At 45.7% G+C, this 72,089-nt stretch overlaps 1 protein-coding gene across 1 annotated transcript; it reads left to right on the top strand.

The window, feature by feature from the left end:
• Positions 1–39,415: 39,415 nt before the first annotated feature.
• On the top strand, positions 39,416–70,281 carry FOXN2 (forkhead box N2). Its single transcript, XM_063125532.1, has 5 exons — positions 39,416–39,952; positions 54,785–54,909; positions 60,979–61,043; positions 64,304–64,372; positions 68,984–70,281. Exons 1-5 carry the CDS (start codon positions 39,416–39,418, stop codon positions 69,520–69,522), a joined length of 1,335 nt encoding a protein of 444 aa, XP_062981602.1. The 3' UTR covers positions 69,523–70,281.
• The last annotated feature ends 1,808 nt before the right edge of the window (positions 70,282–72,089 follow it).

Raw genomic sequence — 72,089 nt, 5'->3', positions numbered from 1 at the left:
TGCGAATGTATATTTTGGACTGGCAGCAACGTCTATCCAGATTTTCAGTCAGGATTCATTTCCTCACTCCAGCTTATTCCTATTTTTCTCAATTAGCCAGGTCTGACACTGACACTGGTAACACCCACATGAAGGTATCCCTGCTAAGCTAAACAGCATGCTGCTTCCGATACTTGGCCAGCCTATTCGTAGCAGCCTTCCTTCATTTCCAAGAATACATTCCATTATTCACAGTTATCTCATAACACACACTATGGCCCCGTTCAGATAATACCATTAACCATACTGGTTAAGGGTTTTTGGTTAAGCAGCAGGGTTAACGGTGTTGTCTCACATGCGTTTTCCTTAACCAGGTGCCTCAGCTAACCACATTGTGGTTGGCTTCACTAACCCGGTTCTGCAGCAGGGTTAGCGGCACTAACTTTGACTTAAGGTGTCATCTGACACGCACCTGTGGTTAAGGGGCCAAAATCATAGAGTTAGCAGTATAGAGTGGCCTAAATCGTGCAACTGCCAGCTCTCTTAACACAAGGGCTGATGGGATATGGGGCAGAGCATTCGGAGGACTCAGGCACTCATCTAATTGCTTTGTGATTAGTGTGTGGTTAAGGAAACTGGGAACCGAACAGGGTTAACAGTGCTGTGTGTGAGCGTACAGCTTGTGGTTAATGCTTACCACAGGGAAGCACGGTTAAGCTAACCACAGAGCCTTCAGTGTCGTCTGAACGGGCCCACAGAGAGAGATAATGAGTCACACCTACAAGATATATTCTGCTACACATGTAGGCGCTGTTCTCACAGCTCCAAGTGAGTATACAAAATAGGATACAAATCCACGAGGAACAATTCCACTCCAACTGGCCAGAGGCTCATCCTAATAGGTCTTTTGCCGTAACAATGAGCAGCACCTAAATGCAGATATTGTAGAGCTGGAAAAAAGTGCAGAAAGGGGTAACTGAAAGAATCAAGGGGCTGGAACATCACCCCTATGAGGAAAGGTTACATCAACTGGGATTGTTTAGCTTGGAAAAAAGGAGGCTAAGGGGAGACATGATAGAGGTGTACAAAATTGTGCATGGTGTGGAAAACGTGGATAGGGAGACATTTTTCTCCCTCTCTCAAAATACAGGAACCCAATGGGGTCATGCCATGAAGCTGATTGGTGGGAGATCCAGGACAAATAAAAGGAAGTACTTCACACAGCACATAGTTAAAACTATGGAATTCATTATTCCTGGAGGAGAAGGCTATCAGTGGCTACTAGTCTTGATTCTCTATACCTCACCTCCTCCAGTATCAGAGAGAGTATGTCTATGTACTCCAGTTGCTGGGGAACATGGGTGGGAGGGTGCTGTTGCACATGTTCTGCTCACGGGTTTCCCATTGACAACTGGTTGGCTACTGTTTGAACAGAATGCTGGGCTAGATTAACCTTTGGTTCAACCCAGCATGGCCTTTCTTCTGTTCTTATGACATTATTATATAGCAAGATTGGGCAACCTCTTTCCTGTCAAGGGCCACATTCTCTTACAGGTAATCTCTCGTGGGGCGCATATCAGCAACAGGTGGAGCTGAAGCCAGTGTGAGCAGGTTCAGAGCCAAAATGTTGGTGAATTGTCTCCTTTCTCTTTCTGCCACCTCCTTTTCTCTCCTCTTCTTTCCCTTACAGAAGGGAAGGGACCGATGGCTCTTGACAGAGATCTGAATTGATCACATGCAGATAGCTTTTGAAATCAGGTCGAGGGCTGAAGGAAATGAGGCCAAGGTTGCCCACCCATAGGATCTGAGTTTTAGGGCACCATTCCTACAGTGCCCCTGCTGGACAGGAAGCAATCCCACATAGCAGGAATTACAGTATATCATGGTGGGTATACTTGTCCCACACTGGATACACAAATATTCCTTGGACCACTGCTGTTATGCTCATTGTGGAATGGAGGAGTAATTCTTCTTCTTTGGAAACGTTTGGCTCAGTAGAGGCTGGTGGCTCTATGACAGTGGGGTGGTGAAACTGCTCCGGGTTTCATTCAAAGCCAGTCAGAACTCTAAAGGAGCTATCCAAGGTGCGAAGGATCTGACTGAAACCTGGAATGGATTCACCGCCCCACTGATGTTAGAGCCACCAGCCTCCACTGGCTTTGGCCCTTGCAAAACTGGTTCTTGTACAAATGCATCAAACTGCAAAAAAACCCGAAGTTGTATCATACAAGGTAAACTCATGGGCTCAAAAACTTTGTTACGACAGACACAACTGATTGGATGCAATATATTTTCAAAGCTATCAGCTTCCAGCTCATTACAATTAATTCCTTAGTGGTTTCATGATTTGGAATCAAAATCTCTTTCTCTCCTTCCCCACAGCGTTGCTGTGCTTTTCTTTTCTTTCATTTTAAATGCAAACAATGGAAGGGACGAGGCCAAATGGCGTCCAGGACACAAAAAGCGAATTGTCCCTCAAACAACGGATCTTTCAGTCCCCCGGGAGGCATAGGACCGTGACAGTGGCATGAATATACAAAAGAGCTTCCTGTTTAGGCCATGCCGTTGAAGTGTTCAAATTCGAACGACATTCGCCGGTTGGAGGCGCATGTTTGCAGAAAGAACAGATCCACAAAAGGGTTTCAGTGTCCTCATGTAAATTTCCCCAGACTCTTGACTCCTTGAAACGTCTTTTGGGGTTGCGATGTCGAAATCAGTGGACTGAGCCAAAAAAAACCAAAAAACTTTCCCCTCCAGTGAATGCGTGCACATGTGTACATGCTGGGTTTTGGACTCAGAAAAGTATTCTCCGATTTCTTGTTTCTGGCTGTCAGACTGTGGGCTTAGCCCTCAACTGGGAACTTCTATTGTTTTTGGATTTTTGCCTTGGGCTGGAGGCCTCAAATGCGGGGGAAGGCGCAGACTTGGTGAGCTAAAAATAAAGTGGAACACAATACTGCTGATCTGCAATAGCAGCTGTAAATTCCTCAGAGCAATCATGCCCTTGTACAATGCAAGCAAAAGGGGACTTCCTTTCCCCCCCCCATCTATTCCCCTGTCCCAAAATGTTGTAGCATCTCTGTTTTTAAAGTAGTTTTAAGGGCACCTCTTAAAGTAATGAGCTGGCAGGGCTCTTCACACGAGTGAAATAAAGCATGCCCATGACTGGCTACTCACGGAAGTTTGCAGGTCCTTTTGATGACATTGTCAACGTGCACATCATCCTCAATCATCCTTATTCCATTCTATAAAAACAACAACTGGATATCCTTCTGAAATATCTTGGGATTTCCTACCGTGTGCAGCCAAAGTTTCACTACAAAGCACCCACTAGAGGGCACTGTCCCATACAAGGCTATGAGCATTGAGAGGAGAGGAAGTTTTCAATTATAGACCATGTGGTCACCCCTCTCTGCTCCTGTAATGCAGCCCATTACAATTGTGCAAGAGAAGCAGGAAGCAAAGCTTCTGAAAGAGAGCCAGTGTGGTGTAGCGGCTAAAGTGTTGGACTGGGAGTCGGGAGATCCGGGTTCTATTCCTCACTAAGCCATGGAAACCCACTGGGTGACTTTGAGCCAGTCACAGACTCTCAGCCCAACCCACCTCACAGGGTTGTTGTTGTTGTTGTGATGATAAAATGGAGAGGAGGAGGATTATGTACGCCGCCTTGGGTTCCTTGGAGGAAAAAAGGCGGGATATAAATGTAATAATAATAATAATAATAATAATAATAATACAATTTCCTTTTAATCTAAAGAAGCCTGGGATGAAGTGTGAGGAACTTTTCTGCCAGGAAGAACCTCCAACTGGCAGTTCTGATAGCTCACCACACAGGGCAGCTGCACACAGCACCCACGGTTCTTTCTTCTAGCCCTAGCAACTCTGGACAGGATCATAGAATAGGGATGCATTCAGGAATTGTGCCTCTCCATTGTCCCAGAGGTCTACTTCTGTGGGCCAAGCTAAACATGACATGGCACACATGGCTGCCATCAAGAACAGCAGTTCCATGTTTCCTCCCCACATCTTCCCAGTAATCTCAAGTTAAAAAATAAAAAAAATAAAATTTATTTATTTATTTGTAACATTCATATACCACTGAATATGATAGAAACTCTCAGCAGTTCACAAAACAGATAAATAGATTTATGTGATAACACTGAGTTCAGCAAACCTTTGCAACTCTGCTCCACTACATGGGCTGATGCTTACAGGGGGAAGGAAACTCTGAGCTCAATTATGCTATAGGACTATTTTACAGGAGATGATGATGATGATGATGATGATGATGATGATGATGCCTTTCCCCCTCTTGTAAGGAACCCAAGGCGGCTTACATGGTCCTCCTCTCCATTCTATCCTCACAACAACAACCCAGCGAGGAAGGCTGGGCTAGCCCAAAGTCACCCCGTGAGCTTCATGGCTGAGTGGGGACTAGAATCCGGATCTCCTGAGTTCCAGTCCAACACTCCAACCGCTACACCACACTGGTTCTATTTTTCAGGTTCTAGCTCAGTATTGCGTTTTCCGACTAGCACAGGATCTCTCCAAGATCTCAGGCACAGGCTTTCCCACCCCTTGCTACTTGATCCCTTATAACAGGGGTGGGGAACTCCCAGGCATTGGGGGCTGCATTGTCGTCCATCCCAGATCTCAGCAGGGGCCACACCCCGGCTCCCACCACTGCATTTACCACTGAAATTGGGCAGTGCAGGATGAGGGAAAAGGAGCTATTATAAAGAAAAGTAGCTGCTTTTTGCCACTGTACCACCAAATTTCAGAAGCAACCCATCCCTTTCTTCCCTAAAAAGGGGGCTATTTCCCCCCCGACAGTCAAGGCTGCAAAAAAGGCCAAGGGGGCCAGATGTTGCCCACATTGTGCCCTCCCTTCCCTTATTACTAGGGATGTGCTCCGCTTCTAATCGGACCGGAGAAGCAGGAGCAGAGCGGAGGGCTTCGCCTGCCCTTAAGGTGGAGGCGAAGAGGATTGGGGGGCCAGCGGAGCGTGGCAAAGAGGATCGAGGTGAAGGCGGATCCTTCGCCTCGATCCGGAGCTCCGCCGGAAAGGTAAGTGGGGTTTACCGGGCCCTGCCACTGTCGCTGTCGCCCATGCGGCGACGGCGGCAGGGCCCGGTAACCCCCCTCCCCGCCCTCCTCTCCTTTACCTGCCTCTGTCCGCGGTCCGTCGCCGTCTTCAATTGAGCCCGTGGTTCCACCAGGAAGTCTGGGCCGCTTGCGGCCCAGACTTCCTGGTGGAACCGCAGGCTCAATTGAAGACGGCGACGGACTGCGGACGGAGGCAGGTAAGGTCCCCCTCTCCCTTGGTCCTTTACCGGGCTCTGCCGCTGGGACTGCCTTGAGTCTTGGCGTGCATATGTATCCCTGGATAAGCTATCATGGTGGTGAGTTTGAGGTTTCTAACATGCAAATTGACGGAGCTATGGAAAGGGGTGTGAATGGGGTGCCCGGTTTTCATAAATTCCCCAAAAATCAGGGGATGATGGGATTGCCTTGAGTCTTGGCGTGCGTGTGTATACCTCCATGAGGTGTCATGGTGCCAAACTTGAGGTTTCTAACTTTCACAGAAAAAAAGTTGTATACATTTTTAGCTTAATGCAAGCTTATGGGGGGGGGAACGGAGCTCCGATCCGGATCCGGAGCTCCGAGCAGAGCGGAGTGGACATAGGCGGAGCGGGGGCGGGGCGGAGCGGCCTGATCTGCAAATTGCGGATCTGGAAGTGAAGCCGAGCGGGGGGTCCGTGCACACCCCTACTTATTACCAGAGATGCTGGGGACTGAACTCCCTCTGCATGCAAAGCATCTGCTCTACCATCAAGCAATGCACCCTCTCCATTAATCCAATTGCGCCAGAAAACATGAAGTCGAGTGCTAAATAGAGACAGATCATCGAAGGAGGTATGGAGTGTGCCAGCTCCTCACCTGAATCTCAATAACGGGTTGTGCAAGAAACTAATGGACTGGATGCCTGCTAACAGAGAAAGCCAAGCATTTAAAGTCCCAGCTCCCAGGAATAACGCAGCTCCATTCTCCAGAAGCGGTGATAATGAGAAGTTAGAGATCTTTGCTTCATGACTCACAGCACCAACGTGTAACCCCCTGGAGTTTCATCTTCCACTGTCTTCCAACGGTTTGATGCGCTAATGGATTGTTACAAGCTACCTTAATTATCTGAAATGACTAGATGATCCCCATTGCCAATCAAACAATGCTTGCTTGAACGTAAGCTCCAAGTAAGTCCTGCCATTTCATTTTTTCCCCGCCTAAAGAACGGATTTCTAACATGCAACCACTGGTGTAAGTTGCACATTCGTGTACGTCCGTCACACTAACAGCAAGTTGTTCCAATGTTAAGAGCAGGCGTGGTGGCTGTTACCATCATGTTTACACAACCTTGAGTTTTCAAGCACTTTGAGTAATTTACTCGTACCTGTGACCTGGTTTCTAAAAGTGCCCTGTGCTCTAAAGGAACTTAACCGGCTTGGAGCTTCTTAGGGCGAAGACAGGTGTAACATTTTAAGAGTACTAAGGTTGTTTGACAGCACTTTACCCCAGTCCTTAAGTATACATACTTTCCTAAGTCGAACTCTGATAAGCCAGTTGTTCAGGTTTTCAATGTGAACTAGGTTGATTGCGAGTGCTTATTGGCTAGCATCCATAACATCCTCAGCACACTTCCCACCAATAGAGCTGTTCTTTGTACCTGTGAAATATAGCATCAATTATGTCCCTCTATAATATAAATTTTAAAAGGCCATATGGTTCACCTTACACACAAGGAGAAGAGCAAGACTCAGGCCATAGCTAGAAGGGGCGAAATCCCGGGGCGATCCCCGGGATCGTCCCTGTGCATCCACATGACACGCAGGGGATCCCAGGATCAGGGAGGGATGATCCCTCCCTTGCCCCGGGATCTCGCCGTACCCTTTAGGCCTGGTCTTTCCACAGTCTCAGGCTGAGCCCAAGACTGCAGAACGTGTGGCCAGGCGCCACAGTTTGTACTGGCTCCTCGCGGTTCCTCGTGAGGAGCTGGAACCCGTGCACGGGGCGCAGAGCTACTCAGGAGCTCTTTGCCCATCAAGGGTGGGGTGGGGTGAGCGGGGGAAATAATTATTTTTTTAAAAAATACACCTACCTTCTGCACATGAGTGCTCATGCGCTGCTGCCTCTTTAAAAATAAAAATATGGCGGCCGCGACGCCTCTCCCTCTGAGGTCGTCACGTGCCACGTGTAAACAGAGGGGGGATCTCGCGATAAAAACATCATAAGATCTTCACCGCTCCGTCGCGCAATAACAGGTAGGTCTAGCTAAGGCCTCACTCACTGATCCAGGGGGTTCAACTTGCTGGTGAGTATATTTGTTCCACCGATTGCTATAGACAGAACCACTGTGACTGCTAAAAAATAATAAAATACTACATATCTGTCTTCAGCCATTACTGAAGGGAGAAAACCCAAACAAGCCAATGGATGGAGTTGTAACTCCCCACTTTTTGTTCCACGGATCCCTCGTCTCAATTCCCCTTGCTGGGCAAAACGCAGAGAATTAGACCAGCTCGGATTAGCGCAGACATGTTCATTAAAGAAAGTATTAATTCTATTCACACCAATTACTGTGTTACAGAGAGAGCAGCTGCAAGCACTGAATAGTTCGTGTTTATACAACATATACAAAAGGAGATTATCTAAATGGGAGCTCTGCCCACAGTTTGCTACCCCTTTACATGGGTAAAAAGGTTTACAGGAGTGCATGCCCCCTTCTGCCTGTCTTTAGCCAAGGGCCAGTTGACCTCCTGTTGCACTGGAAGGATCTAACCGTAAGCCTGGCATTCTAAAATCTCACAATTAAATGTGAATGCTTTATTTAAAAGGCTGATTCAACCAGTGCAAACTGTGCAATCATAGCCTAGGTGGATCCCCTACTCCTTCACAGCATTCTGTCCTGGTCTTCCAGGGAAGGCAAGGGAGCAGTCCAGCCAAGCCGGTGAGGTCTTGAGAAAGTCAACAACCCACTGATAGAATACCGACCACCAATAATACCAGCAACATTAAACACCAGTGACAGAGCCAAGGACTAACCAAAACCAGGAGCTAATCCATATAGCTGTTGAACCAATAACTTCCAGGCTGCAACTGAAATTTTTTGTAGACAGCCTAGCTGGCTCACCCTTCTTGGTGCATTAGAAGGGCCCTGATCCTGACTGTACATAAGGTAAAGATTCCTCTACTCTGAATTGGGATACCTCATGTTGCTATCAGAATTGTTGTTTTTCCCAGGCTTGAGGTGTTAGATATGATTGTGGGGCCCAGAGTTGAGAGGAGGTAGGCAAACCATGTACATTGATGGTGCTATATAAATAAATAAATAAATAAATAAATAATAATAATAATAATAACAAATTGGGGCGCCTTAGGTCTCACATTTTGGGGTGTGTGTTTTCCTGGACAGGGGTTATGATTAATCCTTATGTCCTGAATAGAGACCAACAGTGCCATCTAGAGTGTCTGGGACTCTGGATCCCTGCTGAGACTTCCCTATGTAGATGAATATCCTTGGGTTTGAATCCAATCCACTTTCTCAGTTTAATCCCTTTTTCACAATAGCCAACTGGTCTGAACTTGCTACCTCTTTTGTCATGGAATTCCAAGACCATTGGGAAGGTCGGTCCATCCTCTAAGCACATTTTTGATTGGCTACCTTGACCACTTACATCAGAGATGGAGCTTATTTCACCATTGGTTCAGACTACATGCCATCGCAGGTAGGAAGCCAGCTTCCCCTGGTCACAGATTCACATAATATGTGGAGTATCACCCCAGTACCTTGTCTCAAAGATGCTCTGCAAGAGACTAGTGTTCTCTCAAGGACACCTTTTCTGCAAAGAACTCTGCACATGTTCTGAAACACATGAGCAGAATCCAATGGTAAGCTTATGCCCTGCTGATTAATTTCTGCCCTAATTCCCTTTGACAAATGGTGGGTCCGGCCAATTCCATTGCACAAGTGGGACCCACTGCTTATGCAAGGGAGATTAAGCACTTCTTAGGGGAAACCCCCCAAATAAGCAGAAGCACCCATTTCTGGAAGGAGGTACGTTGGCTGAGTTCTCTGATGCAATCGGCAGAGTTCTCTGATGCAAACTCCACTGACCTGCTTCCTTCCAGAAGTGAGCATTTCTGCTTGTTTCAGCTTGCCTTGGAAGTGCTAAATTGCTATTGTACAAACGGTGGGGGATGCTTATACAGTGGAATTTGGGCGGGGGTAAAAGAATGGGCAGGGGCATAAGCGCCCTATTGGATTCTGCCCTATGACTACTCAAGCAGGTAAAATGTAGGTAGCTCAGTTAGACTGATATTTTTGCTTAGATTGACTTCAAATAGAAGACTGTCCTCTGTGACAGAGAACATGTGGCCACCCAGGACCTCATACCAACTGGAACTGAAGGAAGCAAGTTAACCTTTTCTTCTTCAGGGGGAAAATCCTAGGATGCCACACACACACACACACACACACACACACTAATCACTTAACAAGATTTCAGTGGCAGATTTTTGGATCTACTTAGATGGAAGCCCAGTCAAATCAGTGCAGGAGTTACAAGAAGCCATTGTTTTGTCCAGAATATCTCTTTGATCTGTGCAAGGACGCATTGGTTAATTTCCATAGCCCATGTGTCTTGGCTCAATTGCTGCTTACCTTTTGGCAAGCAGCAAAGACATGGGGCATGTTTATATTATGCTCATCTTAGATACAGATACATTTTCTTGTGGCAGTTTTTTAATTTTCCTTTTGAGGTTGCTGTTTCATTTGCACATTTTTGTAACGGATTTAAGTCATATATAATTTCTTTGTTAAGCCACCATGGGGGTCCTTGGGACCAAAAGACGGGTGTGTGAAGTATCATAAAGAAATCACATTCCAGCCATGTATCCTTTGGACTAGTCAATGAAACCTTGAATAATTAGTGTTCCAGGGAGGAGAAGGTGCAACTTATTGTCCATTACACACCTATTCTCAGACACAGGAGGAACTGATGGGAATTTTGAGTCTTAAAATTGTGATGTCACCAAAATAAAAAGAGGAACCCCTCTCTCTGCTTGTTACCTGGTAATATTCTGCTAGGAAAACTCTGCATATAATCTCATGGCATCACATTTCTGTATAAAAACAGTCATTGTGTGCATTTCTTCTCTGGTGTAAAATTATTTACATACCTATCAGCCTTGAAAAAGGACACCTTTCTCCTGCAGAAGACAGGTAATCAAATAATTTCTCAAAGTCTGAGAATAATAAGTCATCAAGTTAAATGAAGATTGTTTAAAAACAAATTCTCTCTCTCTCTCTCTCTCTCTCTCTCTCTCTCTCTCTCTCTCTCACACACACACACACACACACACACACACACACAAACACGCACACGCACACGCACACACTAATACAAGAAGAACATAACCAGAAAACAAATAGGACATGCTTTTAATGGAGTCCTTCATTATCTAGCATACCCTTTAATGGAGCAAACAGCGTGTGTCATCACTGTTATCTTACTGTAGACAGTTTGCACACACTGTAAAAATTGCTCTCTATTCTCTGGTTGAAAAGATCATTGTTTTTAAAAGGTGCCAGGGAGCGGAGGTCATGCTGATTTATTGGCAATTAAACATGAAGGATCTCTCTGCCCCCTTCAAAACAAAGCCTATCTGGGTAATTCAGCCAGGGAGATTACAGAGCAGGCTGCCTTTCCTGTCATGCACCTGACTTTCTGTTTTGGGCTCAGCAAAGACAACTGTCTTGGCTTTATTGAAAAAAGTCACGGCCTGTGCAGGTTCTTGCTGCAGTTGCTATAGAAACTAGCTTCAAGGGAACCCTTTCCGCATCAACTAGAGGACCCCCTGCAAGCTCACTGAGGAACCCCTGAGCATTGCACTCTTGGAAGCGTTTGAGGGCAAACTCCATTAGACCATGTTGTATCTTAGGGCAGTTTGTCTGCTATCAGTCCATGTCCGGGCTGCATTCAAAGTGCTGGTATTAACATTCAAAGCCCTAAATGGCTTGGGGCCAGGTTATCTGAAGGATCGCCTCCTCCCATGTGTATCTGCCTGGATCCTAAGATCATCTTCAGGGATCCTTCGTTACAGGCCCCTGCTAAAGGAAGTGAGACAGGCGGCTACCAGGAAGAGGACCTTTTCTGCTGTGGTAGTGCAGCTGTGGAATGAGCTCCCTAGAAAGGTTTACCTGGCACCTACATTGTACTCTTTCCAGTGCCAGGTGAAACCCTTTTTATTTCCCCAGTATTTTAGCATTTTACCATCCTAGTCGTTTAACTCTGCTGTTTTAAATCTATATTTTAAATCTCTGCATTGCTGCTCAGTTTTATTCTGGTTGTATCTTTATATTGTGGTTTAAGGCCGTAGCTAGACCTAAGGTTTATCCCAGGATCATCCCGGGTTCGTCCCTGCCTGAGCGCTGGATGCCCTGTGTGGCACTTAGATGAACAGGTTTGAGCCCAGGACAATCCTGGGATAAACCTTAGGTCTAGCTACGGCCTAAGTTTCCATATTTTATACTTTAAGTTGAACTTTATGGTTTTAATTTTTGTGAACCGCCCAGAGGGCTTCAGCTATTGGGCAATATAGAAATGAAACACAATGCATAAATATCAGGGGAAACAAGTTTGAGGGGGACCTCAGCAGAGGGGTCTTTGTTGGGGCCCCTTCTACATTGGTGGGCTCTGGCTATGGAAATGGAAGATGGCCATTTTAAAGTTTCCCTCAAAGCAGCACCCCAGGGCATTGTGGGAAATTTGAACAGCTGCCTGCCACTGTTGTCACCAGGTAAGCCTGTGGTTGGGGGCCACAGGGGTGTGTGTGTGAGGCACTGCTAGAGCCCCTGCAACCATCCACGGTTCCTGTGTATTGTCACAGGTCCTGCCAATCTTCTCACGGAGGTGCTCATGGAGGAACACAGTTTGAAACTCAGTTTTGTCTTTTGAAGCTCAGACTTTGCCTTGTACTTAGTCTCAGTATTTTGCCTTCTGGGTATTTTGTGACTGACCATGCCTACCATAGAAGCCATTTTATGAACAGCAACCCTGCCCCCATGGCAGCCATTTTATGGGAGTACCCATGAGAGAGACTCAAAATTCCAAATATGCCCACTGACCTCAAAAGTTTCTGAAACTTTGCTATAGAGGGAAGTGAAAGTTAGCTTTCCACAGCCCAGTCCACTACCACCATAGAATTACCACCCATACATACTTTTTATATATTGTTCATACTTCATAAGAAATAACACACCTGTCATAGACACAGGTTCTCCATATTTTATGGAAAAGCAGAATAATGTGTCCAAATAGCCATCTACCATCAACGCCTCCAATTTCAAAATTGTGTGTTTGTGGGAAAAGAAGTCCTTTGGCAAGCAGCAAACCAACAACAGCTTCAAAGGAAATGGGACGTTGTTTTGTAGAAACAGCGTTTATAGTCATTTGCTTTGTCATCCACGCTCAGAAAACTGAAACTGTTGTGTAGGATAATAAGGGAATAAAATGATTATGTGGCATTAGTGACATCTATTCTAGCTTATATAATAATTAAAATAAATCAGTATTAGTAGGACAGGCAGGGTCCAGTGGATGGGGACTTGGTGGAGGTATTTTCTGAGGCCACAATAGCAGCAAAAGCTTCACAACCTCAACAGTGCTGCCATTGTCATATTGACTACAACATCCAGGGAGAGTTCTCCAAGCATTTCATCCACTTACACAGGGATGGACAAGCCATGGCCCTTCAGATATTGGACTACAAGTTCCACCATCCCTGACTATGCTGGGAATTGATAGGCGTTGGAGTCCAATGAGAACTGAAGGATCTCAGGTTGCCCACTTTTGCTATGGTGTGAATAAAATGCGCCAGATGATATTATCAAGGGACCGTTGTTAATAAGGAAGCCAAAGGAGAGTGGCTTATTAAAAACCCATGCCTAACCTACAGTGTTACAGATTATTGAGACTAATGAAGTTAATTTATTTAAAATAGTTCACAATGATAAAACCATCAATGTGCTGGGGAAGTCTGTTGACCTAGTAAAATAAGGGAGGGGAACCCCAGAGGTGTTAATAACTCCCGAACAGTGGTGTGGCAGTAAATTCTGAAGGGCAGGGCTCATCATTTCAGTCCCCATAGCCCAAGGAAAGGCCAAAAATTCAGGCATCAATGTTGATCCATACCAACAAATCTGTTCTAGCAGTTTTCATCTCTACCAGGAGCTTATAAACCTAACGGTCATCATTGCCCATTCAAGACCAAACTGCCCCTAGATACTTTGCATTACAATAGGGAACAATGTATTGTGGTTGGGAAAATAAATTTCCCTCCAGCTACTGTGAAGATTGCAGCTAAGTGCAGAGGGAACAGGGAAGTCTGAGTTGAGTGGCAGCTGATGTCAGTATCCCTGCTAATAAAGTGCCCATGCAGCTGGGCTTCACCACTGATCCTGAAATATCAGATGGGCAAACACAAAATCTTGGTAGCCTTAGCACCAATACTTTATAACCTAGGGGCAAAGGTCAGCACCCCACGGGCCTTTCCCCACTGAGAGCAATTTACTAATCATACTGGAAGGTTGGTTTCATAAAAGGCCTTCTAATTTAGGTAGGCTCTGGTTAGGATGCAATATAACACGTTTTATGTTACAACGCCTCTGCACGTTATAGTTTTGGAACCAAGTTAGAGGAGTCACTCTTTTCAGGTCACAGAGATGCTGCCACCAATTTCAGGGTAGAGATTTTTTATTGGAACTGTGATGTGGGGGGAAAGAGTTACATCGTGGTCCTCAAACCACAAGAGGCTTCCAGTTCAACCTTCTTCTCTTCCTTTGCGTGTTGGTCTGGCTATCACACTAGGTCTGTGTGATATTCCAAAATGCTAAATGCAATTTAGGCAGAATCTGATTGATTGGGAAAGGCCCCATATCTCTTATTGTCCCTTTATAATAGGTTGGACAGTATTACTTAACAGAGCTATTTTTTTCCTGAAGCCAAACTGGTATGGATATACTGACTGCGCCATTATAAAAATAAAAATCCTGCAATGTTTCGATGTGCAAATCATTTCCCAAATCCTGTAACACGCAGTGGAACTCTTCAGTGTAAACACACCACACAACATACTGAGCTGAACAAATACCAAAGTTCTTGGCTAGATGAGCTTCTAAAGCTAAAAGCATAAGAATACAAGATGTGTGACAACATGTGGGGGGAAGCATCTGAGCATTCGGGCTTTACAAACAGGAAATCGAGGGCCAAAAAAATGGATTTTCATCTCTTACCCACTTGTAAAAGAAAAAAATCAGAAAATAAAATGTAAGCATTATTTACACAGTGGATATTTATTTAATTAATTTCATTTCTTTCCTGCCGAATAGCTGAAGCTCTCTGGGAGGTTTACAACAATTCATAAAATAATAAAATACAGCACAAAAATTTACATATATAAAATTAAAAACAATGGATAGCCACCTGTGTTGCAACAGAGGGAGAATACAACCCTATTATTCTTATTTAAAATACATGGTTCACCTTCTAAACAAAACCCATCAGGCAATGTATGAAAAAGACCATAAAGCATATGCATTATTTCAAAACATCTCCAGGCCTGGGATACACATTATACAGTTTACAGAGTAAAAAACAAAACAGTAGATCTTATTTTATTTTAATATCAAGTCACACCTTTTGCTCTGAATAATTAACCCATAATAAGGACTTCCCCCCAGCATCATAGACTGGAATCTCTAAACCCCACCAATAATCACACATTGGAAAAGTTGGGAGATTCCAGCCCTGGCTATAAGTAGCGTTATCACTTTGGCCAGGATCCAAAAGGAACATGCACACCTGGAAAAGAAGTGGGTATGCACCTAGAGATGGTTTTGCAACTGCCAATGTGAAAAGGTACATTATAAAAACTAAAAAGTTGCTTGCAAACACGAAACAACTGGAACTCCAGTTGCATCCATGTTTTTCCTTTTTGTGAACCGCCCACAGTGCTTCGGCTATTGGGCGGTATAAAAACATAATAAATAAATAAATAAAAAATCCATGCATCACTTGACTCCTGGCCCTTGACTTGACTATAGGTATAAAAAGTTTACTTATACCTAATCCTCTCTAAGTGATCTTGAGTATGAATGCTTCGCTAAAGTTATTTTGTCATGGAGACCTCATATTCAAAATCTTATTTTGCCCTCAATTATAACAACACCAATTACATACTATTGTTGTGCACTAATCCTTTTTGTGAATGTTTGGATAAGCAAGGTACTACTGCTGGTGCTGAATTAGCCATGGATATGGGAATAGTAGCAATGGAATGGTACCCTAAACACTACCAATCTTTAATAAAATGTCACCTTCTCCCATATTAACTCTGATACTTCCAGGTCTCTTGTGTTTTTTTTGTCTCTCTGCCCCCACCCCAGTTCCTATGTGTATTTCAACTCACCAGTTTAGGAGAGCATTTTATACATCTGATGAAGCCTTGAAAGTCCATGAAAATTTGTGCCAATAATCCATTTATTCGTCTTCAAGGTGTTATGGGATTCTTTGGCTACAGTCCTAAACACACTTACATGGGAGTAAGTCCCAGTGAAATCATAGGATCGTACTTCTGAGTAAACATATTTAGGATTGCACCTGAACTACTAGCATAGGAAAGGCAACTTGATATAGTTTATCTGACACCCCCCTCAACTACTCTGCTATACACGTGATCCTGTGTGTAGTACATCTGATTATTACCAGTGATATATCATTGCTGGTCGTAGTTACCGTAGAATTTATCTGATTTAACTCCCCCGGAAATGTATATAGAGAGGAATGAAAAGAATACACTTGGGAATGAAAATTTTTAAAAATCCACAGTGGCTATCGAGCCTTGCAGGGGAGTTTCTCGCTTAAACTACCCCAATTAACGCAACGTGAGCATCCGCATAATAACCGCCAGACACGCACAGGAGCTCAAAGTTTATTCGGGTAGAACTTTACAAAAAATCAAACTCGCTTCTACGAGGCTGCAACTCTATACGCATTCCTACCTCAGAGTAAGCCCCGCCGGGGTTTGCTTTCAAGTAAGCGCACACAAACACTGGCTGCAAGGAACTGCAAACCACGCAGGGATCGTCCGTGAAGCACGCCCCCCCCCCCCGTTTTGATCCCGTCTTTCCCTTCCTTGTCGCCACGGCCCCATTTTAACCCGACGCTCAATCACCCCCCGCCCGCCCCTGGGTTCCACCTCCTTCGATGCATGACCTATTTGCGAATGCCGCCGACCCTTAGCCTATCTCTCCAGGCACGACCTCTTGAACTGAAGAAGAAAAAGAAAGCAGTCAAGGTCAATCAGCCGCCGTGCGTGGGAACTTGAGCAAACCCCTGCCTTTTTTAAAAAATTTTTTTTAAAAAATCTTTTTTTTTTTTTTTGCAGCGAGCCCCAGCATGCATGCTAACATGCGTCAAGCCAACCACCAAAAACTCCCCTCCCGGTTCTTGCAACACCGACCCAAAAAAGCAAGCAAGCAAGCACGCCCACCCCTTTCCGCTGAAATGGACTCGGCCGCTCTTGCGGAGGAGCAGCGAGGGGAAAGGGGTCGGCCCGATGGCGAAGAGGGGAGGAGAAAGCCGGCCGTGCGCAAGGAGGATTTTGCATGCGGGGAGAGCAGGAGGAGGAGTTAGGGGCTCGGGCGCCTTGTTGCTATGGGGAGATTGCGAGGGAGGCGGCGGCGGCGGCGGCGCTGGCGCTGCTGCTGCTGCTGCTGCGCAGGGAGGGAGAGCCAGAGGCGGCGGCAGCTGCTGAGCTGTGACACATTTCCCCCTATTGCTGCTACTGCTGCCATATTGTGTCCCCCCCAGTCCCCCCCTTTGCACAAGCTTCATGAGTACTGTGAGTTTGAACCTTTCCTTTATTAACTCCGTCTGGGCCGGGGGCGTGGGATTGGGAGTTATCAATTCCTCTTCTAATTTCCCCCTTCCCTAACCCCTGGGTTTTCTTTTTTCGTCCCTTTTCCCCATTTCTTTCTCTTTCTCTCTTCTTTCACTTTTAATTTTTTATATATATATATAAATCTAAATAGTAGCTGATCTGTCCCCCTTCTATTTTGTAATCTGTACTTCCAGTTGTGGGGTAGAGAGGGAAGGGGGGGGGGCGGGAGGAAGGAAAGGGAGTTGATGTATTGTGTTTTTAGGGCGGTGGGGGGAAGGCTGTTTCTCTCCCCCCCCCATCCCTTTTGATCGCACAGTGTGTGTCGTGTGTTCACACGGAGGCTGACAGTGTGTCGTGTGTATATGTTACGATGCGCACGGTGGAACCGCCTGGGAGATTTATGGCAAGGTTGGGATCTGGGGAGGCGGAGAAGCAGGGGAAAGGCGATGGGATCGAGTGCGTGTCAGAGACAAGAGAGGGGTGTGTATTTTGGGGGGGCTGCATATGAGTTGTGGGGAGACTGTGTGAACACATTGGCACGATGAAGTCGTACTTGGTGGCCAGGGGAAGAGGGCTGCTTAGAAGGGGAACAGACTTTTGCGAAAAATGGGGTATCTTTCAGCCTGCGCGGGGGGGGGGGGGAGAGAAAAAAGGTTCCTGCCCCAGCCGGTTGTGCAAAGGACCGTGTGAAGACAGGCGTGCACTTGATTGCCACACGCCATTGAGATGGGGAGCCCTGGCTCTGTCGGACTTGTTTTATATGGGGCGTGGGGAGGAATGAATTGAACGGGGACAAGGGGGGAGGCTTGAACGGCTCGCTTCTGGGGTGGAGCGCAGCCGGGTCGGAGGTGTAAATGGGGGGCCTTTCCTGGGAGGCAGGGGCGTCTCGGGACCCACACGTGGAGAAACCCACCCCTCCCCACCCCACCTATCCCAAATTGACCCGTAAGGTGCGTGCGCTGATGTGTTCGCTTTACGTGCTGTGGAGTGGTTCCGGATCCCATGGGAGGGAAGAGTTTATGGGATAGGCCGGCGAGGGTTGAGTTTCTATGGCTCTTCTGGAGAGGCTCGGATCTCCTCCCACTCTGTCCCTATGACCTTTCTTCCTCGGTGTCTGCCTAAACTCTTGCGGGGTGTGTGTGTGGGGGGGTGTTCTGTTTTTTGCCCGCTGGCTTTGCGATTGCAAACGAGTCCATTCTTCCTCCTTCTGGACTTTGCTTTTCCCCAGAGCGCGCGGCCATGTGGCTGTCTCTCCACCCCTTAAAGGACGATCGCGGTAAAAGGGTTAAGGTGGGGGGGGGGGAGAGAGAGAAGCGATTGCTAAACTGTGTGCACGCTGCTGCTTCTTTTAATCTCCCCCCTTCCCCGCCGCTGTCAATCTTCCTTCTGTCGCGAAGTTAGAAGGCGCAGGAAATCGCTCGCGCTGCGCGTTGCAAAAAGTTCTCCTGCCTTGAGAAGGAAATGCAGATCCCATGTTCTTCTTCCCAGACTATTTTAAAAAGAAGCCCGCTCTTTTCTCTCACTCTTTCTCTCCAGCTTGAGCCTCCCCCATTTTGGTTGGGGTTGCGTGACAGCCACGTGGCCGGCAAAGGCTTCCGGCAGGAGAAAGGCAGCCAGAGGGTCACAGGGGCGGCTCTGGGAAGCGTGTGGTGTGTAAGCAGCCCAACACAAAGCCGGGAGCAAAGTGTGGGACTCCCCCCCCCTTCTCCTCCTCCTCCTCCGTGGGAGCTTAAGAAGAGATGCCTCTTCCCCACTCTCTATGCAATTCCTGCAATATTATATCAGTTCTGCCTCCATCTCTCCACTCTCTCCCTTCTCCTGCTGATTAAAAGAACAATGCAAATCCTTATGTATAATACTGAGTGCAAGTGCAGGGGACACAAATTTGCACCCGTTCGGATTGATCAAGCCGGGCTAAATAATTGCAAATCCATTTTAAGATGCTAACACATACGCACAGTTTTAAAGACACTTTAAATTTTCCATGTACACGTCTGTATGCACTGAGAGAGAGAAGAGAAGGTTCGACTCTTTCTTTTTCCTTACAGCCCTGAATGGGGAAATCATGATTTGCGGAAATCATGTAAAGCGATTGAATAGTTGGGAGTGGGGGCAGGATGCAGATTTACTCTTTCCTCCCATAAAGTTTTGACTTTGTTTGGTGTATGTATGTGCGTTTTAACATATCTGTGTATTACGGTGGTGGTTGTTTTTAGCTGTGTTTATTAGTACCTTTTTCGTTGGACTGTTGTAAGCTGCTTTGAGGTTCATGAAGCTGGGAAAGCGGCCTAGACATTTAATAAATAAATGAGAGGCTGATGAGCAAACTTCACAGAAAATTTGCAATGTTTTAGTAGGGACCTATTTAATTATTATTATTTTTTTAAAAAAATCGTATCTCAAGTGTGGCTAGTGACATATTTTATCTGTGCCACCCCATTCCCCCTCCCCCGAACAACACTGAGGTAAACAATTACTTTTTCGTCCTTTGCAAGTTAGAGATTTTAGGCTTATGGCGAGTGGTTTCTCTAAGGGAGGCGTTGGGAATCTGTGGCCAGCCGCCTAGATGTTGCTGGAGTCCCAACTCCTATTAGCTCCACCGAACCTGAGACAATAGGAGCGGGAGTCCATCCTGCTCTAAGGCCACAAAATAGTCTTGTCCAAGCAAGACTCATAGGCCATTATCAAAACACACACACACCCCAATCTTATTGAAAGTGGTTATGCATGTGGAGGCAACAGGAAATATTATACATATGCTGAGAGAACTGCTGTGCTTGTCTATATGTTGATATATTTAAAGTTTTGATGTTTGTTTATTAGGCCCAAAATCACTTGGGAGCAAGTTACTTCAGACATTGCCTGACCTGCCTGTTCAATTGTTGAGCTCATCAGGAGACACCCTCCTAGTGGTGCCCAGGATTTCGGAGGCCCAATCCTTGAATAGGGCCTTTAGTATCATAGTGCCCATTCTCTGGAACTCCCTACCACTACAAGTTAGATAGGCACCAACCCTTCTGTGTTTTCGGTGCCTACTGAAAACATACTTTTCCCAACAAGCATCCTCAGGAAGCTAATCTTGGCCATGGCTAGACAAAGGGGGTTGAGGGCGACGATCTCGTGATTTTATGATCGTGAGGTCTTTGCCGTCGTCTACATGCAGCGCGCGATGTCCAGGAAGGAAAAGGACATCACACCCGCCATTTTGTTTTTATTTTTAATCAAGAAAGAGCGCACGACTGCTCGTGCGCAGGAGGTAAAGTGTTTTGTTTTGTTTTTTAAAACACACCCGTTCCCGCTCACCCCACCCCACCCCTCACATTTACTCGTGAGGAGCTGGGACAAACCACAATGTCCGGCCACACGTTCCGTGGTCTCGGAATCAGCCTGAGACCGCAGAAAAAGCAGGCTGGAAGAGTAGGGCGAGATCCTGGGGAAAGGGAAGGCTCATCCCTCCCTGCTCCCGGGATCCCCTGTGCATGCACAGGGACGATCCCTGTGCGTTCACATTTTGTACTGTATTGTTTTGTACATCGCTTAGAATTAATGTAACATTGATGTAAGTGAGTCATAAATATCATTAAATAAGTAGAAACTCTTAGTAAAAATGGAAGCTTCAAACTTTATGTGAACTTTACTGCAGCAGAACACCATCTAATTGTCGTGATTGTTTTAGCAATAAACCAGTTAAGTGTCAGTTCTCCAAACGGAACAAGTGTGAACACATCTGGTATTTGATTCTGTTTTTCGGACCCTTCTCTCATTCGCAGTGGAGCTCTGGAAATGATTCCCATGAGGGGAAAAAATGGTCTCTGAACAGGATGTGGAATCATCCTGTATGGATAACCTGTTTGGACTACAACCGTAATGTGTTGGAATTTCTGCAGTAATCACCCAGTAGATTCAAATATTAAGCCACAACTACCTCTTTATTAAATAGAGGGTCTTTCGGGGTGGGGGTGGGGGTGGGGGCAGGTTAATCTCAATCAAGTTGTTTAATATCGGACTAGGAACTAGTCCAAATTAAGTGATCTCAATGATGTAGCCTTCCAAGTTCCGAGGATTTCCATATTTTTTATTTAATAATATGTAACACTCAAATGTTACATCTGGCAGGAAACTTTTAACCTGACCTCTGCAGGGCTTTCTGTCCTAAGGATTATACTCAGGGCTGGTGCCAGACTGTTTTGCGCCCTAGGCAAGGTGACCTACTTTCACACACACACATCCCAAAAAATGCCAACTTTGATTTTTAAGAACATATTTTTAAGAACAAAACTTGAAACTGCTAAATTTATTTTAAAATGCAAGAAATACGTCATGCCAATTATAGCAAACAAATTGGAATGGAACATCTATGGGTCTAAAATTCATTATTTAATAGGAATATCACTTCCAAATCATCCCCCCCAACTCACACACGCACGCACACACACACTCAGCATCACTCACTCCAAACAAACACACGCATGAACACATGCATTCACTCAAAGACCCCATGCACCCTATTCACCCATACATTCCCTCTCTCTCTTCCGGGCGCGTTCCAGAAGTCCGAATGTGGAGCCGCCCCACCCCAGCATCCCTGGCTTCACTTCGGCTGGGCGGGCGTGGGGCACCATCTCGCCCGCCCAGGCCCAGCTAAATCCTCGGGCCAGGCCGGCTCACAGCCAATGCGCATGAGTGCTGCACTGCGCCCCGCGCCCCTCTTAGCTTGGCACCCCTCAGGTGGCCGCCTGAGTGGCTTCTATGGTAGCACTGGCCCTGATTATACTCCGGCAGAAGTACAGCACTATTTCTTAATAGGCAGCCTTAAAGGCCTCATTTACTTCCTTAATTTGTTTTCTTGTTTTAAAGGGAATTGGGGGAAGTAATTAGAGGTCAGGTGTAAACTTTCTGAAGAAAGGCTGAAACATTTGGCACATTTCTGAAAGCTTCCTGTTTAATGTATGGTTCTTAATAAATGTCTGAGAATGCATTCTGTTGGTGGGAAGGTAAAACACTATGTTTGTTTTATATTTGAAGCTAGAATGAGACGGCTTTCGAATCCAAGATGGTAGTTCCTACGTGCCAGTTTCTTTGCATGAGTCATTTCCACTTGCTTTCAGTTTTCTTTTTGTGTGTGTGTAAAGTAAATAGTGTGTTTTAGACAGGTGTAAAGGTAACTTTGGCTGCTTAGAACCTTAAATGCTGTAATCTGTAGAGCAGCTGTCTTCCACCCTGTGCCCTTCAATGTATTGGTCTACAAAAGCCATCAGCCCCAGCCAGTGCACCCCTTTGTCTTGATGGCTGGAGATTGTGGAAGAAATAATGCAACACATCTGGAGGGCACTGGGGGTGGGGGGTGGGAAGACTGATGTATAGGGTTGGATTTGTGGAATCTTTCCTCCGTTGTGAAGCTCATTGGGTGACTTTGGACCAGTCACTATTTCTTGGTTTATCCTACCTCACAGGGTTGATAAGAGAATGTAAAGGCAAAGGACACACACTGTGTAGGCCTCCCAGGACCCCTTGGAGGTAGGATGGAATTGTAACAAATTATGCATGACTAGACAGCAAAAAAGTCCTACAACTCTCATCATTCCCCATGCTAGCTGGGGAATGCTGGGAGTTGTAGGACTCTTTCTGTCTAAACATGTGTGGGATTGCACCCTAGGTCCTTCATTTCCCACTGAGTTAACTATGCACTCAACTCTCCCGTTGAGACCAACGGGACACAAAGTTCTGCCTGGATCATACATATTGTGCGTGACATCGATTTGTTGTTGTTGTTGGCAGCTTAAATGTCTAATCTGGGCATAGTGAGGAACTGGGGGTGGGGGGAAATTAAGATGACATCCCGCCCCCTGACACTTGGTGTTGACACCCGTCTTTGCGAGAGTTTAAAAAGAAGTTATTAAGCTTCTGACGCCTTCTCAACTTCCAGTCCTGCCCACCGCAGGCAAAGAAATGTGCTTTTAATGAGCTCTTGCTTTCATTACTGCCCACAAATAGAAGACGACGTCCCCACCAGCTGGTTTGCATTATCTCCGTTCACAAGTGAGGTTTCTCTCTCCCTGCCTCCCCCCCCCCCCACTCAGTAAAGGCTGCCAGCAAGTGCAAGAGAGGTTGTTTCCCTCCCGTCGCCTAGTCAAGAAAGTGTCTAGTCTCATGGCTGTAATCATGATAGATGGGGACTGATAGTTTCCTTTAAGTAAAGGACATGTAGTTGCAGCAGGTCATAAAGGAAGTGCACGCAGTGAGAAACAAGAATGTAAACTCACCTTTTCCATCATAGCCTCAATTGATTTAAACCAGGGGCAGGAGGACCTTTCTAGTGGTCAAGGGCTGGTGAAATTCCCTCTTCATCGCAACAGTTAAAGCTGCAGGAGACCTGCCCTCTTGACCAGATACAAACAAGGGCAGGGCTCCTGCAGCTTTAACTGTTGTGATAAAGAGGGAAGTTCACCAGGTGCTGCTTGCATACAAATGACCCCTGCTGAAATTCCCTTTTCAATGCAACTGTTAAAGATACAGGAGCCCTGTCCTCCTTTCCATATGGCCACCCTAATTATGCTGAGGGCCTCATGCAGCCCTAAAGGGGCAGGCTGCCCACCCCTGAAAAACACAGCATGTCTAAAGCTGCGCCTCAATTCAGATGTGCACAAATGGCGTGTGAGAGGTCCATATGCGATCCTAGTGGTTCTGCTTGGTCCATTTGGACCCCTAAACTGCCCTCCGAGTATGACAGCTGTGGACTGTCTTTCCCCTGTCCAGGGCAGGATCTACACTACTGCTTTAAAGTGCTTTATAACAGTTTTGACAACTGTTAGGGCCCAGGACACACTCCATATACAGTTTTCAAAATGTTTTTAAAGTGCTTTAAAGCAGTAGTGTAGATCCCCCCAGGGCCACATTCCCTCTTCTTTCCCATCGATCTGCCAGGGACCTCTTGATAGAAAGAGGTCTGAAGTGATTGCACGCAGATAGCGTTTGAAATGAGGCCGAGTCCTGCATGAAGTTGGGCCAAGGTTTTCAGGATGGAGCCCTAGGGCTGCAGGCTGCCGTCCTGTTAAGTATGTGGTGCTAGGGAGACAGTTCCTCACTGGTTGAGTCAGACAATGCACACAGTTATGGCTATAACAAGCTATGTGTGTATGTGTTCGGGTGAGTGGAGGCCGGTGGCTCCGATGTCAGTGGAGCAGTGAATCTGCTCCGGGTTCCAGCCAGAACTCTAAGGGAGCTGCCAAGGTTGGATAGCTCCCTTAGAGTTCTGATCGGTGTTGACTGAAACCCGGAGCGGTTTTACCGTCCCATTGACATTGGAGCCACCAACCTCCATTGGTGTAGACCCTGCTTCTTATCCAATATCTCTCCTTCTTTCTAGGCCAGTGGTTTTCCAGTTGTATTCTAGAGGAAACTGGGGTTCCTCAGAAGCTTACCACGGCTTCTTCAAATGCAAAGAAGGGAAATGCAGGACAAGCTTCCCAGAAATTCAGCTTGCCCACTGCTGCCGGTCTTCTCTTGCAACGCAGCCTTATCCAGTGTCACTATTTTACAGGGTTCTTAGACATGTTTACTACTGGGAGGTCAGCTCCATTGAGTTCAGTGGGACTTACTCCCAGATGAGTAGGTACAGGAGTACAGTCTTAAACTGCCCTATCGCTGTCATTTCCCTCTTCCTGAAGGTAAATTGACCTAATTGAAAATTTGACTTCAGGCAACATGGGCTGGAATTAATCACTGATTAATAAATAGCTTTGTCCACACAAATTCTGGTGCCCATCAAAAGCCCTTGGGTTTTTGAGCATCTCTTTCCTTTGCTCCATAATACATACACACACACACACACACACACACACACACACACACACACACTTTTTTATCTTAAAGGTCTATAAAATTCTTCAAGGGGGGAAAATAGCTGTGTCAACACTGCAGAAGAGCAACAGTATATCTTATGGCGAAAATGGCTTTTGTTCAGTACAGAAGATGCATTTCTTAAAGCAACTAGAATTTGGAGCGTGGGAAGTGGTATACCAGAAACCTTATCACATGACCTTGCAAAAGAGTTCCTTCTTTCTCTCTTCCTGCGTGATGTTGTCTGATCTTTCAGCTCAGTCTAGACACGAAAGGTGAGTTAACAAGCTTACCTTCCTTATGTGTCCTTGATATATTTAATATATATGAATTATGTTATTCTGGTCTACTTGTATTGTTCCTATGAGTACCTGGATAGGATCTGTTTTTGCAGCCAACTCCATCTTTTCTTGCAGGGGGAATAGTATTTTACTAGGCAAAATGGTGGCATTTTCGTTCTAAGCCACAGGCAGAAATACTGAGAAGAGCTATAAAGTGTCAGAACTATATATAGGTAGGCCTGGAAAAAGGACTTCAAATTTTTTGGTGCAAGCATGACATTTTTAGTAGTTGGGGCAGGCTGGCACTTTCCCGTTTGAGCATCTACACCACTTGCACATCATGGGGTTTGTGTAGAACAGCTTTCCCCAACCTGGTGCCCTTCATAGGCTTTATACTTCAAGTCCCATCAGCCCCAGCCATCATGGTCAATGGTCCGGAATTCTGGGAGTTGTAGTCCAAAATATCTGCAGTGCCCCAGAGGGAAGATTGGTATAGATGTAGCTCTTTCTTTCATGGAGAGGTTATTCAGGAGTAAGTGTTTCACTTTTGTACTCTTCATATGCACAGGAATATATTTGACGCGTAGAAATGCCTGCTTACCCTACCCTGTTTGCATTCTCTTCCCCTCCTTATTGTTTTACTAGGATTTTATTAGATTGTAAGCCTATGCGGCAGAGTCTTGCTATTTACTGTTTTACTCTGTACAGCACCATGTACATTGATGGCGCTATATAAATAAATAAATAAATAATAATAATAGAAAGTTCTCATGGTCTTAAAAGAAATCTCTCCCTGTTCTCTAAATTTCGGCTCAATGCACATCCTGTCTACTTTATTACTTCCTTCTCATTTTACTCCCAGAGTTTCAGCAGAACTCTGTGCTTTTAAAAGTAGTAATTTTAATATTGTATTCTTATTCTTTTATTCTGTCTGTTGCTCACCACTCTGAAATCTTCAGGATGTGGAGCGCTATATACATATTGTAAATAAATAAAATAAATCTGCTGTTGTATAAATGAAAGCAAAGCAAGAGTGAATTGAGGCTTTACTCGCACATCTCTCAGGCATAGTATGGTGGGAATATCAGTTTGTCGTCACTGGTCCCTTCCCTGGAATGATGGAGATGGAGTTATTCAGGGACCTTGGTCAGGCTGGCCTACAAGCCAGACAGAGGTCACCAGCTATCTACAGTTGCACTCTAGATGCTCAATACCCACACTTGTTTTTCCCCTGTGGTTGTTGTTGTTGCTGTTGTTTTGTTTTGCTGCCTGCCAGGGATTGCAAAATCAAAGGACTTGTCTGGCAGGTGGCTGGGAGGTTGTGCTCATCTTAAAGCTCCATCACACCGGGCGTTAACACACTCCCTACCGTCGCTTCTCCCCCCATGTTTTCCTTCCTCAAGTTACTTCCTCTTTCAAAAGAGGAAGTACCCAACGAACACGAGGCCCATTGAGTCCACTGTTCTAATGGCGCTGCTTCTCCTTCCCACAGCAGGAGAGAGCAGCAATTCTAAGTTTAAAAAAATATCAGACTTAACGAGGCTTTTTTTTTGTCATGTGAGGAAGGCCAGAAGGGGCGCGGGAGGCAGACGACGTCATGTGAGGGACCTGAGCAAACTCCATGAGTGCCCAGTAATGAGTGTGCAATAAAACGCTCATCAGATGGAGCTTTTAGTGGGTCATATGTTCTACATGTTCCTCTACGTCATGAATCACAGGTACATGAAGACAAAGAAATACATCTCTTTGATGGCATGCTTCTGGTATTCTCTTAGCATATTAAGAGCAATTTTATTTATTTATTAAACATTTCTATGGTGTCCAATAGCCGAAGCTCTCTGGCTTGTTCACAACAATGAAAACCATAACCTACAACATAGGATGCAACATAAAAGACTAAAAGTTTCAAACTGCAGTATAAAATAGAAGTAAAGCCCAAATAAAACCAAGCAGCATTACAAAGATTTAAAATACAGTAATAGATTTATAAACAGAAACTGAAAGACTCTTAGAATCACTTGGATTAAGGCCTTTAGCCTGTGGAATAGTATGTTCCTTTCCTTTTTAATTTTGTGCGATGAAATACAGTATCGTCCTTTCTTCAGTGTTAGCTTTATTATTTTACTGCCTTTCTTTCAAGGAGTCCAAGACTTCTTCCTGTGACCGCCCCCTCCTTTGAGGCAGATTAGGCTGAAACCCCAAACACGCGTTACTTTAAAAACATATGTAGCACCTACACCTTTTTCATTTCCAGATTGGGATCCTAGTGAGTGTGGGGAGTTTAACTCTTTTATCTCCCCTGCTGCGGCCCCAATCTAGATCAGGGGCCCTGTATTTGCACTATATATAGCCAAGTAGAGATCCTTCGGCTTTAATGGGTCTCTATTTGGCAGTCTAAATTGCAGGTGCAGTGGCCCTGATCTGGATTTGAACCACAGCAAGGGGAAGGGTTAAAGCTACCCTACTCTCTGCATGACAGTCCTGATCTAGATTGGGGGCCCTGCACTTACCTTGGAATAAAAAGAGAGAGGGAGAAAGTAAGGTGTACAAGCCTGTGTGACAAGCCTTATGCTGGCGTTCTTATTTGTGAGCTTCACCACCACCTCTCTGTCATCTGCCTCACATTCAGGGTAAATGACCATAGTGCGGAGGCTTGTGTATCCGTGGAGGGTCCACACACAGTGTAGAACCCTGAATGAACCTAGAGAGAGCGAGAGAGTGAGCAAAGCTACTCTCTCCACTGCTGAAGAAAGGTGTAGAATCACTTCTGTTCTTCTTCAAGTCCTGCTCTTTCTGGTTGCAGTAGATTCTGGTGTAAACTATTTGGCATGCTGGATACCTTATGCTTCAAATCTTGAAGTAGGTCATCATATTTCCCACTTAGTGATACCGAACTGAAACTGTGAGGCCAGCCTGTGAGTCACGGCTTAACTAACATCCTGATCATATTTCTGGGGCATAAGTTTTATGTTGAAATCGGGAACTCGTGTTTGCTGTATATGTTTTAATTTTGTAAAGGCGCCTTGAGGCCCAGCATTGGGCAAAAGGCGGGATACAAATAATAATAATAATAATAATAATAATAATAATGATGATGGATTTCCATGTAGGAAGTAATAAGTGGAAGCGAGCACAGATCTTCTGTAACTTAACCCTTCATGCATAGAAAAGCCTTTCAGTTTAAAAAAAGATGTATGTGCTTTGAAAATTCTTGTGTGGGCCAATGGACACATGCAGGCAAATCACGTCTTTGAGGGTTCCAGGACCGAACTATTTCTGGCTATAGCTTTAATGCTTTGCTCTCCATGGCACCAGGTTGGTGCTGCAACACCAAGGAGAGAACACGGTGTTTCTGGTGGCCATCTTGGTTCTGGAGCTGTCTTCCTTGTGGAAGGCGACCAATCGCTGGTCTTGACCAGCGCTTAAGGGGAAAATACCTTCCATAATAGATATTTCTACTAGTCCATATCCGGGCCCGATTCAAAGTGCTGGTATTAACATTCAAAGCCCTAAACAGCTTGGGGCCAGGTTATCTGAGGGATCGCCTCCTCCCATATCTACCTGCCTAGATCCTAAGATCATCTTCAGGGGTCCTTCTCTGCGTGAGACGGGCGGCTACCAGGAGGAGGGCCTTTCCTACTGTTGCACCGTGGCTGTGGAATGAGTTCCCTAGAAAGTTTACCTGGCACCTACATTGTACTCTTTCCAGCGCCAGGTGAAACCCTTTTTTATTTTCCCAGTATTTTAGCATTCTAGCCTTTTAACTCAGCTGTTTTAAATCTGTATTTTAAATCTCTGCATTGCTGCTCATTTTTATTCTGATTGCAGTTTTATATTGTGGTTTGCGTTTCCATATTTTATACTTTAAGCTGTACTTCATGGTTTTAATTATTGTGAACCGCCCAGAGAGCTTTGGCTATTGGGCAGTATAGAAATTAAATAAACAAATAAATAAACAGATACTATAGGGCAACCTTTTCCCAATCCAGCACCCTTCAGATGTTTTGGACTGCATGTTCCATCATCCTCAACCAGCATGGTCATTGGGTTGATTGGATCTCTAATTCAACACCTCTGGAGGACACCAGGTTGCGGGAAAGCTGCAGTCCTATCAGAGTGCCCATCTATACATGCCCTTGCTGTTTGAATGTAGAATATGGTTGGTATTAGAAATGCGATGTAAGCACAGAAATAATATCTTCTGGTAGGTCTAAGTATGAAGGACGCAGAGATGGTCTACAGCCACCCTGGCTCCGTTTGGACACTCAGTAGTTTGTCCGGGTGGCTAGATTAAGGCTTCATCTGCAGTACTGGCATTGCGAGCGTTTTATTCTCTGCAACTGGTGAACAGTTTTGCAAATGTATTGATCGCAGCTCAGACGTATTGAAGACTTTCCATAAAGTGGTGAGCTATGTTTGCAAGATTAGTCAACCCTACAGCACCCCCCCCCACACACACATAAAATAACCCAATCAGAAAACCATGGCAACTCAAGATGGCTTCATTGCCTCAACTAACATGCCGGAGGTTGTAACAGACAGATGGCTCTCAACAATGGCAAAATCCAGTTAGTTTCCCTTAGGAAAATACTCCGCAACAATAATGCTTATGGGGATAAAGGCAGATTAATTAATAGAGGCGTTGTTGGTGCTTGTATTCGGTTGCTCCTATTTGCGTTCTAATTATGTGATGTGCTCTTTTACGGAGAGGTCACACGCAGCATATATGAAATATCCGTCTGGTCCTCCCCATTCCCACCAGCAAAAATGAATTACTTTAGTTTAGACAAGTATTTTAAGTGGGCTTTACTAAACAGAATACAGGATTAATTGTACAATCCTATGCATATCTACTCAGTAGTAAGGTCCATTGAGTTCAATTAGACTTATTCCTAGGTAAGTGTACAGGGTTGGCGTAATCTACTGTTTGATTTGTTACAAGTAATCAATTTCTACTCTTAAGCGAAGATGGATATAACTTTTTTAGACCAATGAGAGCAGTTTGAAAGCATTCAGTACAAATATACCTTCTCCCACCCACCCCCTTCTTCCTGGGGTGCGCTCTGAAAAACTAGTTTTGCCCATATCTAATGTGGTTGGTTTGAACCAGGGAAAAGCCAGCTATGGAAGGCACCTATTGGCTAGTACCTATAACAGCACCATCACCCCTCTGACCCACAATCCCTTCAGCAGTTCTTGCAATTGCTTTTTTTTAATACTTGCAGCAGAGCGGTGGGGGAAGCGTAGACTGAAAGGGGGGCATAGCTAAACATACATGTGTCAGAGTTGACAGTCCAGCATTTGACTTGCTGAAATGTCTATCTCTAATATGTGTTGCAAAGCCGGAGGTCTGCCATTGGTGAAGAACCTATTGGGATGATTCTTAAAATCTTATCTCTGTCTTTACCTGGCTGCATACTGCAGGCAAAATGTAGGCAAGTCCTTGCCCCCTTTTCGTAGCTCTGTCCTCTGAGTAGTACAGCTGTATGCGCTTTTTCATCTAGCAGAGATGAGACTGCTAAGCGATGTGCCAGCTTGCCTAAACCTATGACCAAGAGGCAGGTTTTTATCCCCGAGGAGAACATAATGCTTCAGTTGTCTTGGATACACGGCAGTGTATGTAGCATTGTAATCAAATATAGGCCGTCTGCAGTTGCATTTTGGGATTTAAATCTGACCTCTGATCTCAGCAGCAGCTCTAGTGGTGCGGACAGTGTATACTGGCGCATATGGGGATATTCCAGAGAACAAAGGGGACGAGACAGAAGAGACCAAGATAACTCCTTGCTCCTCACCTCTTTCATTTTTTCTAGAACATCAGCTCTTCTTCATAGGGGTGAGTGTTCCTAGCGCTTTATGCCTGAGCAAAATGAAACGCTCGGTTTGATTTGCTTATTTAGCCTTCTTAGGATGCAATCTATCCGGTGGAACCTTTATACAGTATATCGGAACTAAACTCAGTGCACTGAGTTCAGGAGGCACTTCTGCGTTTTAAGGTTCAAACACCGGCTCGATTGCCTGCACCCATTTTCGAAGAGGTGGGGAAGGAAAACAATGTGGGGAGAGAGGGAAAATTGCAGTGAGTTCCCTGAATGATGAGATGTGAGAATGCAGTTTGGTGTACACGTTCAAGCCACCATTCTGTGTTTCAGGTTCAAACACCAGTTGAATCCCCGTGCCTGGTTTAGGGGTTGTGATGGTCATGGGGGGTGGGGGGGGTGGGGGAGGGAGAGAAGAATGGAGATATTGGACCCTTTGTTATGAGATCTCAGAAGCAATGCCTCCTGGAACATCACGATTTCCTAACATAATAATCTCCGCATAGTTCTAGAGACTTTTCCCTGTTTTGTTACTGTGACCCTTGTTTGCAGTCAAAGTTGGCTGATGGTTTTAAAAGGAAGTTATACAGATTCATGGAAGAAAAGTCTTAGCGATGGCTGTCAGTGATGGATTTGTGCATTCTCTAGCTTTTCAGAAGCAGTATGCCCCTGAGTACCCGTTGCTGGGGAGCAACGATGAGGAAAGAGCTGCTGCCTTCATGTCCTGCTTGTGGTCAGCCCAGAGGCGTCTGGATAGTCACTATGGGGAAACAGGATGTTGGAGTAGATGAGCTTCTATATTCTGACCCAACAGGGTTCTTATGCTGGGGAGGGGCTGTAGCTCAGCATGACAGAGCACCTGCTTTGTGTGCAGAAGGTCGCAAGTTTGATCCCGGCATGTCCAGGTAAGGCTAGGAAAGACTCTAGCTTTGAAAGCCTGGAGAGCTGCTGCCAGTCAGTGTCGACAATACTGGGCTAGATGGACCAAGGGTCTGATTTGGTATAAGGCAGCTTCCTATGTTCTAAGTATGGTAGATGTCATCTAAGCCCTGTGTACTTCTGTCTTCTGTCTTGAGAGCATGGAGGATATTGGGTATGAAGAAGATTTGCTTTGGTTGTGTAGAAATGGCATCTTCACAGCAATGTGTCTATAGCCTAGAGAGGGGGTGTAGCTCAGTGGTAGAGCACCTGTTTTGCGTTCAGAAGGTCTCAGGTTTGAGCCTTGGCAACTCCAGGTAGGGCTAGGAAGGAATCCTGCTTGAAACCCTGAAGCTGCTAGTCAGTGTCAACAATACTGGGCTAGATTGGACCAATACTGACTCTGTGGCTGCATTTGGACAACATGATAGTCAATGGTGGGGTAATAATCAACTCGACAGTTTTTATCTAGGGGGTACTCCACACACAACGTGATAATAATCAACCATGGTGTGGTTTAGGATCAATCATAGAATCATAGAATAGCAGAGTTGGAAGGGGCCTACAAGGCCATCGAGTCCAACCCCATGCTCAATGCAGGAATCCACCCTAAAGCATCCCTGACAGATGGTTGTCCAGCTGCCTCTTGAATGCCTCTAGTGTGGGAGAGCCCACAACCTCCCTAGGTAACTGATTCCATTGTACTGCTCCAACAGTCAGGAAGTTTTTCCTGATGTCCAGCTGGAATCTGAGTTCCTTTAACTTGAGCCCGTTATTCCATGTCCTGCACTCTGGGAGGATTGAGAATTGTGTTGTGTGTTGAGTGTAAGTCCATACTGAGTTGGCTCACTCATCCACCACCCTCTCTCCCCCCCTCAGTCCTCCCACTTGCTGCCGAAAGTCTATCCTGCCGGCTGAACTAGAACGGTAGCTGCCACTTTGACAACTCTTGTCTTGCGACTCTGTGGCTGACGAAATAACCAATGGTGGCTGAGGAAGTAACCAACTGTGCCTTCCACACAACACAATAACCAACAATGGTTCAAGTAGCCAACTCTGCACAGCGTTGGTTATTTGCATTGGGTTTTTTGGCCAAATAACCAACCGTTGGTTTAAAAACTCCCTCCACACAATATGATAACCACAATGGGTTAAATAACGAACTGTTGATTATTTAAACCACAGTTGGTTATCGTTTTGTCTGAACCCAGTTTGTATGCAGCAGCGTCTTATGTTCTTAAGATGCACTCCTGCATATAGACTTGTTGATGGCACGTCGTTTGATGGCTTGCACCCAAACCCCCTCCATAGAAACGAATTCTGTGTCGTGCCAGGCAATGGCAAAGATCTGTCAGTACTGTTGGAACACTAGCTACGCTGCATATGGAAGACCACACCACTGTGGACATGCCCAGTTGTGGATCTATTGCCATTTGGCAGGATAAGTGTAACGCAGTTGTCTGTTTCTACATTGACTTCCTCTCTTATTCTGTTCAACCAGTTCAGCTGGGAAGAGGCCAAAGCAGGTTTTATCTGATGTCATCCAGTAATTACAGATCTCTCCACAACCGGCCTCCTCCTTCCCTGCCCCCACTTACACTCTGGTGTGTGCACACACCCTAAAAGCATTGCAACATAATGCACTATAGTATTACATGCCAAAGGTTTAAGTGCTGGTAATGAGGGCACAGTCCAGTTGTTCTGGAGCTGATTGGAACGTGCGGCGCTGAGCAAGCACGGAGACATGGAAGCCTGAACACCACACTGTTTAGGAATGCAGCAAGTTCTCTGCCTCCAGTTGTTATCTGACACCCTTGCTGGCTAATTTGACTCTTGACAGACAAGGGATGTGGGAGGCTTCCTGGCCTTGGAAGTGCAGGGGTTTTCTGGGGATTCCAGCTAAGCCGCAGTATTGAGGCAGAATCTACACACACACACACACACACACACACACACACACACACACATTTAAAAGTTTTCCACCTCTAAAAATTAATCAGTAACATAATAAATGGATAAAGTTCCTGTCAAACTGGGCAGTTCCAAAGTTGTAATTGACTCCCTTGGTGACTGTGCTCTAGCAAGCATGCATGAGTGTACAATATGTATCAATGCTTTTGGGTGAGCCCAAAATTTGTATGGGAGCTGTTTTAAATGCCATTAAGTGCTTTAGGGGATCATCAGACGGGGAGGGAGGGGGGAGAATCCCGTTTCCCTACCATCGCTTTGCCTCCTGCTTCTGTCCCACAATAGAGACAAGCAGCTTCCTCTTCCTTCACACAGGGAAGAAAGAGGACGCAAACAACGACCACATGGCCCAGTCAGTGGGCGTTTTTATCCCGTTGCTTCTCCTGCACACAGTAGGAAATGGTGGCAAATTTTGATATAGCCAAAAAAAAAAGATTTTCTGGGTGATATTTTGTGATGGAAAAAATGAGCAGAGACGCATGGGAGAATGCTGCATTGTCAAAATGTCCTGCAAAGAACCATGATGGCCAGTTGTGAGTGTGTGATAAAACGCTCATCTAAAGAAGCCCTTCACCTTGCACAGTTTAAAGTGGCTTTGTACGATCCTCTGAACCATGGCTCAGGATGGGGAATTGATCACAGGCTTAGAACATAAGGATAGCCATGCTGAATCAGACCAAAGGCCTATCTAGTCCAGCATTCGGTTCACACAATGGCCAAAGAGCTGTTGACCGGAAACCCACCAGTAGGACATGTATTCCCCAGCAACTGATGTACAAAGGCATACTGCCTCTGATACTGGAGGTGGCATAGAGCCATCTGAACTAGTAGTCCCTTATAGCCTTATCTTCTATGAATTTGCCTAATCCCCATTTGAAGCCATCCTAAATTGGTGGTCATCATTACATCTTGTGGTAGTGAACTCCATAGTTTACCTACGCACTGTGTGAAGAAGTAGTTCGTTTTAACTGTCCTGAATCTCCCACTATTCAGCATCGTGATTACGGTTCACTGGCTTCCATATTAGGGATTGCAAACCCACTCACCCCCAAACCATGGTCTGGTGCTTAGTTGCATGGGACAGGCCTCATGGCGAACTGGAAATGGAAGAGGGAACCCACATCTGGGGGTACAGGAGAGCACAAGGACTATTGGGAGAATTGGAAGGAGATGTTTGACCTGGAACACCATGTCTTAGTGTACCAGTTCCCACACACCTCACCCTAAATCTGCAATATGGGTATAAAGGTTACTAAAATGTGCTTTGAATACGTTAAAAAGCTCTGTGTCCGTGCTTAATAATAGTATTGGGTTTACATTGCATGGGCTATTTTTATACATCTGGAACAATAAATAGAAGTAAACGTGAGTTAGGAGGAGGAGGAGGAGGAGGAGGAAGAGTGCTCTGCTGAGATGATTCCTTGCAGGCTATTGTAAGCTGCACAGCATCACCCGTTTTGTACAGCAAAGAGAAGAACTCTGGTTGAAAGAGGCATGAGCCAGAAGCCTGGGTTACAATCAAGCCCATTTCCAGCCTAAATGTCCGGGAGGGGGCTGCCAAAAATGGGAGGAGGACAGTTCATGGGGTTTGTTGGCCTTTTAAAGATAAAACTGTAAACTTTTTAAATTATTTGTTTGTAAAAATAAATAAATAGGGGTAGACAGAGAAAATATGGGGAAGGGCAGACACCCCCCTACCAGCCCAGCCCAGCCCAGCCCATCTCAGTTCTGGCTAGGTCCAGTTAAGATCCTAATTGTGGTTGGCTTTCAGAAATTTGCCCATCCATCAACTCAATTCCTCTTCTTCCTCCTCCTCCTCTTCCTCCTCCTCCAAGGAAACAATCATTTACCTCACAGGGTAATTTTTATTTTGTAGATGCCCAAGATATGGGACCTGTAAAGCCCTGTACATCAGCTATCAGTCAGCCGGGTCTGAAGAAATCACGATGCCATTGCTATAGAAACCTTCACTTGATTAGATGTCATAACTCTGTTTGATTCGCACTGATACACTGTGGGTTTCCACTGTGAAATGAAGACATCGCTACACGCACGCACATACGTAGAGAATATAAATCCTGCCACTTTATAGCTTACCAAATGTCTTTGATACAGAATTTAATTAAAGTAGTTGCGGGAAACAGCAAACTGGAGTCCATGTTTTGTGTTCTGGGGCCATCATCTGCAGGTTTAACACATTAGTGGTAAAGTTTTTACGGTGTGTTTTAATTTAGAGAAACCTTGTCTATCGTTGTGTTGATCTCCCTTTAGGGAAAAGGGGATTGTCCTCGTGAAGATGGAATAATTTGGTGTAGGCAAGTGAAGTCAGGCTTGGTTGGGCCTGAACAATATTGAGCTTGACTAACATAAGGCTTAGTTTATTGGGGCTTTTCCAGTTAAGATTTTTAATGCAATAATTGTATGATGGTTACTCTTTGTATTCCAACTATCGTTCCTGAAGTTGTCATGGAGTATACTGGGTATGGAAAGGATTTTCTTTCATGTACCTAATCTACACCAAGCAGGATATTGCACCACGAAGGCAGTATGAAAGGGAGATATAAACGGCAGTAGCCCATTGACACATACCATATCCTGCTTTCATAGCGCTATATCCTGCTTGGTGTGGCTCCTGCCTTTTATATACTGCTTTCATGCCATTTTCGAAGTGCAATATCCAACTTAGTGTAAGTTGGGCCATTGTGTAGAAATGGCATCTTCACAGCAATGTGTCTACCGCCTAGAGAGGGGTTGTAGCTCCATGGCTAAGCAACTGCTTTGCATACAGAAGACCCCAGGTTTTGATCCCCAGCATTTCCAGGTAGGGCTAGGAAAGAATCCTGCCTGAAACCCCGGACAGTAGGGTGACCATATGAAAAGGAGGACAGGGCTCCTGTATCTTTAACAGTTGTATTGAAAAGGGAATTTCAGCAGGTGTCGTTTGTATATATGGGGAACCTGGTGAAATTTCCTCTTCATCACAACAGTTAAAGCTGCAGGTGCCCTGCCCTCTTTTAAATCTGGTCACTCTAGTATAGCTCCTGCAGCTTTAACTGTGGTGATGGAGAGATACAAATGACACCTGCTGAAATTCCCTTTTCTATGCAACTGTTAAAGATACAGGAGCCCTGTCCTCCTTTTCATATGGTCACCCTACCAGACAGCCATTGCTGCCCATCAGGGTCAACAACATTCTGACTGTGGATAAGACAGTTTCCTTCTTGTCCCATCACCCCTCAAGCTTCAGTTAGTTGCAGTGGTAGACACTGCATGTAATATGGTTGACAAATATTGCAGGCACCTGGTGATTAGTGGCTCTCATAATTACATTGTGTGTGTTTTTGTCCCTGCTGACCCTTACTTTGTTTGTTTTGCTGATGTTTTTAATATATTCATTTTCTTGGTTTTAATCCTTCAGCAGTTTGTTTTGAAGTGGCAGCAATCATAGTGGGTTGTTCACTTGTGGTGCAAAACTGCTTTGGGGATTGGTGGGGGTGGGTTTTACGTCATGGGCGCTAGCCAATTAACACCTTTCACAGCCAGGTTTTTCCCCAGTACATAACCAATCATAGTGCAAATTTGCCGGACTGTGTTTTTTCTGTCTTTCTCTGAGTTTATCATCATGGTCCATCTTCATATCCATCTTCACCCTTCAACGCCCCAAATGGGGAGCATGTTGCCAGCAAATGCTGACAAATGGCAGCCCGGCTAATCTTAGCCTTCCTATATTTCTGCTTTCTGAACGAGCTTTTGCCCATGAAAGCCCCTGGTGGGAAATTGCAATCCCTTGATTCAGCCCCCTCCAAAGGGGATAGTTAAGAGCAACCTACGGCTTTAGTATGCTTCATGAGAGCAACTGCGTACAACATTATCAGATAAATTATTAATTCCAAGAATAGCGGAAAGGACAGCTTCTCTTAGCCTGCGCCTGTAGATTGATAACTACACTTTTATCACAGATAAGCAAGCACAGGTATGGATGGGAGGGAGCTGAGCAAAGAAGGTACAATCAGTGCAACTTATCCCAGTAATAGAAAATATTAAATTTAAGCGTGGGGACATATTGTGATTTTAATTTTCTAAAAATACGGAGTTTTGCCTTTCAGCAAAGTGCCATAGCCTGGTGGTAGAGCATCTGTCCAAGTTCAACCTCTGGCATTTGCAAGAAGGCTGGGAAGTTTCCAAAAGTCCACTCACCCACCTCGAATGGAGTAGTTTGGGCCTCCAGTTGCTGGTCCCTTCCATATGGGCCAAATAAAAGAGGTTCCCCCCCTTCCTCAAAGTAACATTTGAAGTTGCTCCTAAATGAATGCACAAACTCTTGGTGACTTCCACGGAGGTTAAAACTCTCCCCCCTGGCTTTTTATAGGAAGATTAGCACTTCACCCAACGCTGAACGATAGTAATTGGCGTTGTGGACAAGTGAAAGACAGGATATTTAATCGAGCAAGCGCCCCAGCCTAAGAATAGTCATTATAAAAAGTTAAGGTTCAGTCTCCTACGTAAGCAGCTTGAAGCTCCATCACACCAAGGGTTAACATGCTCCCTACCTTTGCTTCTCTGCCCTACTTCCTCTTTCAAAAGAGGAAGTACGCAATGACCACGAGGCCCATTGTTCTAATGGCGCTGCTTCTCCTGCACACAGCAGGAGAGAGCAGCAATTCCATGTTTGAAAATACATCAGTCTAAATGGGGGGGGGGGGGTGTTTGTCATGCAAGGAAGGCCAGAAGGGGTGGGAGACAGACGACATCATGTGAGGGACCTGAGCAAACTCCGTGAATGCCCAGTAACCAGCGTGCAATAAAACGCACGTCGGATGGAGCTTACGATTCTATTTGTGTATGGGGAGGTGGAAGGGTTTAATAATCGATAAGGTTATAGGGGAGTGATAATACCGATCTACCTTACAAGGTTGCATATATTACTGTGGCAGTGTGCCTGAAATGCTTTGAACACTTGAAAGTACTCAAATGCTAAATGTTGTCATTTATAAGCACCCCATTAAGCACATTTGGAGGTATTCTGACGTTGAAGATTTACTTTTTGCTCATAGTCCTAATGAAATGTCACCAGGATTTCAAGTCTTGTGGGAAAGGAACATAGCTCGGTTAGAGGGCCTGTTCAGACAACACGCTAAGCCATGGTTAGGCCGCTAACCCTTTTGTAGCAAATGGTTAGTGAGTGTGTTTCAACCATGGTTATGTAGCCCCCATGGTTAGGAAGGGTTCACACGACATCCTAAGCCATACAGTTTAGCTCAAAATGTTTAACCACCATGGCTTAGCATGTCATCTGAACAGGGTCAGAGAGAACATGCTTGGTGCGCAAAAGCTCCCCGGTTCAGGCTTCAGCACCTCCAAGTAGGTGTTGCCCTGAAAGCTGCTGCCAGTAGACCAGCGCTGGGCAATGTGTGGCTCTCCAGATGTTTTGGCCTCCATCATCCCTCACCATTGGCTGCACTGGCTGGGGCTGATGAGATTTGTAAGTCAAAGCATCCAGAGGACGAGAAGTTGTCTACTCTTGGAGGGACAACCGAGCAGCTTCCTATGGACCCTGTAGTTTTATTTATTTTTTAAAAAAAGGTTTTTCTTTTGTTTTTAGGCCAACAAGATTAAATGGGTCCAGTAACTGGAATGACTCCAGATAAGAAAGCTGAAACGCCGGGAGCAGAGAAAGCTGCGGGGCTACGGCATGTCCAAAGAATGGGGAGCTTGCCGGAGGCTGTCGACGCCGCTCGGCCAAAGGCCACGGCGGTGGACAGCGAACTGGCCGACGACGAGCTCACCAACTTGAACTGGCTGCACGAAAGCACTAACCTCCTAACGAACTTCAGCCTCGGAAGCGAGGGCCTTCCAGGGGTGAGTCCTCTGTACGACATTGAGGGCGATAACGGGCCGTCTTATCCTTCCTCCTGCTACTCCAACCCCGAGAAGAAATCCGCCACTTCGAAGCCCCCCTATTCCTTTAGCCTCCTTATCTACATGGCCATCGAACATTCCCCCAATAAAAGCTTGCCGGTGAAAGAGATTTACAGCTGGATCCTGGAACGCTTCCCCTACTTTGCCACGGCACCCACCGGCTGGAAGAACTCCGTCCGGCATAATCTTTCCCTCAACAAATGTTTCCGAAAGGTGGAGAGAAGCCATGGCAAGGTGAGAATGCGGTGGGTTTTTGTGGTGGCGGGTGGCAGAGGATGGGGAGATAGTGGTTTAAATGGCCACAACTTTGCATTCCTTATTGCTTTCAGAAAACAACAGACATGGAACTTCCTTTGCTTCCAGCGTTTAGTTGTGGGGGAGGGAACTTGGCCTCCACCGCCAAATGGTTTTGACCACAACTCCCATCAGCCTCAGCCACCATGGCCAAAGGTCAAGTATGATGGGAGATGTAGTCCGGAACATCTGGAGCACACAAGGCTGCCTCTCCCTGCTTTAGTTGAATTGATGACACACGCACACAGGTTGTTCAGAATCTTTGTTACGCTACGTCAGCCTTCGCCAATCTAGTTACTTGCAGATGTTTTGCACTTCAACTCCCATCAGCCCCAGCAAGCCTGGCCTGTCAATCAGGAATGACGGGCGTTGTAATCCAAAGCATCTGGAGGACACCATGTTGGGAAAGGCTGACCAATGTAAAGCGTATTACTGTATTCCTGAGGCTGACATCATGCCTTTGCCCAGATAATCCCTGGTCAAAAATGCCCTCCGTGCATTCCCTGAACACGTGGAAGGGGGAATGGGACCGTGCCTGCTGGCTCCATCCTCAACATCCCCACTGGATCCACACACACACCCCAACATAGGAATGGCAATGTAGGTAGGTTGAATGTCCTGAGTCAGACCGTCGGTCCATCAGTACTGCCTCCGACAGAGATGCAGGATTGTTTAGGGGTGGGGGACTGTCTTTCCTCCGACCAGTCCCACCACAGGCCGGATGACATCAGGGTGTGTGGCCCCACCTCTGACTATTTCTTTTTCTTTCATTATAATTTTGGACAATCTGTATTTCCCCCTGGGTGGTAAATCCCATTTAATAACTTTCTTGTGACTTGTCAACTTGATTTTCCAGAAATCTATTGCATTATTTTCCCACACAGTCTCTCTCTCTCCCACTCCTTACCTTGGTGTATTTTGCAAAGGCAAGTGTGAAGCATGATCCTTAAGTCAGTAGTAAGGTTGTGCAGCATGGACTGCTGGGTTGTTTAGGGCCTAATGACCCAGCAGTTAACCCAACAACAAACCATGGGTTTTTAAACTGATGGGTTTTCTAAAAACTTAACACTGTGACCTGGTTTGCACATAACGCTAACCCATGGTTTATTTAACCCATGGTTAATCTATGGTTTGTTGCCATACCCAGGGTTTGTCAAGCAAACAATCAAACAAACTGTGGTTTATTTTCTCAATCCTTGGGTTGTTTGTTTCCCTCCTCCTTTGCCTGCTCCTTCTCTGTATCATAAATCCCTTTGCGACACTGTAGTACTGGCATGTAGAATGGCTGGGATTATTTCTTTTAATCAATCTTGCCCGCTTGCATCTATAGCCCGGCAAAACAAGATTTAAACAATTCATGGTTCTGGATTCACACATAACAACAACCGATTGTTTAAACAACCCAGAGTTTACAACCCAACAACAAGCCATGGGTTCTCTTTCTGGATTCTTTGTGGGTAACAAAACATAGTTTGTTAGTGCAGCTGGGTTCGTGCATCATGGCAACCCAGAACTCAACAACCCAGACCATGTGTTAGCATCATGTGCAAAAGCAGTCAGTGCGTTGCGTGGTAGAACACTGGGAGAATGCCGGCACGTATCCCACCTCTAGATAAAGGAAGACAGAAAGATGTGTGTGTTGTTGCTGCACAAATCTCATTTTCTATACAGCATCAGAGAAATTCATATGATCTCTGATCATGAAATCATGATTTGGAGGGGAGATCACTTCCACTCCCACACTTGCAAAGATGAACAACTTGAACTGCTCATTTTTATTTTTATTTTTTTGCAGTGTCAGCTGTGCAGCCAGCTGTACCAAGGGCAGGCAGGCAGGCAAGCAAACATACCCAGTGGCCCAGCCATTCAACAAGGAAAATCCTGTGGAGGCATTTTTATCCGCTCCTTTTGGCTTTGAATGTGTATGTGGTTGCTTTTTTACAATTGGTTAGGTAGGCTAGGATTGGCTGGCAATGTCTGGGATGGAGTGAGATGGTAAGCAATGCTCTTACTCACCTATCTTCACAGTAAATCCCATAGCAGATCAGAGATCCAGGTGGCCTTAATGCATTGCTAGGTGTAATCTGATACCTGCAATATAAGAAGAGCCCTGCTGGATCGGATCAAGAGTCCACCTCGTCCAGCATTCTGTTCACACAGTGGACGACCAGCTGTCGATAACAGCACCCTCCAACCCATGTTCCCAGCAACTGGTGTACAGAGGCGTACTGCCGCTGATACTGGAGCTGTCAGGACTATTGGCTATGGATAGCCTTCTCCTCCAGGAATTTATCCAACCCCCTTTTAAAGCCATCCAAACTGGTGGCCATCACTACATCTGGTGGTAGTGAGTTCCATAGTTCAACTCTGCGCTGTGTGAAGAAGCGCTTCCTTTTATCGGTCCTGAATCTCCCACCATTCAGCTTCATGAGATTTCCATAAGCATGCGCAGCACATTTCATTCGGGTGTGCACCCAGGGATTATTCTTTTAAAAAAGGAGAACATTTATTGGATACTCAATCACAAAGGACATTATTTTTATTCATTTATGTATTAAACACTGTAGACATTGATGCCTTACTCTGCGTTTGGCTTGCCTGACTGTAGGAGGGCCCAGCATTGGTGGGGCTTTGTGACACTGGCTGGAGGAGGGGCTTACGTGGCAGTACTAGCCTTCGGGGCTCCCTCCTCCTGGCCTCTTTGAAGTGGGGCTCCCGGCAGAGAGGCTCCCAGCAGAGCGATTCCTTTCTACTCCTGCTGCCAGGAACAACAGCACGCTGTCAGGGGCAGCGGAGGCAGAGCAGTGGAAGGACCGTTATTGTTATGTCTTGATCCCCCTCTGGATCCCTACTCAATGCCTCCCTCAATTCGGTGCTTATTGTTTGAGACATTAGAGTGTACCTGGGCACACCTGGCACACCCCTTGCGCATGCCTATGGAGATGACCCTGGGTTGTAGTATATGAGAGAGAGAGGTCTCCCTATTGACTTTCTCCACACCATCTAACCTGCAGACCTCATGGATACGACTTTTCTGTTTCTCCCTCCACCCCCTGCTTATTGTGCCACCCATCCTGATGAAGAGTTCAGGAGAACTCGAAGGCTTGCCCATTTTTGCTGACTTTTGCTTTATCCTAATAAAGGTATGCCCAACTGCGATGATGATGATGACGATGATTTCTCATGGACCAGCATAGCTGTCTCCAGCTGTTGGTGTAGTTGTTTTAATCTGCCTGCACTTCTTTGTGTTTCCCTTCTTGGACATCCACTAAGCAATCTGCTGCAACTAGCTTCCCCAACCTGGCTGCAGGGCTGAGCCTTCCTTCTGGAGGTTCTGCTTTGCTTTCCAAGTAGCGCAGTGGCTCACGGCCGGCTGCAGCAAGCTCAGCAATGCTAGCAGGGGGAAGAAGCAAATGGCATCAGCAAAACCTGCTGAGCTGTGTGTTTACCTTAATGTCCGCGCTGTGCAAAGCGTGACGGACGACCGCACTTGCGTGTGCACAAATGGGTAAAAATTCCCTTCTTCCCTTCCCACAGCTGAACATAAGATAAGTCCTGCTGGATCAGACCAAGGGTCCATCTAGTCCAGCACTCCGTTCACACAGTGGCCAATTAACGGTCGACTAGGAACACACAAGCAGGACATGGGTGCAACAGCACCCTCCCACTGGTATATATATAGACTTACTGCCTCTGATACTGGAGGGAGCACATAGCCATCAGGACTAGCTGGCACCACTACCACCTTTGTTGTGGCCTGACAAGGCTCAAACTTTTTATGGTGCCCTTGCCCTGCCTTGTAGCTCTCCTGCCTTGTAACTCCCACTTGTAACTGTCCTGCGTTTCCCACTGTATTTTCCGTATTTTCTCTTACTGCAGAAAATCCATTAAGAAACGAAAGATGGCATTTAGCTGCCCAATGCCTTCCAATTGGTAACTGTAGGAGCCCTCTACCTGGAATCACCCTAGACCAAAACTCACTAAAATCAAAATGGAATAAAAACGAAACATTATTTAAAGCAGTTTAAAACCGTTTTAAAAGCCAGAGGCCTGTTGAAACAGTAGTGTTTTCACTGCCTCTCTAAAACCCAACGGGATTGAGCCAACCTGACCTTTCTTGGGCGGAAGTTCCAGAGTTGTGGTGCTGTTACAGAAAAGGCCCTGTCTCATGTGCCCACCTATCTATCCTCCCTTGGTGTTAGGACATGCAACAAGGCCTCTGATGAAGATAGCAAAGCACGGGCAGGCTCATGGGCGTTCAGATATTCTGGCCCCAGGCCATTCATTTTGCCAGGTCCTCCCTCTTGTTCTTGCTGCTGCCTCTGTGTGGCACACTTGCATTGGGTTCTCTCGACATTCACTCACAGGGAGTTAGTGGCCGTATGATGTAGACAGACAGTGTGGTGTAGTGGTTAGAGTGGTGGATTGGGACTCGCGTGAACTGGGTTCTAGTTCTCACTCAGCCATGAAGCTCACTGTGACTTTGGGCCAGTCACTAAGACTTTGCAAGAGGAAAACAGGTGGGATATCAATGTAATATTATATATAGTGTATGTGGTAAAAAGCAACTATAATAAAATAGATCAGAGGTACCACCCAAGATTTTAGTCATGTCACTAACAACAAACTGTTATGGATTGTTTCTTTATCAGGATGAGGGATAGAAATGGCAGGAAGTGATTGTTGTCTTGCCTGTAGCAAGGGGGTCAACAAATGTGGGGTCTTGTCCCTGATCTCCTGACACAACTTCGAAATGCAGCATGAAATTAAGGACAAGCCGACACAACTCCACCATTCCCCTGTAGCTTGAAGCCAGCAAGGGACACCGGAGGCATGGTGGCGTTATCTGCTTTCGTGACTGCTGACCAGTTCAAGCTCCAACATCCCAGTGGGCTCAGGGTCATGCTGATGCGTCTCTGTCCTCCAGAGAGGGGAGAGGGATGTTTGTTTTGGCTCTCCACTTGTGCCAAGAGAATGCAAAGCTAAAAGGAAATACAAGCTTCTGCCCAGTGGAGGGCCGTTGGACCTGATGTCAGTGGGGCAGTGAATCCGCTCCAGGCTTCAGGTAGAACCAGTCAGCACTCTAAAGGAATTATGCAAGTTGTGGAAGCTTCTTTAGAGTTCTGACTGAAAGCCGGAGCGGATTCACTGTCCTGCTGACATCGGAGCCACTGGCCTCCACTGTTCCACCAATCTTTGGAAGTCCATTCGCAGCACCTGTGTCAGGAGGAAGCCTTGGGCTCAACTTGCTAGCCAGAAGCTGGCTGAGCAGTCGCCATGGCGAGTGACGTGGGTGAGATTGTTGAGCCTTGCTTAAACTAGAGCAGGTATGGCAGGGGATTCTGGTAGGTAAATCTATCAGGTAAAGCTCTGCTGTTTCAAGGGACACAAGAAAGGAATCTCTGCCCCCAAATGTATAGAGGAGATGTCAGAGACCTGCCACGGAATGCTGAAGAGCTTAATGCAGGGAAAGAGTAACTTACCTGGGTCAGGTAATAGGAAATTGAGGTACCTCTAGTACTGTCGTGATTCCAAGGCCTCCTACCCAGATGTGAGACCATAAAGAGGTCTGCTGTGCAATCCACCAAGCTTTATTCAGTAAACAAACATCTCTTCCCACCTGAAGGGAGTGTGAAGGCTAGAAGCTATCCTCTGAGCATAATTAGCCTAACAAAGCAAGGCAGTTGCCTGCCAACTAAATGAACTGTTTCCTGCAGTGCCCAACAGCCTTTTTTCCCTGAATCCCTCCTTCAGGGAGGTTCTTCAAGTTGAAATCTCTGGCGAGTGGCTAACCTAATGGACCGCCTCCCATCTCCTCTGAACTCCGCCAACTTGACCCTGCAGAGGACTATGGGATCTGTCAACTCCAATGTTCCCTCCCCCTCTGACAAAGACTGAGTTTCCGGGGTCGAGGAGGAGGATCTCAGAGCCTGGCCCTCCTGTCCAAAAAGTTCCTGGGAAGATTCCTCCTTTACTCCTGGAGAGTCTTGGGAAATGTTGTCCCCGGCTTCCTATCTTGGCTGGTGTACTTCTCCTTCATTTTCAGCTTCTGAGTCCGATCCAGGCTCCGAAACTCAGTCCCCCACGCTAGGGAGAACAGGCCGGATCCTAATAAGTACAGGGGTGGGGAATGTGTGGCCATCCAGATGTTGTTGAGGTGCTATTCCCATCAGCTCTATCCAGCATTGCCAGTCATGAGGGATGATGGGGGTTGTGGTCTAACAACATAAGGAAGGCCACAGCTAGGAACGACTGGTCTAGTAAACAGCGAGCATTGGGGTGGGTGGTGAGTGGTGTCGCTGGCTCTGTCTTGGGTATCAACAGTAACCATCCTCTTCCGCCCTTGCTAAACCCTCCATTTGATGACGCGCGAGTAATGAGACATGAATGGAAAACGCACTGCAAACGTTCACGGCCGTGTACTTGCCCGCTCCTGCTGAGTCTTGCCGTTTCCTTGCTTTGGTACACGTTCAGGTGGGATCTTGACTGCTGCCAACTTTTGGATTGACGTTGCAGAGTCGGTAGACACCATGCAGATGGCGGCCGTTCTAGAGCCGCTGGAGATTCCACGTTGCGTCAGCGCCGCTGCCTAAAGTCGAAGGCATTGTTGGTTTGAAAGTTCTGCCGTTCATGGGGACAGCTTAGCGTGTAAAGTATGGGCTCACTTAGCAGCCTGGTTTGCGTTGCCATGGTAGCGTTTCCTCTTGCTTGGCTGGGTTGTGAGCGGCTGGTAGTGTGAGGCAGAGGCCAGGTTCCTGCTGATCTGGTGGTGTGTTGCTTGCTGGGAGTGTGTGTGTGTGTGTGTGTGTGTGTGTGTGTGTGTGTGGTGGGGAGGAACCTGTCCTTTCTCTGTCTTTTTAAGCCTGAGCATAAGGGCACATCTGAGCGCACGTGTGCATGGTGTTCATGTAGCCTAAGCCCAGGAGTCCCAGAGGGGCGCATCACCTGCTTTCTGAGTTTTTCAGAAACACACACACCAGGTTTTGCAGTGATCAAAGAAGAGCTGCTTATGCAATGGAAACTGGAGATTTGTGCAGGTCAAATCTGCTGAAATGCACAACATGGCTCCTTTGTGTCACTGTCTGGGGGAGAGTGTGCTTTTTACCTGAGGACAACGTAATGTAACGGCAAGCAGAATAACGTTGACTCGTGTACCAAGGAGTGTCTGTGGGTATATCCTCCCCCCCCACACACACACACCTGATTCGGTCCAAATGGGTTGAATTGCAGTTTGCAGCATCCCACGGGCACCTCCAGGTTGGGGAAGGCAGGTGTATATGTTGTGTGTGCGTGTGCATACACGCTTATTTATTTACAGGGTTTCTATACTGCTCCGTATGTAATAAGCTTACTGAACAGTAAATGAAAGAAAAAAGGAATCAAAATACAGAATTAAAACATTTAAAATTGGAATTGTTGTAGATCACAAGCTGAATATGGGCCAAAGGTGTGATGTGGCTGCAAAAAAAGCAAATGCTATTCTGGACTGTTATTCTGGGAGACATGATAGTGCTCTTCAAATACTTGAAAGGTTGTCACACAGAGGAGGGCCAGGATCTCCTCTCGATCATCCCAGAGTGCAGGACAAGGAATAATGGCCTGAAGTTACAGGAAGTCAGATTCCGGCTGGACATCAGGAGAAACTTCCTGACTGTTAGAACAGTACGACAATGGAACCAGTTACCTAGGAAGGTTGTGGGCTCTCTCACACTAGAGGCCTTCAAGAGGCAACTGGACAACCATCTGTCAGGTATGCCTTAGGGTGGATTCCTGCACTGGGCAAGGGGTTGGACTCAGTGGCCTTATAGGCCCCTTCCAACTCTGCTATTCTATGATTCTATGAATAGAAGTATAGCTTCCAAATCACGCGAGATACAGGTTCCCCTCTATTCGGCACTGGTTCAGCCTCATCTAGAGTATTGTGTCCAGTTCTGGGCACCACACTTCAAGAAGGATGCAGACAAGTTGGAGGGGGTTCAGAGGAGGGAAACTAGGATGATCGGGGGTCTGGAAACAAAGCCCTATGAGGAGAGACTGAAATAACTGGGCATTTTTAGCCTGGAGAAGAGAAGATTGAGGGGAGACATGATAGCACTCTTCAAATACTTGAAAGGTTGTCACACAGAGGAAGGCCAGGATCTCTTCTCGATCATCCAAGAGTCCAGGACACGGGATAATAGGCTCAAGTTACAGGAAGCCAGATTCCAGCTGGACATCAGGAAAAGCGTCCTGACTGTTAGAGCACTACGACAATGGAACCAATGACCTTGGGAGGTTGTGGGCTCTCCCACCCTAGAGGCCTTCAAGAGGCAGCCGGGCAGCCATCTGTCAGGAATGCTTTGAGGTGGATTCCTGCATTGAATAGGGCTTGGACTCGATAGCCTTAGAGGCCCCTTCCAACTCTACTATTCTATGATTCTACGAAAATCAAATTATATCCATAAAACCATGGCAGGGCATTCAGGAAGAAATAGTTTTAAATAAAAATATCTTCAGTGCATGCCGGAAACAAAACAGCATTGGTGCCTTCCTGACATTAATAGATAGACAGTTTCACAGAGGGGGAGCCAATACATTGAAGGATTTTCTCCGAGTGGACTCCAAATGGACCACAGATCCATGCTCAACCATCAGGCGTGCCTCATCTGATGACCTCAGTGACCAAGCAGGCTAGTAGAGGCGAAGGCTCTCTCTCCGATATCCCCTTTAGACCCTCTTCAGTTAAAGCGAGTTGTGAAAAAAAGTTACCGCCGTTATAAGCCTCAAAATCCTGTTGCCTATAAAAAATACACCTGTTGAGCCAACAACACCAGTATGTTGATGATGCATGGCTCTGTGTCTCTGTGACACTTGAATCAGCTGTGCAAGTCTTGAGCATAAGGGCACATCTGTCTTTAAGCCTGAGCATAGACAGTGATGGGCTGGATAAGGGACAATAAACTGAGGCTGAATCCTGGCGAGATGGACACCCTGTAGGTGAGCCCAGGAGATAAGAACATAAGAGCCCTGCAGGATCAGACCATCTAGTCCGGCACCTCGTTCCCACAGTGGCCATCCCACAAGCAGGACATGAGTGCAACAGCACCCTTTCGCCCATGTTCCCCAGCAACTGGTGCACACAGGCTTACTGCCTCAAATACTGGAGATAGCACACAACCATCAAGGCTAGTAGCTCTCTCCTCCAGGAATTTATCCAACCCCCTTTTAAAGCCATCCAAATTGGTGGCCATCACTACATCTTGCGATAGTGAATTCCATAATTTAACTATGTGCTGTGTGAAGAAGTCCTTCCTCATTGCTTGTTCTGGATGGGGTTGCCCTTCCGTTGAAAGATCAGGTTTGTAGTCTGGGTTACTCCTAGATCCATCACTATTGCTGGTGTCCCAAGTGGTTCACCAGCTGCGGCCTCTCCTGGACAGGGACAGCTTGGCTGCAGTGGTATAGGCACTAGTAACCTCAAGGCTGGATTACTGCAGTGCACTCTGTGTGGGGCTGCCCTTAAGGCTAGTCCTGAGGGTGGAGCTAATGCAGAATGCAGCAGCTTGGCTGTTGACATGAGCCATCTCTTTTCAGAAAGCAACTCCTTTTCTGAGGACCTTCATTAGCTGCCTGTTTACCAAGCCAGGTTTAAGATTTTGCTGCAAGTGTATAAAGTCCTGAACAACTTGGGACCATGATACTGGAGATAGCGTCTTCTCCCTCATCAGTCTTCCTAATCACTGAGGTCATCAGATGGCATGGTCCTAGTTTTTCTGCATGGACCTATGGCCTGATTGGAATCCACCCAGAGAAGAGCCTTCCTTGTGGTGGCCCCCTTTCTGTGGAACTCCCTGCCTCTGGAAGACAGGGAGGCGCCAACAATGTGCTGTTTTTGGCACCTCCTGAAGACATCTTTTATTTCAAAAAACATTCCTTGATTGACTAGCCACAGTTTTTCTTGGTATTCTGTTTTTAAAACTTGTATTGTATTGTTTTATTTTTATATGTTTTAATATGGTGTTTTATTCTTTTCTTTTTTTATTGTTCATCTCTCTGGAATCTGTTTAGATGTGGAGTGGTATATAAATGTTTGAAATAAATAAACTTGGTATCTGTGTTCATGAGTTCTACAACTGTGCAAATCGATCCGATCGAAATCAACACAGGAACAGCAAGTTAAATATATTTAAGTTTTGAGTGTAGATGTTGGGCAGTCTCTTTCTTGCTCCACCTCTTTTCCCTGCCTCTCTTGAATCTGGTTAGGAGCTGGTTTTTCCAAAGAGGGCAAGAGGAAAGTGAAGACGATTTGCTTTCAGGTCAGCATGTGACAGGCCTTTCTTTACACATGGTCGAAGACATTATTTAAAAGACCAAGAGGAAATACAGGTGATGGAAAGCCAGCCTGAATCAGATGGACTCTCATCTCCCCCTCAGGGGCTGTGTCTGCGAGAAGCTTTGTGTACCTAGCAAAGTGCCAGCTGTCCGCTCCATCCTCTTTTGCATGCCAGACTTCCAACAAACGGTCACTTTAAACAAGTTGGCTTTATTTCCTTTGCTGTACTTACTTGGCATCGTAGCAGTTATCTGGGAAGTCCCAAATGGTGTGTGTGTGTGTGTGTGTGTATGTGTGCAGTTAATCTTATTTAACTAACTTATTGTGCAGCCAGCCTGCCTTATTCCAAATGCCCTTGTTAACAACAGGTTTTGGATGAAATTAACTGTTCCCTTTTAACTTTCACACTGCTGCTATTATTATTATTATTACTACTACTACTACTACTATTATTACTGTAAGATGCTTGACAACATCAGGGCAGGGGCATAGCTCAGTCAATACTGGGCTAGATGGACCCAGGGTATGGCTTGGTATAAAGCAGCTTCCTACGTTCCGAGTACGGTGGGTGTCACCGTGACTAGGGTGACCATATGGAAAGGAGGACAGTGATCTTGTATCTTTAACACTTGTAATGAGAAGGGAATTTCAGCAGGTGTCGTTTTATGCATGCAGCACCTGGTGAAATGCCCTCTTCATCACAATAGTTAAAGTTGTAGGAGCCCTGCCCTCTTTTGTATCTGGTCACTCTACAAATGAGGGCAGGACTCTTGCAGTTTTAACTGTTGTGATGAAGAGGGAATTTCGCCAGGTGCTGCATGCATACAAATGACACCTGCTTAATTTCCCTTTTCTATGCAACTATTAAAGATACAGGAGCCCTGTCCTTCTTTTCATATGTTCACCCTAGTGTCACCGTAGCCCTGTGCAAGTCTTCACCTGCTCACACGTAGGGTAAAAGTGGGGAGGTGAACGTAAACTCTGCCCCCAATGTACCCAGTTGCCGGTCAGAGCTTTATGTGTTGACTGAAGAGGGTCTGCAAATGTATTCTGCTAAATTCACTCACAGAGCTCCCGTAAGGCAGAGTTCGTGATCATGGGAGCGCCATGAGTGCATTCAGCTGAACATGCTTACAGAGCCTTTTTCGGGACTTTGTACTGGCAGCCAGGTGCGTGGGGATTCTTGTGCTCATACCCACACACCCTTCCCCACATTTGCCCTACACGCAAACAGGCAAATGCCTGCATGGGTCTCTTGTCGAAGTGTTCTGGCACACTTGGGCGTGTTCTGAGAGCATATGATGCTGCCCTCCTTGCGGAAGCTATGCTGACCTGGATGGGTGACTGCCGGGGGGACCCCTGCGTAAGTCACCCTGAGTTCTATTTATTTATTTTTGCATTTGTAATCCCGCCTTTTTCCTCCAAGGAACCCGAGGCGGTGTACCTAACCCTCCTCCTCTCCGTTTTACCCTCACAACAACAACCCTGTGAGGTAGGTTGGGCTGAGAGTCTGAATGGCCCAAAATCACCCAGTGGGTTTCCATGGCTGAGTGGGGAGTAGAACCCGGATCTCCCAACTCCCAGTCCAACACTTTAGCCACTACGCCGCATTGGCTATGATAGCAGAAAGGTAGAGTATGAATTTACTAAACAAATACAAATATATCTCTTAAGTGTACGTACCTTGTTCACTGCATTGCTTGAGTAGAAAGGGAGACAAGCCCGTGGAAGCACCCTTGAGCACTTGGAAGGAAGACTGGAATACAGATCGGACAAATCATTGCTATCATAGAATAGCCCCTGCTCATTTATTGCCTGAAGAGAGAGAGAGAGAGATGACTGTGGATTAATGCCTGCAATAAGCCCTAAACACCCTTTTACACAAATAAAATCCAATTAGAAATGCAAGCAAACCTGCTATTAAGGAATTACTCTATTAATCGTATCTGTTGATGCTTTCAAGCAGTTGTTAGTTTTAAACGACGGTTGCTTCCAACAAACACTTTGAGGCAATGAAGTGGGTTAAAATCTGCATGCAAAACTTCCCATCCCTAAGTATAAAAAAAAGGAAAGGAAAGCACACTGCCTACGACAAGCCCCAAACTCTTCTTTTAAAACCAGTAGTGGGAAATGGGTTTGACAAGGGAAGTAAAAGCAGGCACTGGGGTTTATAAGGGTGGCTGGATTTTGCGCAGTTGACAAACAGACATGCTCCCTTTCCTACCTCTGCGAGCAGGAGGACCCCCAAAATGGGGTAGTAGTAGAGTCGTGTACAAATATGTAAATAATAAATCAGTATATTTACAGGTGTACAAACATCCAAATGGCATCTGCAAAAGTTCCTTCAAATTGTGCTGAAAGCTGTACACAAAGAATAATGGAAGTATTAGTTACATATGCGTACACGACTCTACTACTACCCTTTTTTGGGGGATCCTCTTGCTCGCTTTTGTATCTCTGTGAGGGTTCCTCGCCTTCCTGTATATTTATTTCCCCTTTCCTACCTCTGCCATGCTGAAATTGTAACCTGAGACACGGAGGCTGCACATGGGCGTGCCCGGTAGCATGATTCTAGTGCCTGAGAAGGGGTGGGTGTGGCGTTACACCCCACAAGTCAATTCCAAATGTATGTCTGCGGTTTGTAAGTCTGTGGTTTTTAGAATGTTGGCCTGAGTGGGCGGAGTTAGAATGTCTTGGGAGGGGGGAGGAGTGATATATAAGGGAAGGACTGGGGGGGGGAAAGCTTTTAGGGGAGACTTGTTAGGGACTCTTAGAGTCTGTAGTGCTCTCTGTGTTTATGGTACTTGAGTTCTGGGAAATTTGAGAGTCAGTGTAGTGAGTAGTGTCTTTAGAGTGTGGTGTGCACGTAGTGGTAGTATATTAATCAATACTGAGAATAAAGAAAGTTCAAGAGTGATTGTGTGAGAGAAAGGAAAGCGCGAATGTGAGAGTGACAGGATTGTATGGAAGGTTTCAAAAAGGTTTTTAAATGTTGTTATTTGAAACAAAGCTTATGAACTTTTAAAAATAAATTTTGATTGTTTTGTTTTTAAAACTACCACAAAAATCCCACGTGTCTGTTTGGCGTTTATCATCTTAAGTTTACACATTCAGCACCCACTCTGACAATCATTCACCTAAGCAGATATAACTCACAGCGCATTATTATAAATATTAATAATCCTTCTCCATTTTTAACCCCTTTCTCCACGTAGTTTGGAGGAAGGTGGGCTTTATCCCTTGCCTCAGGCGTATCAAGCGGTGGTGCTTGGCTTGAGCAGGGAGTAGCCTCGGCCGGGTCTGGTGTTCAGAGCCTGTGTCGCCCCATAAGAAGTGGTGGCAGACGGGAGGTCTGGTGTTCAGAGCCTGTGTCGTGGCAGTGGGTGGAAGAGCTCAATGGGTACTTCACACGGAACGCCTACGTTGCCTATGTCATACATTGCCCTCTTGACCAGAGACAAAAGAGGGCAGGGCTCCTGCAGCTTTAACTGTTGTGATGAAGACAGGAGTTCCACCAGGTGCTGCATGCCTACAAATGGCCCCTGCTGAAATTCCCTTTTCTACGCAGCTGTTAAAGATACAGGAGCCCAGTCCTCCTTTCCATAGGGTCACCCTAATGTTGGAGCTTGCCCAGGGGAGGAGCAGTGCAATGGTTGCAGAGGTGGCGCAGTTGGGGAAGGACATGATTAGAGTGGAGCTTTGGGTGTTTTTCATCAGCACCCTTTCGCAAATCGTACAGGAGTGTGGCCTTTACTATTATTTTTGTAGAAACATGTGAAGTTCCTTATGTGCACATGGCGTGGTGTAACGTGGACTAATAATCAAAATTGACTAAGGCTGCAATCCTGAACATACTTTCCAGGAAGGAAAGCCCCATTGGACACAGTGGGATTAACTTCTATGTAAATATTAAAATAGGGTGACCATATGGAAAGGAGGACAGGGCTCCTGTATCTTTAACAGTTGTATCAAAAGGGGAATTTCAGCAGGTGTCATTTGTAGGCATGCAGCCCCTGGTGAAATTCCCTTTTCATCACAACAGTTAGAGCTGCAGGAGCCCTTCCCTCTTTTGTATCTGCTCACTCTAGTATAGCTCCTGCAGCTTTAACTGTTGTGATGAAGAGGGAATCTCACCAGGTGCTGCATGCCTACAAATGATACCTGCTGAAATTCCCTTTTCTATACAACTGTTGAAGAAACAGGAGCCCTGTCCTCCTTTCCATAGGGTCACCCTACCCAAAAGTTATCAGTGTACTTCAATGCTGCTATAAAGCAGCAGTGTAGATTTAGTCTCGGTGGCTCTACTAGTTGAAGAGACCCCTGGAGGACATATAGTCAGACCACTCCCGCTCGATGCAGGGATTGTGCATTTACAGGATCCTCTGAAATGGTGCTGCGCACATCTGCACAAATTGTGAGAACCGCTTTGTAATAAGTGCTGGTGTTCTGTTATTTCCTAGGTGAATGGGAAAGGTTCTCTATGGTGTGTGGATCCAGAGTACAAACCGAACCTTATACAAGCTCTGAAGAAGCAACCGTTCCCCTCTGCGTTTGCGTTTTATACCCCTCCAGCATCGCCACTGAGGTAGGATTGCTTTTTGTTTAAACTCACAATACAATCTTGGGGTGGGAAGAAATACAGGGTAGCAGTATTATCCATTGTTAGTCCTACACAGAGTAGACCCACTTAATGAATGGGACTTAAGATAGTTGTGACTAACATAAGTCTCATTAATTTCAGTGGGTATACTCTATGTAGGACTTACATTGGATAGAACTCATTGGCTTCAAGTCTTGACAAGTATCACGATCTTTGGACAATACTGCATTATTGGCCAAAGATTGTGTCACTAAAAAATAAAAAAATGGATAATTAAGTATTTGTCCTATTTATTTATTTGTTTGTAAAGAGAGAGCCCATAGCTGTGCGGTACAGCACATGCTTTGTATGCAGATGGGTCCAAGTTCAGTTCCCCTTCAGGTCCAGCAGGCAGGACTGGGAAAGATCCCCCTTCCCACCCCCTCATTGAGACCCTGGAGAGCTATTGCTGATGAAGAGCGGTCAAGACTGGGCTACATTGGCCAATAGTTGGAAGGCAGTTTTTTACGTTCATCCCAAGTACCAACCTCTTTAAATTATAATTGGTATTCTGTTTGAACCTATGAGAGATCTTTTAAAACACACACACACACACACCACAAGGTGTTTACAATAGTGCAGAGGCATATAGGCCTGGTTCGCATCTGCCTTATACAGACTCCAGAGAAACCTGATTTGCACATAACGAGGACCCAGTGTAAGGGCTGAATATGGGTTGTCATTGAATCATGGGTAGTCATTGAATTGTGGGCTGTCATCACCTGCGAACCCTGCATTATGGTTAAACTATGGGTTGGTAAGAACCAAGGAAGAGAACTCATACTTTGCTTTTGGGGTGTGAACTCTGAGTTCTTTATTGTTAACAGCCCAAAGTTAAACCATGGTGCATGTTTTGCATGTAACAACAACCCATGATTCAATGATCACCCATGATTCAACGACAACCTATATTCACCCTGTACCCTGGGTCGTCATTATGTGCAAACCAGATTTCTCTGGATTTTGTATAAGGCTGGTTGCATGCTAAATATTAATTTGGTTTGTACACAATGCTAACCCATGGTTTATCTCACCCATGCTAAATCAATTTTTTTTGCCATACCCAGGGTTTGTCTGAGAGATGATTGAATAAACTGTGGTTTGTTTTCTCACTCCCTCGGTTGTTTGTTTCCCTCCTATTTCGCCTGCTCCCGCCCTGTATCCTAAATGCCTTTATGGCATTCTAGTACTGGCATGTAGAGTGGCTGTGTATTTTGACTGCTTTTGACCTCGGTAGCCTGGCAGAACAACCCCCAAATAACCCATGGTTCTGGTTCAGACATAACAGCAATCTAGGATTTAAACAACCCAGAGTTCACAACCCAACAACAAACATGGGTTCTCTTTCTGGTTCGTTTGTGGTTAGCAAACCATGGTTTGTTAGCATGGCTGGGTACGCACAGCACGACAATCCAAAATTCATGCCATGGGTTAGCATATGTCTAACTTGTAAACCCAAAATTTGAGGATTGGGAATTAATTATACAGATCACATCGATTTCAGTTAGGCTTGGGGAGTTGTCCTTCTCAAGTCAAAGATGGCCCATGTGAGCCTGGAACGTAGCAGATCAGTCATCTCCTACCTGGCACCTTCCAGGTGTGTTGGACTGCAACACCCATCATTCTCAGCCAGGATGGCCATCAGCTAGCAATTATGGGAGATACAGTCTAACAGATATTTATTTATTTATTTATTTTATTACATTTATATACCGCCCCACAGCCGAAGCTCTCTGGGCAGTTTACAACAATTAAAAATAGTAAACATTAAAAATATACAAAAATTTAAAAAGCATAAAAACAGTATAAAACAACAGTATAAGGGTGTCGGGTTGAAAGAGACTCCAGGAGACAGGTATGTGGAGAGAGAAGAGTGGGCTGGCCACAGGGCTATAAGGATGGATGGATGGATGGATGGACTCACTGGGGTCCGGGAGTGGTGGGTGCTTGTGGCCTCGCCGCTTGCCTGCATGTGGTGGGCCGCACAAACCCCTGGATGGCTTACTGCACGGTCTGTGAGGGCCCTGCAGCCGCCCACTTCTCCTACAAGCTGTCCGCTTCTCCTCGCTGTCTGGAAATGCTGGGCTCCCGAAAGTGCGCAGATCTGATCTTGCACACAACGGCTGCCGCAAATAGCCATTTCCTCAAGATTAGGGGCGTGAAGGGTGGGGAGAGGTGGGCGGCTCACAGGGGAAACGAGTGGCTCACAAGCGAAGTGGGCGGCTGCAGGGCCCTCCCAGACCGTGCAGCACTCGTCATGTGCACACATGCTGCATGGCTCGGTGGGCTGGGTCCAGGGATCCGGATGGGGGTGGTGCCCGCCAGATTCCCAGATGCCCACGACATCGCTACTGGATGATCTCTTCAGACTGTAGTTAGAGGGTACAGTGGAAACCGCCTACCAGAATGCCTTTCAGCCAAGGCTGTTCAGAACGCGAGTGAGTCGTGATGACTTGCAATGAAGAGAAATCCATTCCAGCTATGAATCTGATGGAGAAAATTTTTACTTTGCGCGAAGCTGACACTTGGCTCAATTAAAAAAGAATTGGACGCACTCTGAAAATCGATGTAACTAATTAAGGCTCTGTGTTGTTCTTATTTTAAAGAGAAAACTCTTAGCCTATCAAAGATGAAAGTCTTCTTGGCAAAATGTCAGGGCCAATCGTAATTTTTTAAAGCATGGGTCTGCAAGGACTAAAGTAACTGAAAAACAGCTGCCGTGTTTAGTTTTTCTTTCTCCAGAAGCCCAGGCCCTGTTCAGAAGACACCTTAAACCACGGCTGTAACCACAGTGAATAGGGCTTTTTGCCTTATTCACTGTGGTCACAGCCGTGGTTTAAGGTGTCTTCTGAACAGGGCCACTGAGTCTACAGTAGTTTCTGTGGGAGGCAAAGCATTGAGACTATGTAGTTCACCTGCAACTACCCGTGGTTTGGAGGTTTAGATTGTTCTGTCTCTCTTACATCTTGGCTAACGTTAATAAAGCCAAGAGAGTTAGAGAGGCTTCACGTTGGTTATTACTTTACATTGGCCTGGTTTGCACATTCTGCTAACCTATAGTTTTTTTAAACCCATAGTTAAACCATGGTTTGTTGTCCTATCCAAGATTTGTCAGGCAGTTGATCAAACTGTGATTTGTTTTCTCAATCCCTGGGTTGTTGGTTTCCCTGCTCCTTCCCTGCATCCCAAATGCCTTTGCAGTGCTGTAAGATCGGCATGTAGAGCGGCTGGTTTTTTTTTACCACTCTTGCCTGCTGCGTCTTTGTCCTGGCAAAACAATCTATGAACAACCCACAGTTTTGAGTTCACATGTAACAACAACCCATAGTTTATTATTTATTTATTTATTTATTGCATTTCTATACTGCCTAATAGCTGACGCTCTCTGGGTGGTTCACAAAATTAATGGGCGGTTTAGTTGAAACAACCCAGAGTTCACATCCCAACAACATACCATGGGTTCTCTTCCTAGGCTGTTCATAGTTAATAAGCCATGGATTGTTAGCACAACCACATTAACACGTAACGGCAACCCAGAATTCAACAACCCATACCATGGTTTGATACTGTGGGCAAACCAGGCTACTGCCTTTTATGTCTTTCCTTCCCTGCCATGTCCCAGCTCTGAAAACAGGTGCTTGTGCCGTCAAATTGAGAACGACGTTGTAAAGATACTAATTTATAGATATTTATATCCTGCCTTTCTTGAAATCTTACCAATTTGAAAATTGGCATAAGAACATTAACATGTTCAGAGGCCCCCTATTGTATTGGGGTGTGGTCCCTTGGCACAACCGTACCCACCCGTCACACCAGCCTCCTTCACTTAAGAACGTGAGAAGAGCCCTGCTGGATCAGACCAATGGTTCATCCAGTCCAGCACTCTGTTCACACAGTGGTCAACCAGGGACCCACAAGCAGGACATGGTGCAACAGCACACACACACACCCATGTTCCCCAGGCTTACTGCCTCTGATACTTGGCCAACAAGTACTACTTGCCTGGTTAATGAAGCCTTTTAAAATCATACAGGCAGCTGAAAGTACTGACATATCTTCCCTGGGGTAGTTTCCCCCCCCCCTCCTTTGCAGGAAGGACATGCATGGCTTCCAATCCCCCTTCCCAAAATAGACTGGAATGCAGCAGAAATTCTTGCCAGAAGGACTCCTATTAGCAGATGCTCATTACAGACTTAGGCTCAAGTCACTTTGTGGAAAGTCATTTGAGGTGGCCTAAAGGGACACGGTTGTATTTTTTTGGTATTTTTTTCTGTAGAGGAATAAAGACCTGGGGGTATTTGGCATGGGAAGGTGTCATGCCCTTTGGAACGGGATTTTCAACGCCTTTGTAGAAGCTTGGTTTGGGGTCTGGAGTAAAGCCAAATCCAGGGATATGGAACAATATGGAGGTAAAGACTAAGGGGAAAGCTCATGGTTTGTGGAAAGGAATGGCAGGAAACGAGCACAGGAGAGTTGCTCATTAATAGTGTTTCTAGTCCTTAGGATGGGAAGACCTAGAGGTGGCATCTTAGGAACATAGGAAGCTGCCTTAGATTATGTGTCTACCTAGCCCAGTGTTATCTATTCTGGCATGCAGTGGCTCTCCGTGGTCTTATCACCTGTGACATTATCCTTTTTTAATTGGGGGTGCTGGGGCTTTACCCTGGCACCTTCTGCGTTTGGGTCCATTTCACACATCACCCAACCTGGGTTTGCCATCAAGGGTATGCCCAAAGCAATCCGCAGCAGCCGACCACCACTTTGAGTTAAACCAATATGACAGAGAGGTTTTCCAAGCGCCTGTTTGACGTATTCACATTCCTAACATTTAAAAAAAACGTTAAATGTGTTAAAACCTGGCTCAGCTCCAGGTTATCTGAAAGGCGGTATTCTCCCATATGAGCCTGCCCGTGCTCTGAGATCTTCTAGGAAGGCCTTTCTCTCAGTCCCACCAACATCCCAGGCACGCGGGAGAGGGCCTTCTTGGTGGCCGCTCCAGGGCTCTGGAACTCCCTTCCCAGGGAGGCTAGGCAGGCTCCCTCTGTGCTACACTTTCGGAGGCAGGCAACAACTTCTTTGTTCCGGCAGGCTTTTGGAACTTCTCTGGACCTATGTTAATGTATTAGATTTATTTAGTTTATAATCTGTTACTGTTCTTAATTTTTTAAAAATGTTTTTAATTTTACTGCAGGTTTAATTCTATTTTAACTTTTGTAAATTTATATTTATATGTTTTAATTGTACATGTTTTTAATCTTGTAAACTACCTTGAGCCCAGTACTGGGGAAAAGGCGGGATATAAATATAACAACAACATGCATGTGTGAAAAAATGTCTGAACAGGCTCCTTGTGTAATAAACAGTGTCTGCCACTCATTTATGGCAGTGGGTTTAGAAATTGGCTCTGCATTCACCAGCTGCACTAGTTTAAGACCTGCTGGGCCAGTGGCGCTTCTTATCAAAGGTGAGGAACGGGGAACATGACAGAGGTGTATGAAATCATGCATGGTGTGGAGAAAGTCGATAGGGAAACACTTTTCTCCCTCTCTCAGAATACTAAATGTAGGGACATCTCACGAAGCTGATTGGTGGGAGATTCAAGACAGATAAAAGGAAGGACTTCTTCACACAACGCAGAGTTAAACTATGGAATTCGCTATCACAAGATGTGGGGATGGCCACCAACTTGGATGGCTTTAAAAGGGGGTTGGAGGAGAAGGCAATCAATGGCTGTTGCTCCTGATGGCTGTACGCAATCTCCAGCATGAAAGGCAGTAGGCCTCTGTTGCTGGGGAACAGGGGCAGAAGGGTGCTATTGCACTCATGTCCTACTGGTGGGACCCTTGTTCTGATCCAGCACGGTTCTTCTTATGATCCCATGTTACATAATCTCCAGCAGAAGAGAAGCACTGCCAATTTGAACTCGCTGAAGGTTCAAATAGGGTTAGAGCAAGTGAATTTCACTTTGGTTAGCAACGTCTGTAAACCTGGAGTTTCCTTTATCCTCTCTTTCAGTGGTTCATCGTCTCCTCGCTACTTAACCTCGGTTCTGAAACAGAGTCAGGGTCGACCTGTCAAAGGTAGGTGTAGTATCGGTTGAAATTGCCCAAAGTCTTGATGCGTGGCCCACTGCAGACGCCACAGCCCAATGATGGTTCAGAGGAAAACTGTGATTTGCAGTAGTCATGGTTTGCCCAATTTGTGACCTTGTACAGGTGCTGTGGCCAAGTTATGGTTGGCTGTTGTGAACAGGCTTTGGGCTCATGTGCTCCAGTTGTTTGCTTGGATTCACTCCTGTACTTCCTGTCTTGCAACACAATTTGAGCGAGGGAAGGGAGGAGAGAACACAGAAGCTCAAATCCCACTTTTGATGGCCAAACCATAATTTGGTCACAGCATCCGTACTGGATCACAGATTGGGGAAACCATGGCTACCGCAAATCTTGGTTTGCCTCCAAACCAGAATTAGAAACCATGATTTGAACTGGCAACCATGGTTTGGTTGTGACATCTAAACTGTGTCCAGATATGTTTCAGGAGTGCTGCTAAAGGTCCTCTTGTTTGAGATGACTGTTTTATGGCAGCAGTATAGCATAACCTTTAATTCATTTTAGTATATTGTGTTCTAGCTTTAAATTAGTGAGTTATTGGATTTGAATGGTGTTGGTTATTTTTAGGGGTGTTAATAAGCACCAATCCCTGAGGTTAGCGCTGCTTAGGTCTCAAAACACACATCTAGAACTCTGTAGGTGAGTGTTTTATAATGAAGAAGTTGACGAGAAAGGCAAACCTCAGATTGGTGCCAAATAAGTCGTACAGTGCAATCCTATGCATGCTTATTTGGAAGTAAGTCCCATTGGGTTCCATGGGACTTACTCTCAAGTAAACATGGTTTAGGTTTACAGTGCATGTCTCCTCAGAGGTTCCATTGACTTCCTTGGGACTTGCCTGAGAGCAAAGGTGTAGTGTAAATACACCTTCGAAGAGCTGCTCTCTTGCAATCTTTCACTCTGGATTCTTACGCTGATTTCTTCTGAACTTTTTGACCCAATTTAATCATCTTTTTTTTTAACAACCCCATTTACAACCCTCACTTTTTATTTATTTATTGCATTTTTATACCGCCCAATAGCCAAAGCTCCCTGGGTGGTTCACTCATCTAAACCGTCATCTATTTCCCACTTATTCTTTCAATCGGGGAAGGCAACTTGGTGCCCTACAACTCCTGTCAACTCCATCCAGCATGGTCAATGGTCATGGAGCTGTATCCAAAACATCTGGACGGCCTCAGTGTGGCTAGCCCTGATTTAGATCTTACAATCTCAATCTGTATTCCCTCTGTCCATGCCCTGCTTCCCATTTGCCCTGCTTTGTTTCTCTGGGCTCATCTACACCAAGCAGGATATTCCACTATGAAAGCGGTATGAAAGTGGTATATAAAAGGCAGGAGCCACACTACTGCTTTGTAGTGGTATTGAAGTGCACTGACAACTGTGAGGCCCATTGATACATGCCCTATACCGCTTTCATACCACTTTCATAGGGTTATATCCTGCCTGGTGTAGATGTGCTATGGGCCCCAATAGTTGTCAGTGCACCTCAGTGCCACTATAAAGCAGTAGCATAGAACCTGCAGTGCACTTTAATACTGCTATAAAGCAGTAATGTGGCTCCTGCCTTTTATATACCACTTTCATAATGAAATATCCTCTGATTGATGAGCCCTCTGATTGGCTGGCTGCTCCTTCTGAATGGCGTTGAGTAAAATCCATCGTGACGTTTGATTGACAGTTCCTCCACCCTCTGTCCTTCCCCGGTTCTCCCAATGGTATTCCATCAGCCATTGCTGCAAAAAAAAAAAAAAAAACCAATCCCGGTGGCTCTCCTAGAGTGGCACTCGCTCCTTTCACCGCTCTTTCCAGGGAACTCTGTGGCCAGTGGGAAAAGTCAGCTCAACGCAATGGAAACTCCATGGAGCCCTCCACATAATATACAACACAATGGTTGTGCAGGAACTCTCCTCTGCACAGCGTGGATATTCAGCATGGAGTGTTTTCCAAAAAACACAACGTCGGGTGGAGTTTTCCCGCCAGGCAACACATTTCTCAACGGTGGTGTAAAAACACTGTGGAGTTCTAAAACCACTGCTGAGAAACGTGTTCTCTCAACTGAGCCAGAGACTCCCCAACCTTGTTTGGCCAATGGGCACATTTGAAATTTTGAGACTGTGCCTTGGCACTCTGACAAAATGGCTGCCATGGTGAACATGGCCAGTCACAAAACACTCATTTCCTGGCAGGACACTGGTGAAGCTAAAATAAAAGTAACTTGCCCCAAACCTTTTTTTTTTTTAAAAAAAAAAGTGGGGCTGGGATCCTGGTGTGCACCAACGGTGGTGTCCCTTGACACATTGGTGCCCACAGGTACCATGTTGAGGACCCCAGATGAAGAAGAAACCAGGGTGTTGTACTTATCCATTTTGAATTTACTTTGGCAGAGATACAATCCAAAGATCCTTACTTGGCTCTCAAGCTCACTGGGCACTCTCAGCTAAGACCCTAAACCTACCTTGTTTGTTACTATACACATATAATTTATATATTTATTATACTATTTGTTAGTTATGATATATTTGATTGATTGATTGATGGTAACCTCAAGACTGGATTACTGCAACGCTCTCTATGTGGGGCTGCCCTTGAAGCTGCTCCGGAAGCTGGAGCTAGTGCAGAATACTGCAGCTTGGCTGTTGTCTGGAGCTGCCCCTTTCCAGCATGTAACACCTCTGCTGAGGGAACTGCACTGGCTGCCTATTCGCTACCGGGCCAGGTTTAAGGTTCTTGTACTTGTGTATAAAGCCCTAAGCAACTTGAGACCAGGATACCTGAGAAAGCACATTCTCTCTTACCAACCTGCCTGATCACTGAGGTCATCTGAGGACCTGCTCCTGGTGGTTCCACATGGACTTATGGCCCAATTGGAATCCACCCGGAGAAGAGCCTTTAGTGTAGTGGCCCCTTCCCTTTGGAACTCTCTGCCCCTGGAGGTCAGGCAGGTGCCAACAGTAGGCTGCTTCCGTCACCTCCTGAAAACAACTCTGTTTCGAGAAGCCTTCCTCAACTGACTAGCCACTGTTTTTATTGGTCCTTTGTTTTAAATTGAACCATTTTAATTTGCTTTTTAAATTTTCTTTCTTTTACTGTCTATACCTATGTGCACCACTCTGGAATCTATTTTAGATATGGAGCGTTATATAAATATTGAAAATAAATATTATATATTCATGCCTTATTCCTCTAAATGAAACCTAATCAAGGGACAATTTTCTTTCCCTTTTCAGAGTCTGATATCGATGCTGCTACTGCCATGATGCTCTTGAATACTTCTATTGAACAAGGCATTTTAGACTGTAAGTACAAGAAGTTGTTACCCTGTTTTTTAAAAAAAAACAGGGCTGTTTTAAAAGTCCCCTTTCAAGCATATATTTTTAGGAGTGTGCTTGAGATAGAGCAACTGACAATTTGACAGAGGAAAACTCAATAGAGTTCCCTTGTTCTTGATTTTTTAAAGCTCTCTTTAGAGAATTGATTTATCAGTGAAAAAAGATAATGCGCTGATCTGAAGATATAATGCACTGATCCGTTGGCCGTTTCCTTGGCAGAAAGTCTCCTTTGCATTCAGTTTGGCTTACTCACAGGCAAGCATGCATAAGATCGCGGCATAAGTCCCTTCCTCCTTATGACCAAAAGGAATTTTCAGGACACATTGAAAATGGCAGTGTCTACTGGTCCAGTGTCTACTTAGACATAAGTCCTATTTAGTTCAGTGGGACTTACTCCCAGGTAAGTGTCTATAGGGTTGTATCCTCAGTCTGCTACAGCCATGACAAAGACATGCTCAGTTTTGGGATTGAGTCAAAAAAGGATTGAAAATAAACCAGCAAACATCATGATGCCATTATATTTTTAAATCTATGGCATGTTTAGAACACTGTGTATGATTCCGCTTGCTCGGTCCCAAAGTTATACTATTGCTGGGAAACGCCAGAAAAGGGCAAAGAAAACAATCAGAAATGGCAAAGAGTCTTGTGGCATCTTAAAGACTATCAAATGTTAAGCCTCGCATAAGCTTTTGTGGACATTGTCAACTTTCATCAGTTGCATGAAGTGTTAACTTCAAATTGGTGGATTTATATACACGTGCTCTGGTGGGACGGGCGATGTGTATAAACTGTGTTGTCAATTTCTAGTTACATAAGCCTCTGTCATGTCTCCCTTAGGGCAGAAAAAAGTCCTACAACTCCCAGCATTCCCCAGCCAACCATGGTGGGAGCTCTAGGACTTCTTTCTGCCTAAACATGTTAGGATTGCACCTTTAATCACCTTTTTTTCGAAACCAAAAACCCAAACACTTTTAATCTTCACTCGTAGGGAAGATGTGCTTCCTCCAATATCTGAGGCAGTAAGCCTGTGTGCACCAGTTGCTGGGGAACATGGGTGGGAGGGTGCTGTTGCACTTCTGTCTTCCTTTGTTGGTCCCTGGTCAACAGCTGGTTGGCTACTGTGTGAACAGAGTGCTGGACTAGATGGACCCTCGGACTGATCCAGCAGGGCCCTTCTTATGTTCTTAACTATGTGGAGAGCCAATGTTGGTGTAGTGGCTAAAGTGTTGGACTGGGAGTCGGGAGATCCGGGTTCTAGTCCCCACTCGGCCATGGAAACCCACTGGGTGGCTTTGGGCCAGTCACAGACTCTCAGCCCAACCTACCTCACAGGGTTGTTGTTGTGAGGATAAAATGGAGTGGAGGAGGATTATGTACGCCGCCTTGGGTTCCTTGGAGGAAAAAAGGCGGGATATAAATGCAATAATAAATATTTATTTATTTAAAACATCTATATCCTGCCCTATATCATTAAGATCTCACAGATAAAAGCATACAGTATAAAACAATAAATATGCACAGTTAAAAACAAATTAAACCAGGAACCAAGTTAAAATGATATATAATTTAAAAGCAGTTAAAACAATGTGTCATCTTGGATTTAACCATCAAAGGCTTTGTTAAAAAGCCATGTTTTTACTTGGCGTTGAAATAAAATCAGTGTTGGGGCCAGTAACAAATAAATAAAATAAATACTAAGCAAGTGGGTAGAGAGGTTCCACCATCCACCTATCATCATCTCTTATAATACTGGATTTCAGCACCGTGCAGTGAAATTGATTTGTGGGAGATTGAGGGAAGACAAGGATGATCAGGGGTCTGGAAACAAAGCCCTATGAAGAGAGACTGAAAGAACTGGGCATGTTTAGCCTGGAGAAGAGAAGATTGAGGGGAGACATGATAGCACTCTTCAAATACTTAAAAGGTTGTCACACAGAGGAGGGCCAGGATCTCTTCTCGATCCTCCCAGAGTGCAGGACACGGGAATAACGGGCTTAAGTTAAAGGAAGCCCGATTCCAGCTGGACGTCAGGAAAAACTTCCTACTGTTAGAGCAGTACGACAATGGAATCAGTTACCTAGGGAGGTTGTGGGCTCTCCCACACTAGAGGCCTTCAAGAGGCAGCTGGACAACCATCTGTCAGAGATGCTTTAGGGTGGATTCCTGCATTGAGCAGGGGGTTGGACTCGATGGCCTTGTAGGCCCCTTCCAACTCTGCTATTCTATGATTCTATGATTCTGTGATTCTAAGTCCTTCACACAACACGCATAATTTATGGAATTCACTGCCACACGATGTGGAACACTGGAACAGAGGAGATGGCCTTATTCTGAGTCAGACCCTTTGTCCATCCAGCCTAGTGTTCTCAACACTGACTGGCAGCAACGGCTTTCCAGGATTTCAGGCAGGAGTTTTTCCTGCCCTACCTGGAGATGCTAGGGATTGAACCTGGACCTTCTGAACTGCAGCGATGGCTACTAGGACAGGCGGCTTCCAAAGGGGATTAGACAAACTCATGGAGGATCCATCAATGGCCAGTTAAGTGTGGTGGCGATATGGAACCTCCAGCTCTGATTCTCACTTGATGGGAATGACAGCAGGGGGTGGGCCATTTCTCTCGTGTCCTGCTTGTGGGCTTCCCAGAGGCATCTGGTTGGTTACTGTGGGAAGCAGGATGCTATAGTGGACGACCCTTTCTTGATCCAGCAGGGCTTTTCTTGAGGAAACTTGGGCCATAGCTAGACCTAAGGTTTATCCCTGGATCGTCCAGGGGTCAAACCTGTTAATCTAGGTGACACACAGGGGATCCAGTGCTCAGGTAGGGGCGAACCCTGGATGATCCCAGGATAAACCTTGGGTCTAGCTGTGGCCTTGGAGGTTACACGCAAAATGCACTTAGAGCTGTGCATAGACACACACACACCTGATTTGCTTTGAAGGCCTATTTGGGGGTTCCAAATGAGCATCAATTTAACTCGGGGTGCTTTGGGGCCCAGGCCAACCCACTTCAGATCCAAATCCGAAGCGAGATCCAGACACCCAAGGTGGGTTGGCCATTGCAGGTTCTCAGGAATCCGCTGTGCAGCTGCTCACTCCCAGCTCACTCCCCCAAAACTGGAGCCCACCTGCAGGACTTGCCATTTTCAGTGAAGATGGGGGTTCTGACATTTCCAACTATGGCAACCATAAAGGGACATTTCCAGACTCAACTACTTTTGGCTCTGGAACTGTCCACTGCTGGCTTCAGCTCCACCCATCATAGGCATCCCCCCCCCCCCCCAGATTACCCATATCAGTATGTGGCCCTCGACAGGAAAGGGTTGCCACTCCTTCTAAAGAATAATGTCGTAAGAAGAGCCCTGCCAGATCAGACCAAGGGTCCATCTAGTCCAGCACTCTGTTCACACAGTGGCCAACCAGCTGCCTCTGGGAAATGCATGCGCAGGACATGAGTGCAACAACACCCTCCTGCCCATGTTCCCCAACAACTGGTATACATAGGCATATCGGAAGTATCATATAACCATCATCAGTAGTATTCGCCATTGATAGCCCTTCCCTCCAGGAATTTGCTTAATGCCGTTCTAAACCATCCAAATTAGCGGCCATCACTATTATCTTGTAGAACTGAATGTCTTAGCTTAACTGTACACTGTGTGAAGAAGTACTTCCTGTTACCTGTCCCAAATCTCCCACCAATCAGCTTCATGGGAGGAGGATGAGGATGAGGATGATAATAATAATAATAATAATAATAATAATAATAATAATAATAATAATAATAATACATTTATTTCTTGCCCACCTCTCCATCCTGATCAAGGCGGGGAACAACAATAAACTATAAAATACATAATACTCAATTAAAACATAATATACATTGTTAAAAACATCCTAAAAAACATCCTAAAAACATTCTAAAAACACCTTAAAATTCCACTGGATAGGCCTGCCAGAAGAGATCAGTCTTTATAGCTTTCTTGAATGCTAGTAGACTGTTAAGTTGACGAGTCTCCTCCGGCAGGCCATTCCACAGTCTGAGAGCAGCAGAAGAGAAGGTCCTCTGGGTAACAGTTGTTAATCTAGTTTTTGCTAGCTGAAGTAGATTCTTCCCAGAGGACCTGAGTGTGCGGAGCGGATTGTACGGGAGAAGGCGATCCTGCAGGTAACCTGGACCCATACCATGTAGGGCTTTAAAGGTAATAACCAACACTTTATACTTCCCCCGGAAACTAATAGGCAGGCAGTGAAGAGATTTTAAAACTGACCCCATTGGGTCCTAGTATTTTGAGAGAAACGTCTCCCTATCCACATTCTCCACACCATGCATAATTTTGTACACCTCTATCATGTCTCCCCTTAGCCTCCTTTCTCCTAAAGGAAACAATCCCAGCTGTCGTAACCGTCGCTTATAGGGGAGATGCTCCAGCCCCTTAATCATCTGAATTGCCCCTTTCTGCACTTTCCCCAGCTCTACGATACCCCTTTTTTTAGGCGCCGCCATGAGAACGGTCCACACTATTCCAAACGTGGTTGCACCGTCCATGTCTTCTGACGAGACCCTTGCTTTCCCTTAGGCGAGAAGCCACAGACCCTGAAGCTGCCCAAGAAAAGGAACTACAGCAGCACCTGCCACAGCCACGGCACGGCCAGCCAGGAGGAGACCGATTCCGCGGCGCCCAGCATCGACCCCAAGGAGGACCACAACTACAGCGCCAGCACCGTGGCCTCGCAGCGGTGCGCCTCGCTCTCCAGCGTCTCTTCCTTGTCCTCCATCGACGAGGTGTACGAATTCATCTCGGAGGCCAGCCGGGCGGGAAGCGACGACAGCGAAGGGTTCCACAGCGAGGCGGACACGGACGGCGACGAGGATGACGAAGATCCCCTGGCGGATAGCGGTTACACTTCACAGCTGCATGGTGGCGGCGGCTCGGACAAGGCCCAGCCTCGCCAGAAAGCCCTGGAGGAGCTCTGCCAAGAAATCGACGAGGAACTGAAAGAGGCTGCGGGGTCTCTGCTCCATCTAGCCGGGATCAGCACGTGTCTAGGCTCCCTCATAAGTACTGCAAAGAGCCATAGCCAGAAACGAAGGAAAAAAAATAACGACGCGGTGTGACAAGATACGCCAATCGACAGATATAAATGCATATTTTATTTTTAGCGTGGCAATACTCCTCTACTTTTTACCCTTCGCAAGGGAGATCAAAGCCATAAAAGGACTTTTGGTTTGTTTGTTTTTAATTTTTGAAAATTATAGTTTTGCAATTTAATTTTTTTTTTTGTAATCGCAAGGGTGATGGTTTTTAGGCATTGAAAAACGGATTTAAATTGTGGAAGAACAGGTAGGGGAGGAAAACCAATCAACTCTCCGCCCCGTAATAATTTAAGCAAAGTTTGAATATTCGAGAATATTGGTGGACTGGTTGGATTCACATGGGCGCCATTGCCAGTATCGTCTCAGGCTAAAGATGGTCTTGTATAGCTCTTTGGGTCGAATGCAACTTGAGGGTTGCATTAGCCCGATGCACATGGGACCCTGTATGCAGATTGTATGCGCTGTGGAAATGAAGAATTGTACCCAGCTTCCCAGCTCCATCGGTCACTCATCCAGGCCTACCGGGTGTTCATGTTGGACATTGGAACAGGAGCCTACAGGCAAAACAAAGTCCAGTGTGCAAATTGGAGAGTGAAGAATTGAGTAGATCTGATGCATTCATTGGACTATTCACATGTAGGCTCAGGACAAAACTACACATTACGCTAATCGTGTCGCATGTAACTCTTTTTTCTTCTCTTTTTAACTCTAGTGTAAGTGTATGTGGCCCCAATTCTGATGGAGACCACTGTGTTTCGGGACAGGAGGGTTACATCCCCACCACCACCAAAAGTAGGGCTCCTGCATCTTCTACAGTTGTCTAGAAAAGGGGATTTCAGCAGGTGTCATTTGTATGCATGCAGCACCTGGTGAAATTCCCTCTTCATCTCAGCAGTTAAAGCTGCAGGAGCTATACTAAAGTAACCAGATACAAAAGAAGACAGGGCTCCTTCAGCTTTAACTGTTGTAATGAAGAAGGAATTTCCCCAGGTGCTGCATGCATACAAAGGACACCTGCTGAAATTCCCTTTCCTACACAACTGTTGAAGATACAGGAGCCCTGTCCTCCTTTCCCATATGGTCACCCTACCAAAAGTTTTTCTCAATTCTTCCCGCCTCCCATGGGTGTATGTGTGTTTCCATTAGAGACTTTCTTCTGTGTTTTAAACTTCTGATCCCCAAGGTCAGAGGGATGGAAGTTCGGGAGAAAAACAGGGCAGGAGGGAGGTTTAACTATCCCCTCCCAAAGTGTGGCAGTTCCACGCTTACACTAGAGTGGAAAAAATGGACACGCCTCACCTACGCGATTCGCGTTATGTGTTGTTTGGCTCTCAGTCTGTGTCAGACAATAGAGATCAGGCTGGCTGGGCCTACAGATCCTGGCCTCCTGTTTACAAATTCGCATCCAAGACACACACATCAGGTGAGCTGAAGGTGGAGCAGGTGGCTCCACCCAGGAAGAGCGCATTGGGACCTAGAATGTTTGCGACCTGGGGTAACTTCACATATTCTGATTTCTGTAATGGCCAAGACCAGGATTTTATCCCCTACTTCCAGCTTTGCTTCCAATGTGATGTAATGTTCTCATGCAAAAGAAGGGTGACCATGTGGAGAGGAGGACAGGGCTCCTGTATGTTTAACAGCTGTGCTGAAAAGGGGATTTCAGCAGGTGTCATTTGTATGCATGCAGCACCTGGTGAAATTCCCTCTTCATCATAACAGTTAAACCTGCAGGAGCCCTGCCCTCTTTTGCCTCTGGTCACTATTAAAGATCCAGGAGCCCTGTCCTCTTTTCCATATGGTCACCCTATGCGAAAGTCAAAGCTCTGTAATAATCTGAATGCTATAAAACTGCCATTGTGGACCAGCTATCAGTTAACTGAGATCTGCAATTCTAAGATAGGTTGTGGGAGAGAAAAAATGTAACATGTGAACAAGGATATTTTGGGGAGTTTAATCTTGAATGGTTAATCTCCACTCTCCTCCTCCTATAATTTCCTTCCTAGTTGTAGCACAAAGTAAGGATTTGGTTCCTTCTCTTGGTGGTTGGTTTTTTAAAAATTATTTTAATTATGACGATTTTCTCTTAGATCTACAATATACAAGTTTATGTGCAAACCCAAAACTCTTCTTGTTGTCTTGATAACCGACAAGGCTATTGCACAGAGAACTTTGTGCTTACACGTTTCAGTTAAGTAGAACGTAATGGTCATTTCTTTTCTTTTTTTAGGTTATTAGTTCACAAAGGTGTAATGTCTGTTCCAGGCTCTAACATTTCACACTGCAGTTGAGGGGGCTCATGTGACTGAATGCTCTTTTAGATGAAGGGGGGCGGGGAAACTGCTCATAGAAATCTAAATATCAGGCGAAGGCTCCTAGCCCTTGCTTTCTTGCCGACATCTAGTTCCTTTATCTGTAGATAACTTTTATTTTGTGGTGAAGCATTCCATCCTGTGAGCCCCCACCTGCAGTCTGAGGTGGTAGAGTGCAGATAAGTGGACCACCTGACTGAGAACTAGGCCTTTTCGAATGCATTCTTATGCCACCTTGAAGACTAGCCCTTTTTTTTCTTTTCCCACCTCTGCGTG

The sequence above is a fragment of the Elgaria multicarinata genome, chromosome 4, assembly GCF_023053635.1.
Source record: "Elgaria multicarinata webbii isolate HBS135686 ecotype San Diego chromosome 4, rElgMul1.1.pri, whole genome shotgun sequence".
In the NCBI taxonomy this organism is placed as follows: domain Eukaryota; kingdom Metazoa; phylum Chordata; class Lepidosauria; order Squamata; family Anguidae; genus Elgaria; species Elgaria multicarinata.
This window is presented reverse-complemented; position numbering and strand designations above follow the sequence as displayed.

What these genes read in the sequence shown, in the direction of transcription:
- FOXN2 (XM_063125532.1), top strand. Translation starts at nt 39,416, where the DNA reads ATGGGTCCAGTAACTGGAATGACTCCAGATAAGAAAGCTGAAACGCCG. An exon ending in CCTCCAGCATCGCCACTGAG is followed by an intron (nt 54,910 to 60,978) that starts GTAGGATTGCTT and finishes CCTCTCTTTCAG; the next exon opens with TGGTTCATCGTCTCCTCGCT. An exon ending in TCAGGGTCGACCTGTCAAAG is followed by an intron (nt 61,044 to 64,303) that starts GTAGGTGTAGTA and finishes TTCCCTTTTCAG; the next exon opens with AGTCTGATATCGATGCTGCT.